The sequence below is a fragment of the Dromiciops gliroides genome, chromosome 5 (genome assembly GCF_019393635.1).
Source record: "Dromiciops gliroides isolate mDroGli1 chromosome 5, mDroGli1.pri, whole genome shotgun sequence".
Taxonomy (NCBI): Eukaryota; Metazoa; Chordata; class Mammalia; order Microbiotheria; family Microbiotheriidae; genus Dromiciops; species Dromiciops gliroides.
In genome coordinates this window covers 215,227,818-215,298,983 of record NC_057865.1, presented here as the reverse complement: position 1 = coordinate 215,298,983, position 71,166 = coordinate 215,227,818, and the positions used below count along the sequence as shown (strand labels likewise).

Below are 71,166 nucleotides of genomic sequence, written 5' to 3'. Positions count from 1 at the left end.
GAAAAGGACCTACATGTACAAAATATTTATAGCAACTCAAAGAATTGAAGAGATACTCATCAATTTGGGAATGGCTAAACATGATCTAGTGTATGATTGTGATGGAGTCGTTTTGTTTTGTCCTTCATTTTCAAAGAGGACTAATGATATCATGGGGTGATAGGGAGGCATAGCGGTACAAAGTTATCAGTCCTACTCTCACTTCAAGAGTCATCAAAGTCCTGTAGCAAGACAAAAGTTGGGATGACTGGCAATGGCCTAGAATGCAGCGGATGACCTTGGTGTCTTTGATGTCTCACCAAGTTCTAAGTGCTTGCTTCAGCAGCCTTCGTGACTGTTGGAACAAATTGTTCTCATATGCCCATTCTGCCTTGGGGGAAGACTTCATGTGCTTGGGATAGACATTCCTGTAACTCATGGTTGGATTTGAGGCCCTTTTGTTACCCTCAACCTTGGTTAGCCCAAATAGGTTTACCTGGATGTGGTCACTGTGCAGGCTGCAGCTTCCTGGCACCCCAGATGAGAGTTGGTAGACACCAAATGTAGATGAGCAGCCCTGAAAAGGGCTCAGCAAACCCTCACACCAAGTCTTCCTTGAACACCCCTCTACACCCCTATCGTGGAGTACTATTGTGCTATAAGAAATGACAAGGGCAATAGTTTAAAAAACATGGAAAGATCTGTATAAACTGATGCATAGTGAAACGAGCAGAATGAAATCATTGTCTACAATATTGTAATGAAGATCAACTGTGAAAGACTTAGCTGCTCTGATCAATAGAATGATCCGAGACAATTCCAAAGGAGTTGTGATAAAAAAAAATGCTATCCACCTCCAGAGAGAGAACTGATGAACTCTTAGTATAAATTAAAGAATAATTTTTCACTTTATTTTTCTTGCTTTTTTGGTGATGTGGCTAATACAAAAATGTTTTCCATGATTTGACATGTATAATTGATATTATTATGCTTGCCTTCTCAGTGAGTGGGGAGATGTAGGAGAGAGGCAGAGAATTTGGAATTCAAATTTTAAAAAAAGAATATTATAATAAATAAATAATGGATTCAGTTTTTAAAATTCTGTTTTGACCTTCCTTCACTCCCCAAAAAAGAAATGATCCTAAGTTACAGTGTGAAGGATTTAAGTCAGAAGTAAAGGCTTCATTCATACAGGGAATCTATAGGATCTTTTCCTAGAGAGCTTGAAAAAGATGATCTTTCCTTATTTATTTAGGATGACTTAAAAATACCTCTATGATGCAGCATGTAGAAAGCAAAGCCAAGAGTATAATATATGCCACGACTAAGTAACTGGAATCTGAATAAAGCATATTCAATTTTGCCTTTCCTGCTTCTAGCTAACCATGTGCATGACTCATCACTGAGAAGGCTTCACGCTTTGAAATGATCAGGCAATCCTTTTTTTTTTTTTTGCCACTGAACAAGAAGACCAAATGATTCAGTGGCCTTTTTTTTTTTTAAAGGAGTAACCCCAACTCTGATGCTCTCTTCCTTCAACTTTCTAGGTGACATCATTTAGCAATGGGACCTGTTGTAGAGATGATAGGAGAATGACAGCTTGCCCTTTTCTCTACCCTGGCTTCCATATGGCTATGAACACATGGCAGCTAAAACCCATTTCCTAACTAAGTGGTCCTGATCTTGAGTTTTAGACTCTATTCTGTTTTTCTTCTAATGTGAATGAGCATCAATCATGAAATAAAGAAGTTTTGGGGTAGCTAGTGGATAGAGAACTGGACCTGGAGTCAGGAGGACCTGAGTTCAAATTTGATCTCAGAAATTTACTAGCTGTGTGACCCTGGGCAAGTCATTTAACCCTGATTGCCTTGCAAAGGAAAAAAATTCAGACTTGGGGGTCACTCTGTGGATACACTAAAGGTTAAGAAATCCCAGGTCCTCTGGGGCTAACTTGTGGCAGGGTGGACAAGCTTTCAACAACTACTTAAGCAGTTCTTGGAGAAAATGATTACTAGGCGGATGAGCCCAACCTCGGGTCCAGTTTGCCAGAAGATATCCACTGGGAGAAAGAGAGATAATACACTGAATAGGTAAAATGGAACAATGCCTATTCAGCAGTCCCCCAAAATCTAATGACATTTATTTATGTTTTCGTATTTATAATTTTACTTGATATCCTTGGAAATAGTAGGGGAAATTACAGAACCCAAGATAGGAAGCAACTGTGTCAGAAATGCCATACCATACATCTTTTTGTTATTTTTTAAAATTTCTTTGTAAAATTTTGGATTTAACAAATATCCCAAAGAAAAATAACCATTTTTATAAACTGAACACATAAAGATGATTGTCTATGAAACCATGAATCTCTTTTGTGTATTATTATTTTTTTCAGGGCAATTGGGATTAAGTGAATTACCCAGGGTCACACAGCTGGTGTCAAGTATCTAAGGCCGAATTTGAACTCAGGTCCTCCTGACTCCAGGGCCAGTGCTCTATCCACTGGGCCACCTAGCTGCCTCTTGTGCATTATTTTTTAAAAATATATAATAAATTCAACAAATAACTTTCAACCTTCCTGATTCTCTCTATTTTCTTCTATCTTCCTATGTACAGTTTTTTAAATGTTTCAATGGACCTCAACTTTTTTCTTTTTTGCATCATTGCTATTTCCCTCTCTCCAATTAAAAACAGAAGGATAAAATAACTCTAACAAATAAACTTAGTCAAGCAAAACAAATCCATACAGTGACCATGGCCAAAATTATCTCCACATGTCAGCTCTCTGTCAGGAGGTAGTTAATATCCTCTGCAGATTTTCTAGAGATATGGTTGGGCATTGTTTTGATCAGAGTCATTGTCTTTAAAAGCTGTTTTTCTTCTCAATGTTGTTAGTTCTTATAGAAATTGTTCTTCTTGTTCTGTTCACTTCACTTTATTTGAAATAGTCTCTTTCATTGTTTCTTTAATCATATTATATGCCATTATATTCATTTGCCATAATTCATTTAGCTATTCTTTAATTGAAGGACTCCTTCCCCCACCTTAGATTCTAGTTTTCTGCTTTTCTTTCTTTCTTTTTAAATTTTCATTTTATTCCTTTCTGAAAGCTCAGGAAGTTTGTTTTGCTAGTAGCTATTCTCTTCCTGTTATTCTCTTCCCTTTTAACCATCACCCTCAATCTCAACCTATTGATTTAATATATTTTTATACTTTCTTATGGCTAGCTAGATGGTACAGTATATAGTGTACTGGACCTAGAATATTGAAGACCTGAATTCAGATCAAGCCTCATATACTTACTAACTACATGACCCTGTAAGAAGATAATGGGCTTTGCCAACACCCAAAGGCCCCAGCTAGAGGGGATTGATTTGGACTGATTGGATTGACTGAGATTGACTGACTTTACTGATTAACTCACTTAAAGTTAATTCATTTGAAGGCACACCTGCCTGGTTCTCAGGAGGGTATATTCTCAGAGACTGTAGACTCTGACCTCAACACGGGACCACCCTCAAGTCCATTAAACCAATGGATTTGGGTGATGCTAGCCAATTAGATTGAAGCAATGTGGAAGGACCACCTCTCCTTGGAACACAGAGGAAGCTTCCATGCTCACTTCATCTCTTGAACAGGTTGGTGGTGGAGAAATTGAGGAAGAACCAGGTGATGCTGGAACACTAGGCTAGATAGGCCTTTTCTTAACTTTCTGACCCAGGTGTTCTCTTTTTTTAAATAAATGCTTAATGCCCCCAAACTGGTGCTAAAGCTTCTAATTTATAAGTAAACCCTAGCTAGCTTTCCCTACACTTGGGACAGGAATAAGGTGACCTCACATTTAATTTTAAACGTCACAAATCTGAACAATAAATCACTTAACCTCTTTGCCTCAGTTTGCTCAAAAGTAAAATAGAGATAATAGTCTCTACCTCCCAGAGTTATTGTGAGGGTAAAATGAGTTAATATTTGTAAAGTACTTTGTAAACCTTAAAGTGATATGTAAATACTAACTACTATATTGTTATTATACCAAATTATGGGTGTATTCAACCCTCCTTAGTCTTTTTATGAGTGATGCCTGCTCTCTCCATTTCTTCTTTTGTGTTTGTATACTTTTTGTGTATATGAGAATTATGAGAAATAGCAAGACCCATCCCCATTTTCCTCCTTTCTGCAACAGTGTGATCCTTTTAGCTTTCCTTTTCTTTCCTTGTTTAGTATCCTCAGAACAGAAGTAATCTACTGCTTTCTCTGTTTTTCTTAGTTAACTCCCTCAATGCTATTTACAGACATTAAGTCTCTGAAAAAATACTTGTTTCTCCTGAGCCTATTAGATTAGTGCTACAAGTCCAGTGCAAAACCCAAAGCATCCTTCAGGCTATGGGATAAGTTTCTAGAATTGTTTTGTATATGAGAGATAGCATGGCATTATGGATAAAGGACTGGTCTCAGTCAGAAAAACCTGGATTTAAAAGTTCTGCCTTTGAATATTGTTTGATGAAGAACTGCGAATTACTTAACTATTCTCAACAATACAATGATTCAAGACAACCCCAAAGGACTATTGATGGAACATACTATCTGCCTCCAAAGAAAGAACTGATTTTGATGGAAAACAGACTGAAGCATGTTATTTTTCACTTTCTTTCATTTTTTTCTTTTATCCAAGTTTTCTTGTACAAAATGACTAATATGGTAATGTTTTACATAATCGAACATGTATGACTCATATCTGATTGCTTACCACCTCTGGGAGGGGGGAGAGGGGAAGGGGAGGAGGGATAAAAATTAAAACTCAAGACTATAAATAAAAATGTTTATACTTTAAAAAGAATATTAGTGCTAAATAATCATATAGCCCTTTCTGAATGCTCAAATAAATTTGCCTTTTTAGGTTTCTCTTGAGTCTCGTGTTTGCACTTGAGTAGCTATTCAGCTCTGGTCTGTAAAATGGGCTGGAGAAGGAAATGGCAAACCATTCCATTATCTTTGCTGAGAAAACCCCAAAATGGAGTTCCAAAGAGTTGGACACAACTGAAGCAACTCAACAACAATAATTTCATTAAAGGTCTATTTTTCCCCCAGTGGGGTTGGACTTAACTTTGCAAAGTAAGTTATTGGTTGTCTCTCCATCTTTTGCCTTTCAGAATATTGTATTTTAAGATCTCTTCCCCTTTAAGTTGAAATTTCTAGGTCTTATGTGTTCCATACTAAATTTCCTTAGTACATGAACTGTTCCTTTCTTGATGTTTGCACTATTTTTTATTTGACATGGAAGCTCTGGATTATGGCTATGACATTCCTGAGACTTCAAGGAAGGAAGGAAAAAAGCACCTACTATGTGCCGGGCATTGAGCTAAGTGTTTTGTAAACACTATTTCATTTGATCTTTACAACAACCCTGTGAGGTAAGTACTATTAGAAGTTCCATTTTATAGTTGAGGAAACTGAGACAGACAGAAGTTAAGTGATTTGCTTAGGATCAGGCAGTTTGTCCCTGAGGTCAGATTTGAACTCAGGTCTTCCTGATTCCAGGCCCACAATTCTACCCACTATTTTACCTAGTTTCTTTTTTCAGGTGCTAATTGATAGATTCTTTCTATTTTCATTGTCCTCTGGTTCAAGTGCATCTGGGAAGTTTTTATTTATTATTTCTTGAAACATAGTGTCCAGGGCTTGTTTTTTCCCCTCCAAATTTTGGTTTTCAGGTTTTCACAATGACTCTTAAATTATCTTTTCTTGACCTGATTGATAGATCAGATGTTTTTAAAAGCAGATACATTCCATTTTCTTCTTTTTTTATTAAACTTTTGATTTTGTTTTAATATTTCTTGCTGTCTCAGAGTTAGTGATTTCTGCTTGCTCTATACTAATTTTCAGAGAGTCCATTACCAGGGTAAAGCTTAACCACTTTCTATTCTGAGCTATTTATTTTCCTTCCAATTCCTTCCTTAAGAGCTTCCTTCCTTACTTCCTTCCTTCTAGGCATTCATGAAGTCTTTATGGAAAATCCATTTTTTTTTCTTTTGTGTTTTTGTTTGCAGCTGTTATAGCATTATTCATTCCTTCTAGGCTGGATTTGGGGGCATTTCTGGATATACAGTAATTCTTTCTAGTGGTCATTTTCTTCTGCTTCCTCAAATTTCCAGCCATATTTCCTGAATTAGAGCTTTGTGCCAGGGAAACTCTGATACCCATGGTACACGAGGGACCCTGACAGTCAGAGAATGCAAATCAAAGCAGATTCTTGGGATTTTAGGATTCTTTGATAACTGTGATGAAGAAACTATTTGAGTTTTGTTGTGTTTTTTTAAAATTGGAATTTGAAGAACTACCTACAATTTTGCCACATGGATTTTGTTATGATTCTTTGGTGCAAGGCTAATTTTCCCTTAGGAGCCCAGGGACATTTCTGGAATTGGGGTAGTGGAAATGTGCTAGTTGCACCCGCATTTAGTTAACTGAAGATAGGCAGGGGTACTGAATCAGTTTTTAAAACTCTTGCTCTGAAACTGCGAATTATAATTAATTCTTTCTTTCTCTCTCTCTGGAGCTTCTAATAAGAGTCCCCTGAAGAGCACAGAACTCAGGTCCCTGGAGCATTATTTTCCCTGCTTCTATAGAAATGCCTACTGCTTGCACATGGGAAATAGAGCACATGCACTGCCCTAGAGGAATTTCTGGCTTTGTTTCTTTTTTGTATTGTTTTGTGTCTTTCTCCCAGAATAGGAAGGCAGAGCCATGCCCTGCAGTAGCAGCAACCACAGCACTCCTGCCAAATTCAGGAGAGCAAAGGTAGGACAGGCACTCTAACCTTCTATATAGAGGAGTAGAGTCAGACCTGACATACAAGGGTAAAGTTGGGCTCCATCAGTGGCAGTGAAAGACTGCTCAGAGCTAAAGCAAAAATCTATTACAGTAGGCTCTCCAGCATAGGACAGAAGAGCCCATTTCCTGCATAGATTCAGGCCTCAGTATCAGTGGATAGCAGTGGACAGTGGGCAGAGATATGGGCCCCACTGGCAGTAGACAGATGATATGCTTCCAGAAACGATGGCAGCCTTGTGGCCCAAGAATGGGCACAGTGATGTACAGTGGCAAAAGGCAAGTATACTGTAGTGCATTGTGAACAATAGTGTAAAAATATTGGCCTTCCACATCACTGTCAATACAACACACAATGATCATTATGTATCTCTTTCTCAGAGAGGGTTTAGAGGACCAAGGGGTATCATTATTGAGAGGGGACTTGGTTTTTGGTAACAAGGATGTGATAAAAGTATCTCCCATTCCATCAGAGGCCTCTCCCGGGGCAAAGATTTTCTATTCTCCCACTCTATGGGACTCCAAAGGAGGAGGAGGTCCTGACCAGGGCCAGGGGTGGCAGTAAAGGATGAGGCTCCCTAAACCATGATATGGATCAAAGTCAATGCAGTGATTGTCATCCTGTTTGCTTGATGTTCCTGGTGCTGCTTCGGCTTCTGCTCCTGCTTAATGTCCCTTTTGACTTTGAGAAAACTATTGCTCAATACAAAGATTTATCATCACCCACCATATCAACCTGATCATTTAGACCCAGGACTTGGTCCTTCCCAGGACTCTCCCAGGTTCAGTTTCTCCTTCAAGGAACTGTTACATTTTATTGTTTTGTTTTTATATGGTTTTCTTTTAGTTTTTGTCTTCCTCCTTTGATATTGCCTGTCTCCAGCTTCTTGAATACTAGAAATTAGTGTTGACAAGTAACAACCCTCCAGTCATTTAAGTGGTGAAAAGTCTAGAAAACCTTAAGTACTTTACCACCAAGGGGTGTGGTAGGAGCTATATACCAACTTCTCCCTGAATGCAAGTTAGGCTGGTTTTTCCTTAAAAGGTATTAAGACCTTCTGGATTTGTTGGCTCAGGACTCTAAAGGCTCAGACTGTTAACATCACCACAAAGGAGCTCCAGGTACATCTAGATGCTTGTGTAGTAGATCACAATTGGTGATCACAGGGAAGGGAGTTTTGCTTAGCTGAATCAGTTCAAAGTATTCTCAATGCCTATCCTTGAAGTGTATCCTTTTCCTGCTATGGCTAAGTAAATCTCTTTTTGTTAATTGTTGAATGATGTTAAGAGTATCTCATTTTATTCTAATATTGAACCTTAGCTACCAGGGGACTAGATTAAGTTAGGGCCAACCCTGAACAGGTATTAGGGAGGCCATGGGCCTGGGGTTGTCCATGTCTGAGCATTGCTTCAAGTGCAGCCATTCTGCCCTGGTAGCTGATATTTCTGGTTACTTCTAAAGTCCATACTGGGTTTCTGAATGCCATGGGGCTTTCTGAGGGGAGCTGACATTCTTTTTGCCTCTAGATACAGAGCTTCAGAAGTTACATGTATCTTTGACCAGCCTCTGTTCTAGCTTGGAGGCCATTGCTCATTTTCCTGAGCACAAGGTGCTGCTTTTTCTAGGGCCTCTCTTTCTTTTGCCTGTGGGCTTCTGGCTGACTTCTTATGCAATTTTGGAGTGGATTTTAAAAAAATATATTATATTTAATTTTCCCCCCAATTATATGTTAAAACAATTTTTAACATTTTTTTAAAAGTTTTGAGTTCCAAGGGGGTGGCTAGGTGGCACAGTGGATAGAACACTGGCCTTGGATTCAGGAGGACCTGAGCTTGAATCTGGCCTCAGACACTTGACACTTACTAGCTGTGTGACCTTGGGCAAGTCACTTAACCCTCATTGCCCTACAAAAACAAAACAAAAAAAAAGTTTTGAGTTCCAAATTCTATCCTCCCATGCTCCCCTCCCACCTTTCTGAGACAGTAAACAATCAGATATAGGTTATACATGTGCAATCATGTAAAACATTTCCATATTGGTAATTTTGTAGAAAAAGACTTGAATGAAAGAAAAAGAATGATAGAAAGTGAAAAATGGCATGCTTAAGTCTGTATTCAGACAATATCAGTTCTTTCTCAGGAGGTGTGTAGTATGCCTCATCATGAGTTCTCTGGGATTGTCTTGGAGAGCTAAGTCATTCACAGTTGATCACTGTCTGTTATTGCTCTTACTGTGTGCAGTGTTCTGGTTCTGCTCACTTTATTATAAATCAGTTCATGTAAGTCTTTTCAGGTTTTTCTGAAATCATCCTGCTTGTCATTTCTTACAGTACAATAATATTCCATCACCATCATATACCACAGCTTGTTTAGCCATTCCCTAATTGATGGACATCCCTTCAATTTCCAGTTCTTAGCCACCACAAAAAGAGCTGCCATAAATATTTTTGTACAAATAGGTCTGGAGGGGCAGCTAGGTAGCACAGTGGATAAAGCACAGGCCCTGGATTCAAGAGTACCTTAGTTCAAATCCGGCCTCAGACAAATGACACTTACTAGCTATGTGACCCTGGACAAGTCACTTAACCCCAATTGCCTCACAAAAACAAAACCAAAACCAAAAACAACCAAACAAATAGTTCTGGAGTGGATTTTAAAATCCAGTGCACTTGCATGGCAGTAGGGAAAGAGGAAATCTCTCACATTAGATGGACCTCATTGGAGGCTCCCTTTTAGTCGGTAACTAAAGTAGAGCTCCACTTGGTAGACAAATTACATGTTAAATTCCCCTGTTGTCTAATTACTCAATATTCCCTTGTTGGTTAATTAATCAATAGCCTACTTTCCTGAAGCATTGTGGAAAGCAGGGAAACAAGTCAGGCCCAGACAAATAGTTTTGTCAACTCCACAAAATGCACACCCAGCTCACTTCCTTTTACAACACTTAAAAAGTAGTCCAAACGGAGCAGGTAGGTAGCACAGTGGATAGAGCACTGGCCCTGGAGTCAGGAGGACCTGAGTTCAAATCCAGCATCAGACACTTGACACTTACTATCTGTGGGACCCTGGGCAAGTCACTTAACCCCAATTGCCTCAACCAAAACAAACAAACAAACAAAAAAGTGGTCCAAACTCTGATGAATTATAAGGAACAATTTAAGTCGGGAAAACCTATAAGTAATGGGGGTCAGAGGTGGAGACTTTGGATATGGACCCTCAAATTTATCAGGAAAGCCAAAACCTATCTTTTTAGTTCTAATATTCTGCCTCTAGTGCCATATGACAAGTGAGACATGAATAAGCAAGGGAAGGAAACAGGTGTTGATTAAGTGCCTGCTATGCTCCTAGAAGGGCAACTAGGTGGCACAGTGGATAAAGAGCTGGGCCTGAAGTCAGGATGACTCCTTTTCCTAAGTTAAAATCTGACCTCAGATACTGACTAGCTGTGTGACCTTGGGCAAGTCACTTAACCCTGTTTGCCTCAGTTTCCTCAGCTATAAAATGATCTGGAGAAGTAAATGGCAAACTACTCCAGTATCTTTGCCAAGAAACCCCCAAATGGAGTCACAAAAAGTCGAACATGATTCATCGGATAACAACAATGCTCCTGAAAATGTGCTAACCAATTGCCTCTGAAGCATGAAAATTCAGTGTCACACAGAGAGTAATGTTAGATAATATACATAATTTTTTAAAATAATATACATAATTTTTTAAAAGTTTAATTGTTGCCTTCTGTTATTGCATAGCACAATAACTTTGCTGCTTAAACTTCAGTTAGCACAGTTAACTTTCCCACTGGCCCTGCCCTGCACTAACTCTACATTCCATTTCATTCCATAGACTATCCACAAACATTTTTATTATACCAAGAAAATCAATAGGACTCTTGGTAAAAGCTATTGCACAGAGCTCTCAGCCTGATTGCAGCCCCCCTGCACAATACAAACTAAACGAAGCAGTGCCAACTACTATTAAAATTCCGCTGTGAGGTTGAGATTGAAACCTCATTGGTATGATCTCTTGCCAGGATGGCTACCTGAGGCAGACAACCCAACTCTCACACCCCTACCATGTCCAAACCCTAAATTAGCACCAGGCCGAATCATGATCAGGAAATCTAGTGAGCAACTTCAGTGAGGGAATTTATTATACCAAGAAATGATTAGAAGCTCAGTAAGAGATACTCTAATGGTAAGCATGAACAGGCTATTACGTATAACCAGCTAGGTGGTACAGTGGATAAAGCATTAGCCCTGGAAACAAGAGGACCTGAGTTCAAATCCAGCCTCAGACACTTGACACTTACTAGCTGTGTGACCATAGGCAAGTCACTTAACCCTCATTGCCCTGTCAAAAACAAACAAACAAAAAAAACCCCAACCCCTAAAGAATAGAAGTGACAAGTTTATCCTTTCCTCTTCTGGCTGTACAGAATTACAGCAAAGTTCATTTTACTACCACCTCCTAATACTTTCTAGTATCTTAGTTTTCCTTATTGTGGACACTGGTGACCTGACCTCAAATTAGTATGGAGTAACTATTAGAATGGAGGCAGCTAGGTGACTCAGTGAATAAAACTCTGGGATCGGAGTCAGAAAGACCTGAGTTCAAATTTGACCTTAGACACTTATTAGCTGTGTGACCCTGGGCAAGACACTTAATCTCTGTTTGCCTGAATCTACTGGAGAAGGAAAGGGCAAACTACTTCAGTTTGGACAGTATTGGCATGCTATGGTCCACAGGGTCATGAAGAGTTGGCCATCACTCAGCAACAAAAAGGAAGTTATTAAATTATTGAGAATTTTTTTGAGAAGAACAGGAGTTTAAAAAAAAAAGAAAGAGGATTTCGTCAAGGAATTGTATGAGAGTATGTTGGTCATTTGACAAGAGCAAGGAGTGACTCAGTAGATAGCCAGGTTAACTGGAACTCTCTTTTTTTTTTTTTAAAGTGAGGCAATTGGGGTTAAGTGACTTGCCCAGGGTCACACAGCTAGTAAGTGTTAAGTGTCTGAGGCTGGATTTGAACTCAGGTACTCCTGACTCCAGGGCGGGTGCTCTATCCACTGCGCCATCTAGCTGCCCCACTGGAACTCTCAGTGAGTCTACAAATAGTTATTAAGCACCAACTATGTTCCAGGCATTGTGCTAAGCACAATGTAAGGAAAAGGTAGGAAAGGCATCCACCATATTGGGAGAATTTATAAGAGGACACAAACAAGACTTTCCAGAAGTTGGACAGACACCAATAGTTTGAATTATGCATTATTGGAGGGGACTGCCAAATCAATGAGACCAAGGATCCATTTGATTACTTGGGTATACAGACACTGTGTGAGTTTTTTTTGCAACAAGAAAGCATTCGGGGGCGGCTAGGTGGTGCAGTGGATAAAGTACCGGCCCTGGATTCAGGAGTACCTGAGTTCAAATCCAGCCTCAGACACTTGACACTTACTAGCTGTGTGACCCTGGGCAAGTCACTTAACCCCCATTGCCCCACAAAAAAACCAAAAAACCAAAACCAAAACAAAACAAAAGAAAGCATTCAATACAGGGCATTTTAAGTGGGGAAACTATTGCGGTGTCAAAACAAAAGGCAACAATCAACCTTTTTTTTTTTTTTTTAAAGTTCTTATATATTTTAAAAGACCAAATGCTTCTGCCTGAAATTGGGGGCACAAACATCATTTTTCTCGAGGTTGCAGTCAGCCCCAGAATTCTGTAATTATAAAATGAGGCTCTGGATCTAGCTGGACTCTTGGGCTATAAACTATAGAGGACAAAACGGGCTGATTATAAAGGCTTAGCATGTCTGCTAAAGGAACAGACTGCAAATGCATAATGATGATGACTGAGGGGGAAAAAAAGGCTTTGAGAGGCTCCCAGCTAAGCCAAAGGCCAAGTGAGGATTAAAAGTTTTGGCTTAGTGCAGGGCTCAATGAGGAAAGAGATCCTGAGAGACTTTTCTGTTTGCCCTACCTCGTGCCCCTTTGGAGAACAGCACCCTGAAACAAAGGGCAGTCCAAAAAATCTAGGGAAGACTAGGCCAAGCCCTGCAGCAGTGTGTGTCTCTGATTATCAGTGCCCTGGGTCAACTAATCCTGAGTATCCATATGCAAGTAAGAATAAGTTTCCCGGGGCGGTTAGGTGGCGCAGTGGATAAAGCACGGGCCTGAGTTCAAATCCGGCCTCAGACACTTGACACTTACTAGTTGTGTGACCTTGGGCAAGTCACTTAACCCCCATTGCCCCACAAAAAAAAAAAAAAAAAGAATAAGTTTCCCAAAGTGACTTTCCTAGGTACTGCTGGGAAGAATGAATGAATAAATAAATGAATGAGCATTTATTAAGATCCTACAATGTGCTGGACACTGTGTTAAGTGTTGGAGGTACAAATACAAGCTAGAGAGATATCACCCACTTTCTAGGAGCTTATATGCTAATGTAGAAAGACAACACATAAAATGGAGGGGGTAGGGAGAGTGTGCACCCTAGATTGGTTTGGAAATGGCCAGTAAGGGGGTAGCTAGGTGGCACAGTGGATAAAGCACCAGCCTTGGATTCAGGAGGACCTGAGTTCAAATCCAGCCTCAGACACTTGACACTTACTAGCTGTGTGACCCTGGGCAAGTCACTTAACCCTCATTGCCCCACAAAAACAAAAACAAAACAACAAAAAGCAAAAACAAAAAAAAGACCTGATGGTATCTGAAAACAGATTGAAACACATTTTTTTTTTTACAATTCCTTAATCTAAAGTTTTGTTTTTATCTGTTTTCTCTCATAACCTAGCTAATGTGGAGATGTTTTTCATGACTACTCATGTATAACTTATATTGAATTGCTTGAGTTCTTAGGGTGGGGGGTGGGAAGGGAGGGAGGAAGAGAAGTTGGAAAACAAAGTTTTTAAAAATTGATGTCAAAATTTGTTTTTACATGTAATTTGGAAAATAAAATTCTAAACAAGAAAAAAAAGGAGATGGCTAGTAAGTCATGGGGAAGCCTCATTCACAGAACTAGAACATATCATCTCTTAGAACCTAGAGTCCCAGGGTCAGAGTCCAGGTTGGGGGTGGGGTGGACAAGAAAGAAAACTGAAATTTGTTTTAGAGGAAGAAGGGGGAGTAAAAGGAAGTTTATGGAGAAAAAAATTACTTACCCAAACACACTATCAACGTTGAGTGAGTCCTGGCAGAGCTCAGGCCCTAAATTTTGAAAATGGTTGTTAGATACTTGAGCTACCCAAGGTATTCTGAGACTGCATCATGTCCTTCTTATCCTGTGCAAACTCAAATTTCCCATTTCCTGTGACTTCATCCTACTTTGCGCCCCATATCTGTAACTGTTCTTTTTTTCTGTTCCCTAACTACTCCTTAGGGAATTAAAAGGTTTGTTTGCATGGTTTGTTCAAATGTTTTTATTTTTTAACAGGCAGCTGATAGTCCCAAGTAATTCACTCACTCCCTGTGAGAAACCAAGAAAGAGGAAGAGAGTGGAAGTGATACAGACTGGGACCTAAAAACAAATTATGATTCATACCCTTTGACCCAGCAATACTGCTACTAGGTCTGTATTCCAAAGAGATCATAAAAAGGGAAAAGGACCCACTTGTACAAAAATATTTATAGCACCTCTTTCTGTGGTGGCAAAGAATTGGAAATTGTGGGGGATCCCCATCAATTGGGAAATGGCTGAACATATATGAACATATTCCGATATATGAATATAATGGAATACTGCTGTGCTATAAGAAATAAGAACAGGCAGATTTCAGAAAAACCCAGAAGACTTAGATGAACTGTTGCTGAGTGAAGTGAGAAGAACCAGGAGGACATTGCACATAGTAACAGCAACATTGTATGATGATCAACTGTGATACACTTAGCTCTTCTCAACAATACAATGATCCAAGACAATTCCAAAGGATTCATAATGGAAAATAATATCTACATCCAGAAAAAGAACTATGGAGTGTGAATGCAGATCAAAGTATATACTATTTTCAGTTTTTTTGTAGTTTGTTTTTTCTTTCTTGTGGTTTTCCTCTTTTGTTCTGATTCTTCTTTCACAACATGACTAATGTGGAAATATGTTCAACATGACTGTGCTGTTTAACCTATATCAGATTGCTCTCTGTCTTGGGCAGGGGAAAGGGAAGGAAGGGAGAAAAATCTGGAACTCAAAATCTTACAAAAATGAATGTTGAAAACTATCTTTACATGTAATTGGAAAAAACTAAAATACTATTGGGTAGGGGGGACTTTCAAGTTTAAATATTCCTCTTCAGGGGAAGCTAGGTGGTGCAGTGGATAAAACACTGGCCCTGGATTCAGGAGGACCTGAGTTTAAATCCGGCCTCAGACACTTGACACTTACTAGCTCTGTGACCCTGGGCAAGTCACTTAACCCTCATTGCCCTACCAAAAAAAAATATTCCTCTTCACAACTACCCTCCAAATGCCTGATTTTGTTCCAGGGGAGAACCTAAACTATTAGGGCACTGACTTGGCGCAAGCCCCATCCAACATACCCCTTTCCTTCTCTACTTTGTGCAGCCACTACCCTAATTCAGGCCCTCATCACCTCTCTCACCTGAACTATTGCAAATGGCTTCCTGATATGACTCCCTGCATCATATCTCTCCCCATTCTCTCCCCATCTCTCCACATCCTCAATCCCATCCCATCCTCAAAACAATTCACCAAGAGATAATTCCTAAAGCACACGTGTAGACCTATTTTTTTCCTAACTATTCAATAAATTGCAATGATTCCATTTTCTCTCTAAGAGGAAATATACACTCCTGTTTAACTTTTAAAGCTCTTCTCCAGTCTTCTTCCTTCACCATAACCTCTCCCCTCCCTCCAGTGACATGCAAGCTACTATCCAGCCTTACTGGCTGTTCCCACAAGATACCCCATCTCCCATTTCCATGACTGTCCCTAGGATGTTTTCCTTCCTCACCTCCACCGCTTAGAATCTATTGTTTTCTTCAAGACTCAGGTTAATATTATTGGTCATATAGGCTGTCTCTCTGAGGAAGGGGGAAAGAAGGGAATACTGGCAGAAATTCTAGTGATGTAAAAAAAAGAAACAAAAATTTTTTTAAGACTCAACTCAAGAGCTATCTTACTAGTTATAGCCAAATAATGTTACAGTCAATATTAACGTGAGTTTGTTTTGCATCTCAGGGATGATGTCATATTTGTGTTTATACATATATGTGTGTGTACATATAAATGTATATATGTGTGTATGTGTTTATATATATTTAATTTGCCTGGGGATGTTTGCTTGTTGTTGAATTGCTTCAGTCATGTCTGATGCTTCTTGTCCCCATTTGAGGGTTTTCTTGGCAAAGCTACTGGAGCATTTTGCCATTTCCTTCTCCATCTCATTTTACAGATGAGGAAACTGAGGCAAGCAGGGTTAAGTGACCTGCCCAGGGTCCCACAGCTAGGACATGTCTGAGGCTGGATTTGAAAATGAATTTAAATTACTTCTTGACTGGGGGCAGCTAGGTAGTACAGTGGATAAAGCACTAGCCCTAGATTCAGAAGGACCTGAGTTCAAATCCGGTCTCAGACATTTGACACTTACTAGTTGTGTGGTCCTGGACAAGTCACTTAACCCTCATTGCCCCCACAAAAACCAAAAAAACCTTCCTGACTTCAGGCCCTGTATTCTATCCATTGTGCTATATTATCTCCCCAATTAGGATTTATGAACTTAAGGCAGGGACAGTTTTACCTTTGTTTTGATATTCTCAGTGCTTAGCACACTATCCAACAACTACTTACTGATTGATTGACTGATTGTTCTTAACCCCTTCAGGAACTTCCTAAAATGGTGACTCTCTAGGAGGAGAAACAAATGGAACAAAAAGAGGAACTTGGACTTTGGCTGCTTGAGTTTCTGTCATTGGCTAAGTTCCTTTGCTTCTCTAGGACTCTCAGTTTCCCCCTCTTTTTAACACCAGTCTTTCTTCAGAGGGGTATTGTAGGGAGCAGTTAGATCATCCTTGAGAAAACCTTGAGCTTTGAGGAGAAAGATAGCAAAGTTTGGTGACTGATCTGAATCCAAAATGACAGCACCAGGTGCTTGCACCACCTGCTTTATACCTCAGAACTCTGCCATCCTTCCCAGCTGTCTAGTTTACTGCTGTTCCCTTGGATCCTGAGACTGTCAAAGGGGGATGGAGCCATTTCTTGACTTATCAAGCAGAGATAAACAAAGGAGTACCCAAACAAGTATTAATTGCTTACAATAATAGTTAACACCAATAACACTGAATTTTCTGTATCTTTTTTTCCCTTTTAATGAGGTGAGACCCTTAGGATCAGAAATTTACAACTTCATCAAACCTCTTATTTTACACATGTGGAAAGCGAGGCCCAGAGAGATTAAGCAGCTCAGACATGGTCACCCAGATAGTAAGAAGCCGAGCCAAGAATTAAACCCAAGCCTCAAAGCCAAAACTCTGCAACACAATGCCTTCCTTCATAAATAAGATTTTATAATCTCTTTTGCAAGGTAGGCATACTAAGAGGGAAGAGAAAAAATTTTTCAGATAAGAAAATTGACCTGCAAAGAGAAATTACTTGCCTAAAGCCACAGAGTCAGTGGTAGCCAAGATATTGTAGTTGGCACCAGCCCCCTGCTGGTTGAAATGGAGCCCTATTAAAAAAAACTAAAGGAAAGTTTCCTAGGATGGCAGGCCTTCAGCCATGCTGTGGCCACAGTCTTTATGACCACTTGGAATAAGCATGCGCTAAGAAAAGGGGAGGAGTGTCTCAGGGATGATGTCATTTTCACTTCCCAACTGCATCAGCCTTCTGGCTAATTCCTTATCGGCCTGCAGATGGTGCTACTGACAAGGAGTTTCCTGCCAAGCTAAGCTAGCTGGTCTCTGATTTCTGGGCTCTGACCTGCTTGTTACCTTAGCGCTGGCTTGTAGAAGAAGCCACAAACAGGATGGGACTGGCCTGGCACCCCTGCAATTTACATGCCTGCCAGTTTTCATAGAAAGTCAGAATTTTCCACTGTTCTCAAGTGGTTTTCTCAAGAACCATGGCTTTGAGACTAATGCCCTATTGCAACTCTCTTTCAGCCTTGATAAGGCCTATTTAAGAAGCTAAACTGGGGTGGGGGCGGGGAGAGAAAGCTAGGTGGTGAAGTGATAAAGCACTGGCCCAGGATTCAGGAGGACCTGAGTTCAAATTTGGCCTCAGACAATTGACACTTAGTAGTTGTGTGACCCTGGGCAAGTCATCTAATCCTCATTGCCCCTCAAAGAGGAAGAAAGAAGAAGCTAAGTTGGGGAGGCAACATACAAACAACTATAAACATACTACAGGATAAATTGGAGATAATCTCAAAAGGAAGGCATTAACTAAGGGGGAGCAGGAAAGGCTCCTTCCAGAAAATGGTATTTTAGCCAAAACTTGAATGAAATCAAGGGTCAGAGATGAAGTAGCAGCAAATTCTAGCATGGGGGAGAGCCAGTGAAAATGTCTGAAGTTGAGAGATGAAATGTCATGTTTAAGGAACAGCAAGGAGGCTAATGTCACTGGATCATAGTGTACATAAAGGCAAATAAGCTGTAAGAAGACTAGAAAGGTAGAAATGGGCCAGGATGTGAAGGGCTTTAAAAGCTAGGCAGAGGGGGCAGCTAGGTGGCACAGTGGATAAAGCACTGGCCCTGGATTCAGGAGGACCCGAGTTCAAATCCAGCCTCAGACTCTTGCCACTTACTAGCTGTGTGACCCTGGGCAAGTCACTTAACCCTCATTGCCCTGCCCCCCCCCAAAAAAAAGCCAAAGAGAGGATTTTACATTTGATCATGAAAGTAATAGGGAGACACTAGAAATCTATACTGAGTGTCAGTGAGACATGGTAAAACCTGCATTTTAGGAAGATCACTTTGATAGGTGAGTAGAGATGGTATGGAAGTGGAGAGAGCCTTGAGTCAGGAAGAACAATCATCTCACTATTATAACAGTCCAGGAATGATAAGGGCCTGCACCACAGTGTTAGCAATGTCAGAGAAGGTGGCATATACAAAAAATGTTTCAATAATAGAATAGACAATAGAAGGACCCCATCAGGGTCCCTGGATCACATAACCAAGGTAACTGGTTATGGGGAAATTTGCTTCAAAACATACTGGTCACATTGCTTTAACATCCCCTCAGTTGATTTTAATATAAAAGAGCAATTTCCCCAGAGTGTACAGTCGCAGTTATCAAGACTCAGAAAAAGGGGAATTAATTTAAACCCGTAAATGAAAAGATTTGGTAGGAACAATTTCTATTATGGTTATTGATGCATAATCTATGGTAGTTTTTCCCTGTTGATTTGATGACCCAAACCAGAAGGAGATACGTAAAGCTAAGCTTGTAAGTTTAGGAGAGGGGGAAAGGAGAGGGGTATAGCTTGGATGAGATAGATTGAATGGATGATTTGATACATCGATCAACAACAGTATCTATTAAGCTCCTATTATGTGCCAGGATATGGTTTGGGATCCAGATTTTGAGGCCAGCTAGACATAGGAGGCTTAGGGGCTAGTTTATACTCAGCCAGGAATGGAGATTTCTGCCCTTCTGGGCAAGAATTCCAAAGATGAGTGGATTAATCTCTCAGGGATTTAGAGACACTATTACAGGGGTCCTGGGAAAGCTAAAAGGCAGGAAAGCTACTCCTAGAATTTTATTGGTCCGGAGGACTAAGATTCAAGCCTTAGCCAGCTTCCCAGTTGCCTAGAATAGAACAAACTTAAATAGAAACCAATCCCTGCATATTGACTTAAAAAACACACAAATTAACATGTTTTATTGTATTTTTATTTATTTTGTTAAACATGTCCTAATTACCTTTTTCTTTCTTTCTTTCTTTTTTTTTTTTTGGTGAGGCAATTGGGGTTAAGTGACTCACCCAGGGTCACACAGCTAGTAATTGTTAAGTGTCTGAGGCTGGATTTGAACTCAGGTCCTCCTGAATCCAGGGCCGGTGCTCTATCCACTGCACCACCTAGCTGCCCCCCTAATGACTTTTTAATTTGGTTTCAAATGGACCTCAAGTCTGACGGCTCTGGCCTAGGGAATAAAAAACCAATCCAGGACTTGAGACTTGATTACTATCCCATTGCCTTATGACCCAATATACCCTTCAGACAAAATAAGTTTCTGTATGGAGATATAAGGAGATGGTGCATCTACCTGAACCACTATCATATCTTTGTTGAATATCCTTTCCATGCTATTACTAAGTAAACTTTTCTCTTAAGTATTTGAGTGTCTTCATTCATTCTGATCCTGAGCTTGATAAAGCAGACTGGTCTGAGTCAGGCCTGGCGTAGAACAACGCGATGGTAATTGGAGTACCAATTCCCAACTGTCCACCATTTTGTCATCTACCTCTCATCCATTTCTCTCCATTTGGGCAAGTTTCTTCATAACCCTAGTCCTTTGGAATCTGTCACTAAGAAGTTTACCCACTCATCTTTGGAATTCCTGTTCAGGGGGGCAGGATAATTGCAGAATGGTGACAGGGTATAACCTACCTCATTTAATCCATTATATCTAGCTGGCCCCGGACTCTAGATCCCAGACTATGCTTTCTCTTTACATCCTGATACATAGTAGGAACTAATAGATGCTGTTGTTTGATTGAGCCAATCATCCATGCAAGCTATCTCACTTTCTGCCAGCCCCATTCCTCTCCTTCCCCATCTCCTAACCCTCCAAATCCGTCTTTCCATCTCACCTTCTGGTTTCGATCATTAAATCCACAATACCCTTGCTTCTGGAAAGGGCTGCTTGGGCTGCCAGGTGGCACAACACATAGAGCACAGGGTCTAGAGTCAGGAATACCTGAGTTCAAATACAGCCTCAGATATTTACTAGCTGTGTGACCCTGGACAAGTCACTTAACCCTATTTGCCTCAGTTTCCTCATCTATAAAATGAGCTGGAGGAAGAAATAAAACACTCCAGTATCAGACATGAAAACCCCAAATGGGTTCTCAAAGAGTAGGACATGACTGAAACAACAACAGAAACACCCTTGCTTCTGGAAAAGGAAAGTTGAATAGCTGCATTATACATCAGTTCAGCCACCCTATGACTTTCCAGGTCAAAACTCCCTTCCCTGACTGCCATTCTCCTATATCTGTGGGTTTTTTTCCCCTATTAGACTAGGAGTTCCTTGGTGTCATAGATTAACAGTAGCCTAGGCTATTATTTATTTGTAGGAAAGGCTAAGAACAAGTTAGTGTCACCTTAATAGAATACAGATAGGAGGGGCGGCTAGGTGGCGCAGTGGGTAGAGCACCAGCCCTGGAGTCAGAAGTACCTGAGTTCAAATCTGGCCTCAGACACTTGACACTTACTAGCTGTGTGACCCTGGGCAAGTCACTTAACCCCCATTGTCCCACAAAAAAAAAAAATACAGATAGGCATACGAAGTCCATAACATGGGTACGACAGATTTAGAGCTAGAAGGGGCTTTAGAGATTATCTAGTCCAATCTCCTAGATTAAAGTCAACAGACATTTCTTAAGCACCTGCTATTCAACAGGTGCTGTCCTGAGTGCTAGAGATGCAAAGATAAAAACACTTAAGGAGGTTACCTTCTATTGGGGGTGGAAAGATTGGTGGAAAAGAAAGCAAGTACGTAAATAAATACAAAATATAAACACAATAATTTCTTCTTTTATTTCAATTTTGCCCACTTTATTGTTTTTATAACAAACACCTTTTTTATAGTTTTGGGTTCCAATTTTTATCCCTCTTTCCCTCCCTCCTCTCCCTCCTCCCTGAGGTGGTGAACAATCAGATATGGGTTGTACATGTATGATTATGTAAAACATTACCATATTTGTCATTTTGTACAAGAAAACTTACTTAAAAGAAAAAATGAAAGAAAGTTAAAAATAGCATGTTTCAGTCTGTTCCATCAATATCAGTTCTTTCTTTGGAGGTAGATAGTATGTTTCATCAATAGTCCTTTGGGATTGTCTTGGATCATTGTATTGTTGAGAACAGTCAAGTCATTCACAATTCTTCATCAAACAATATTGCCATCTCTGATAAACACAATAATTTAAGGGTTGGGAGAGAGTGTTGACAACTGGATTATCAGAAAAGACCTTTTTATGACTAATATGGTAATGCTTTACATAATTTCACATATATGACCCACATCTGATTGCTTATTGCCTCAGGGAGGGGAGGGAGGGAAGAACGGATAAAATTTGAAACTCAAAACTATACATAAAAATGTTTATTATTTTTTAAAAAATAAAAGTATTTAGCATAGTGCCTAACACATAAGTAGGTACTTAATAAAGCTAGTTTTCTTTCTTCCTTCAAATAAAAGGGGAGTGAAATTTAAAAGAAAAAAGAAAAGACCTTTTTATAGATGAAGAAAGTGATGTCCAGAGAGATGATATGACTGACACAATGTAACTCAAGCTCGATTCTGATGATGCTAGTTCCTTCTTGACTGACTGGTAGGAATGCTGTATTTCCACTATCTACCATAGGTGGAAAGGTGAGGGAATACTTTTATGTTTTAACATCCAAGATATATAATAAAACCGAACACCATTCTAAACATAAACAGGCGTCTAGGCACTTTTTCTGATCATGGCTTTCAGGCAGTCCAATAATTCTCAAATTGTCTCTCCTGGATCTATTTTCCAGGTCAGTTGTCTTTCCAATGAGGTTTTTCACATTTTCTTCTATGTTTTCATTCTTTTGATTCTGTTGGACTGATTCCTGGTGTCTCATGGAGTCATTAGCTTCCAACTGTCCAATTTGAATTTTTAAGGAATTGTTTTCTTCAGTCAATCTTTGTGCTTCCTTTTCCAAGCTGCTGATTCTTTTTTCATAATTTTCTTGTGTTGCTTTCATTTCTCTCCCCATTTTTTCTTCTACTTCTCTCAATTGATATTTTTTTTGTGGGGCAATGAGGGTTAAGTGACTTGCCCAGGGTCACACAGCTAGTGTCAAGTGTCTGAGGCTGGATTTGAACTCAGGTCCTCCTGAATCCAGGGCCAGTGCTTTATCCACTGTGCCACCTATCTGCCTGATAGAAATATTTTCCAAAGAGACCATCCCTACTTTCAAGGAATTTATATTCTAACAGGGGAAGACGACTCATAAAGGTGTAGCAAGTACTCTGGAGTACTCTCATAGTTCTAGGGCTACCTTTGAGGGGTTGAGGTGTCATACCCCTTTAATTGCTTCAAGCCTCTTACAGTTTCCCCTTATTAGCACCCAATTCCATTTAACCAACTAACATCAATTAGCTGTCACAAAGACATATTTACTTCAAAAATGTAGCAAGAACAAAAGTACAAATATTTCCCTTCCTCACCTCTAAGACACCAGAAGCATACCCTCTCTTCTATACTTTCTCTGTCCTTTGGGAGAATGGTTTCAGACAATGTATTTTCTACAATAGTATTGGTCCTACAAAGTTTATATCTAAATATGGCATCTTTCAGCTATTGTAAACTTCAGTCCCTGAAGTGGGGAATTTCAAAGTTTTTTTGTTGGAGAAGGTGCTAGGAATCTGAACAATTCTACTCCATTTCAGTCAGCCTTCTTCACCAGCAGTCGCCACCCATATGACTTAGAAAGGCTTTGTTTTTCCTGTTTTTCTGTTTTTTTGTTTTTCCACTTGGGGGTGGAGGTGGGAGCTTTATACCAAGGGAGTAAGACTAAAATTCGAGACAGATTGTGGAAGGCTTTAAAACCAATAGGCTGAGAAGTTTGTATTTTATCTTAGAGGAAATAGGGAGCCACTGATTGTCAGACCTGTGCTAAGAAAGACTATTTTGGCAATTATATCGCAGTTATAAATTATTAAAGCAGAGGATGCATTGGAGAGGAGAGGCCAGAAGTGGGGAGAACAGTCAGGCATCTACAACAATACTCCACGCAGAATATTAGGAAACCCAAAACTTTCCATGTCCTCAATATTCTCAGTAAAGAAGGGGATGAAATCATCTGTTGAGAAAGTGAGGGGGAAGGGATTGGAGTCTAAAGGAGAGCGATGGTTGGAACAGCAGCTGCGTTGTGGGGAATGTCAATCGGACATGAATAATAGGCTTGTCCTGCAGTGGGAGGTCCCAATTTCGTGTGCAATAGTTCTTTTGTATTTCTTCAAAGATTTCTGCTAGGCATTGAAAAAATGTGGTTGACTGTGTAGGAAAGGAATGAGAAAAACCTCCTAGAGATAAGGAATATGGACATCCCAAAACATGCCACAAGAAAGTAATACTAGGGACCTGGGCTCCTGAGGAAATGTACACTCCGACGTGGACTTAAACGTGGATTTCTGCTGCTTTAAGTAACCTTGACGTTCTTCGGGTAGTCTTGAAATGAAACTCTGTTGTTTCAAACAATTCATGGAGTACCCACCCCACTTCCAGCCTCCATTAGATGGCAAGCTCTTTGAGGGCAGGAATGATCTTTTAATCCCCTTTTCTTATTTGTATTCCAGCGCTTAGTAGGTGCTTAAAATGTTTACGAGAGTGATAAAGTCCAAGGCTTTTCTACCAAATGAAGCCCTAGGAGGCTGAAGAGGTTGTACTTGGTTCTCCAGCTCAAGGGGGCAGTGCGTATCCTCGCCAGGTCAGTTACATTCCTGACACTTTGAGACAAATCTTTTCGGATTACAGAGGACAAAACCTGTAGCCTATCCTGTAGCCTATCAGCCGCACAGAAACATCCCTCTTCCTTCCACGGGGCAAGCCTATCGCTGCACGTCTTGTGGTGAAAAACAGTTTCCTTGGATTCTAAACACCAATGAATTAAGCCCGTTCGGCCGGGACCCCGCCCACCTCTTGTGTCGTCACGCTGTGGCTTTAAAATGGAACGCGGAACAGTGTTTCTCTTATTTTGTAGTGGAGCGGGCGGCGCATACGCTTTTCGTTCACAACGTGTTGGCGTCGCCACCTTAAAGGGCCCGGCGCGATCTGGGGCCGGTCCTGTTTAGAGGTAGAGCGGCGGTCACTACTCCTTTAAGGGCGGAGCTACTAGGGGACGGACGAAGAGGGGCGGGCGAATCTGGGACTTGAGTTTGCCCCGTGTCCGGGTCGAGGCCGCTTCGGGGAGTCTAAGTTGGGTCCGGGTGCTCGGCGGCGGTGGATTTTTTTCCCCCGCTCGTCCTCTCCGGAACCCGGAGAAACCCGCTCCCAGCCATGCTGATCAGAGCATGGAAGCGGCTGACTACGAGGTGCTGTCGGTGCGGGAGCAACTGTTCCACGAGCGAGTCCGGGAGTGCATAGTGAGTGCGGGGCACGGGAGGGGGAGGGATGGATTGGCGGCGACGGTCCGCGTGGGGCTGGAGCCAGCGCCGCTGCCTAGGGGCAGAGGGGGAGGGACGGGGATGGGTGGGGGGAGTCGTCCAAGAAAACCCACCCCTTCCTGGGAATGTTTCTGTTTGCCGGTGAGTGCTGGTGGGTGGGTGTACTTTGTGAGTGCCTGGAAGGGGTGGATTGGTTTGCGTTCTCCCCAAAACTTCGGGAGAAGCATCCAGGCCCTTATTATCCTAAGAAGAAGAAACCCCTAGGCTGGACTGTTTGGAGGGAAGATGGACGGGGTGGAGAGTCAGACTTGCATACTCGGAAGGAGAAGGGTGATAGTTGTAAAATGGTTGACGGTGCCCCTGAGGGAGAGAGAGGGTCTGCTTTGACCCTGAAGCTCCACTGTGGTTGCACGGGGTCAGGTCCCCTAGAGCCTACTCACTTCCTCACACCCAATGTAAGTTTTTCCAGAAATGGACTCTGGGCTATTTCCCCAGCGTAGAGACCCTTTCCACTTAGCCCTCCTACCCAGCTTGGTTATTGCTTCCTGCTTGTCATGCAGGTGTCCCTAGAGCAACAACAGAGTAAAATCATACGCACCCAAATAATATGCTTCTCTGGCTAATGTTGTCGGAACTCTCAGGGCCCTATGAATAAAGCCGAGCTTCACGCCTTCACATCTTGCTCTCCAGGTTTTCTTGGCACCCCCAGCACCTTCCTCCCCTCATCCTTTCCCTCTTTTGCTATCTGCAGTTCTTTACTTTATATTGTATGTATAGAAGAGGGAAGGGAAGAATAAAGGCTTGGGGGGGGGGGTAGAGGGTTACCCCTTTGGTAACTTATTTTTAACTTCCTTCTGGGGTCGCTCCCACTCATCCCTCTGTAACCTTCAGAATCAGAGAAGGGGTGAGCTTGCCACTGAGAATAGGAAAAGGTGAGAAAAAAGCGAAGATTAGGGTTACACCACCTGAAGTTTTCTCTTTTCTGGGAAAGCCAGCTTGAGCAGATAGTTGTTTCAGCTCTAGATATGTGACTGGGCAAATTTCTGAGCCTGCAGTTCTCTTCATCTGTAAAAGGGGGGGGCGGGGGGCGGTCCTCTACTTATATTATCTCTAAACCCCATAGGGTTGTTGGACGGAAAGCACCTCGGCAAATTGCTGAGTGCTATAGGAATGTGACCTATTATTGCCATTCCTGCTTTCTGCTGAACTGAAAGAGTAGAGATTCTTAGATTGGCGGGAGCCCCCCCCCCCCCCTAGATCCCTGTGCTTCCCCTTCACCTGTTAGGTGAAAGGCTTCTTTGGGAGCAGCTCAGCCTTAGCCCAACGAGGACTGCGTGGAACTCCACCCGACCTTTTGAGCTTTCCAACCTTCTTGGTATGATGCAAGATTGAGGGAATGGCTGTAAAAATGCAGAACTTCTGGAAGCTTGCTACTTTAACCTTTTAGAGGTGATTACCCTTTAAAAGATGTCTCCCGCCTTGATTGCCTGCTGCCCTTGGCTCTGAGGGTGTGCTATAGTCTGCCCTCTGCACCCTTTACCAACCTCTAGAACAAAGATTATTTTTTAAAGTATTTTATTATTTTCCAGTTACATATAAGGATAGTTTTCAACATTTGGTTTGACAAGATTTTTAGTTCTAAATTTTTTTCTCCCTTCCCTCCTCCCCAAGATGGAAAGCAGTCTGATATAGGTTGTATATGTACAATCGCATTAAACATATTTCTACATTAGTCATCTTGTGAAAGAAGAATCAGAGCACAAGAGAAAAACCTCAAAAAAGAAGGGGAAAAAAGCAGTCCAAAAGTAGAAACAGTATGGCTCAATCTGCATTCATAATTCACAGTTCTTTTTTTTCTGGATGTTGAGAACATTTTCTATCATGAGTTCTTTGAAACTGTTTTGGATCATTGCACTACTGAGAAGAGCCAAGTCTATCCCCATTTAGAACTAGGATTATTAACCTTTTTTTGTTCCATGGACCCTTTTGGTGAAGACTATGGACTTTTCTCAGAATAATGTTTTTAAATGCATAAAACAAAATAAGTTTGCAAAGAAACCAACTGCACCAAAATACAATGAAAAAAATTTTAATGAAACAAGTTCAGAGATTGCTGGTTAAGAAACCCAACTCTATAGTACCTCCACTTCCCTCAACCTCTTGCCCCTCTGGGCCTCAGATGAACTCAGCCCTATGGGGCTGTTTTTTTCCTGGTCATCTCTAGTAGAAGTAGGGCAGTATGTGTTCTTAGCATAGCCAGGAGTTCATCCTATTAGAGTCTGACCTATGGCTCCCAAGTCTTGTGCCTAAGAGTCAGTCGGAGGCCCTGAGCTCTACTATAATTTAATTACTCCAAATGCTTTAATGTTTAACAGCAGCCCTTTCATAATCACCTTGTGAGGTAGGTAGTACAAGTATTTCTCCCCATTTTATAGATGAGCAAACTGAGATTCAGAGATGAAGTAATTGTAACATAGCAAAGCTGGGACTCAGATAAATCCTGGTCTCCTCTCCACTGTCATGTTGCTACACCTCTGCTCCAAGTTCTATCCAGTTGTTTCCATTGTTTGGACCTCAGTGTCCTTTCTGGCAAATGAGCAGTTGAGTCTGGGTACTCTTTAAAATCCTTTTCAGTTCTTGGGGGCAGCTAGGTGGCGCAGTAGATAAAGCACCAGCCCTGGATTCAGGAGGACCTGAATTCAAATCGAGCCTCAGACACTTGACACTTATTAGCTGTGTGACCCTGGGCAAGTCACTTAACCCTCATTGCCCCACCAAAAAACCCCAAAACAAAACAAAAAAGTCCTTTTCAGCTCTTAAAATTCTGCATCTGAGTTTATTGGGGGGGGGGCGGAGAGTGGCTGGTGCTGCTCCTTTGTTCTTAGATTAAAAATATTAAAGCTGGAAATATTAGTTATTAAATGTGGCAAGGACCTTAGAAATCAGCCGGCCCCCTTATTTGAAGAGTACCCCAGAGTAGCGGCTGTCAGTGTTGGGAACAGAAGAAAGGCTACTTGAAGCCCCTTTCTCCCACTCTTAGTGGTAGAAGACATAGAAAACCTGTGCCTTTTCTCTCTGTTCAGCCTCTAGATGTGGCTTCTTAGCCCCCCCCCCTCCAAAACCAATTATTTTCTCACAGGAATTGGAAGGGAGGGAGGATTTCACTAGGGGGACATGGTCAGGGAATAGTTTGGGGGTTAAGAGGTATGTGGCTTCTAGCCCCATAAAGATGGGTGTGGGGCAGTGGCTTACAAGGCGGGAATTGGAGCCCTGGAAATGAGTCTCTCTCCTTGAGATTGAGACCCTCGATTTTGCCTTGTCACAAAAGCTCCAAGTCCACTATTTATCTGCCACCGTAACTCCACATTGATCTTAGGCATATCTGCTCCCCAAAGGCTCCATCTGGCCCTGAAGCATGGGGGTAACCATCAGAATTGATGCAGAATTGGAGGATTCGTGGGATGAGATGTCAGAAAAGGCTGGATCAGCCCTGTTTTTTTTTTTTTTAATTTTCTCAGGGTCTTACTCTGGTGGCCTGTTTATAAGGGGTCCTAATGATGGAAGGGATGCCTCACTCTTGCCCCCCCCTGACTATTTTAGATTTTTTTATGTCTCTCCAGAGTATACGTGTGTGTATGTCTCTGCTTGTGTATCATCTCACCCATCTTGTTGCAGGAAAAGGGGCTACCTTGGAGTCCTCTTTCTTCCCAGGAAAACTGGGAAGATTACCGCCCCCCCCCCCCCACCCGTGGGCAGGGAATAGTTTGGAGGTTAAGATTATGGATCCAGGGGCAGCTAGGTGGTGCAGTGGATAGAGCACTGGCCCTGGAGTCAGGAGGACTTGAGTTCAAATCTGGCCTCAGACACTTGACACTTACTAGCTGTGTGACCCTGGGCAAGTCACTTAACCCCAATTGCCTCACCAAAAAAAAAAAAAAAAAGATTATGGATCCAAGCCCAAAAGAGGGACCCTGGTATAATGGAAAGACCACAGAGCCTGGAGTCAAGGGCCCTGAGTTAAAATTCCACCTCGGATGCTTATTGCATGTGTGACCTTGGGCAAGTCACCTCACCTGTCAAGGCCTCAGTTTTTTGATCTCCCAAGTGAGAGGGGTGGGCTGGATGATCTTGGAGGCCCCTTCCAGCACTAGATCCGATGTACTTCCCCTCCCCTTCAGATCTCCACACTGCTGTTTGCAACGCTTTACATCCTCTGCCATGTTGCTCTGACCCGATTCAAGAAGCCAGCTGATTTTACCACAGGTATGGGTGGGCAGCTTCTGTCAGCCTCTCCAGCTGTCAAGGTGCTGGTGGCTACGATATGCAGAAAGCCTCAGGGGAATGGGGTGTGAGTGTGCTCCCCTGGCAAGGGAGAGGGCTGAGCTGTGTTGAGGTATCTGTCCCGTTGACTTTTCCTGTCCTGTGGGCACAGATGCCTTGTGATTCCCTCTCCCTGGGCTGCCTAGACCCCTTACCAGGAACTCTGCCAACTCTCTATTCATCTTTCTGCTTAGTGGAGACTATTCTAGGAGCTGATCTGCCTATAGGGTTAATGGGGCAAGGACTCCCTAGTATGCGCTTTGGGGAGGAAGGAAGAGTAATGCTCTGGGATTAGCCCCATCCTCCAGGAGTCCTTCTGTTATCTGGTGACAATAGGGTTGGGTCCAGCTACCTTGGTCTGGATGGCCAGCTTTGGCTGCCAAAAGGACCAGGCCCTTCCCCCAGCTCCAGGGTATCCAGTCCTGTCTCCCACCCCAGAGCTACATCAGGGCCACAGTTGCCACACCTTTGTGTCCTTTACCTGGGGGGAGAGGATGGCTAGCCCTTTCAAAGCTCCCCAGGTGACCAGGAAATTCTAGAATCCACTGTCCCCTCCTCTCCTAGCCCTCTTCAGTGAATCCAGCCTGTGACATAACTGGCTTCACTAGCCACTTGTTTACAGTCTTGGTGTCCAAAGGGGAACCTGTGACAGTACTATTTCTAGGAAGAAATAGGAAGGGAGGGGCAAATTATGGTGAGGAAAGTGGAGGAGGAAGGAAGGAAGATAGCAATAGCAGACAGTACCAATGTTCCCTTTGCTTCCTGGGACCAGAACCCCAGGTGCACCCAACCCCCTGTCACTGTGTCCCTGAACTCTTTCCTCATCCCTGTAAACTAAGTACTAATGCAGTAGCCCTACCGGAAGCACTGGCTGACGTCTCTGTCTTTCCTTCTGTGTCTCTGTGACCCTGACAGTTGATGATGAGGATGCCACAGTCAACAAGATTGCGTAAGTGTTGCGGCTGATGACTCTCCTGTCCCAACACCAAGGGCCTATTTGGCCCAGAGATGCCTCTGGAGCAGGCATCTTAACTGTCTCTCTAATTGGAGTGCTAGGTGGTGGAGTGGTGGGAAGAATTGATTCTTTTTCTACAAATACCTACACTCCATCCCCAGCCTGTTCCCTGCCTTGGTGCACCCCAGAGAGGCTTAGAAAAGTTGTTGTTCCAGTCTCCCTGGTGGCCTGAATCACCAGAAGTGGAGCTAGCTCGGCTCCTCTCTTCTCTGTGCCCAGAGGACTTTTAAGGATGGTAGAAGTAAGCCTTTGTCTCCCAGGGAAAGAGGGAGATGGGAGAAGAATATTCTCATATCTAACCAGGAGGGGAAAAGAAACTGGCCTGGGGATCATGTCTCCTGCCCGAGACAGCATGTGCCCAAGGGCCCCGAATTCTCAGGGAAGCAGCTGGCAGCTGATGAGGCTAGGAGTTCCTAAGGTGATCGTCATCCTGGTATGCTGACTTCCGGTGCAGCCAGGACAGATGTTTTAAGTGTGTGTGTGTGTGTGTGTGTGTGTGTGAGAGAGTGTGTGAGTGATGGACTTCTTTGCTAGTTTGGTGAGATCTACGCACCTCTTCTTAGAAGAGTGTTTTTAATTAATTGAAGAAAATGCTAAATTTCAGTCAGAGGTTGGGGAAAATAAAGGTATAATTTTTTTCCCCATCCAAGGTTGTTTATCCTCTGAAATCTATCCCACTGGTCCTAAAGAAAAGGTTATGAGGGGAAGAGCTGAATGTTCCCCTGACTAGGCCCTCCCTAAGCACTTGTTCACTGGCCCTAGGTAGGATAGCTCATTTTACAGGGAAAATGGGATAGCATCAGAAGGGACCCTGAAGTGGTCTCTGGGAGCACAGGCCCAGCACTGACTCCGATTCTAATTCCGTGTCTCCTTAGCCTTGGGCTCTGCACCTTCACCTTGGCCGTGGCCCTGGCTGCAGTCCTGCTCCTGCCCTTTTCTATCCTCAGCAATGAAGTGCTGCTTTCCCTTCCCCGAAACTACTATATCCAGTGGCTCAATGGCTCTCTCATCCATGGTAAGCCCCGTCCCCAGGCACTGGGAACAGGGGGGAAATGAAGTTGTTTCAGGCAGAAGGCTGGTCATCAGGCAGTGCAGCTCCCTGTCCCTTTTCCTTCTTCTTCCATCCCTCTTATTTTAATCCAGGCTTTATGTTTCCCTTTGGCCTAGGACTCTGGAACCTCGTCTTCCTCTTTTCTAATCTGTCCCTTGTCTTCCTCATGCCCTTTGCCTACTTTTTCACTGAGTCGGAAGGCTTTGCTGGCTCCAAGAAGGTGAGCAAATGGGAGAGAGGGGGAAGGGAGCCCCTTCCTGGGTGTGCCTTCATTCCAGTCCCTAAACCTGGTACCAGACATCCCCTCCCAGATGCCACCTGACTCCAGCCCATATCTCCTCCATAATCATCTACTAACCATTTCCCCCCACTCATTCCCATCCTAAAGGGGGTCCTGGGCAGGGTATATGAGACAGTGGTGATGCTGCTGCTCTTGTCACTGCTGGTGCTAGGCATGGTGTGGGTGGCCTCTGCCATTGTGGACAACAGCAAGACCAGCCGGGAGTCCTTGTATGGTGAGTGATTCCAGGGGTCCCCAGGCTCCTCCACTGGCATCCTGCTGGGGGGCACTCACTGCTAGGATTCTTCCCTCCAGACTCTTCATCTGGAGATATCACTGGGCCAGGCTGGGGCTGGGGTCAGGGCAGAGAGGGGAAAGGGAATAGAGGGAATGCTCTGCCTTTTTCCTAACTGTGTTTGCCCCTCTCCCCACCAGATCTCTGGGAGTACTACCTTCCCTACCTCTATTCCTGCATCTCTTTTCTTGGTGTGTTGCTCCTTCTGGGTGAGTCCCTGGTCATGGTTTTGTGCAGAATCTCTGCTTTTAAAAATTTTTGCTGGAATACAAGGGTACAGGACTGGGGCAGAGGCTGGGAGAGTGGGTACGAAACCTGGCCCCAGGGGCGGCTAGGTGGCACAGTGGATAAAGCACCAGCCCTGGATTCAGGAAGACCTGAGTTCAAATCCAGCCTCAGTCACTTGTGTGACCCTGGGCAAGTCACTTAACCCCCATTGCCCAGCAAAAAAGAAACCTGGCCTGAAGCTCCTGTGTCAGTAGGGGAGGATGCAGGTAATGGAGGGGGGCGGGGTAAACTAAATCTGGACTTCTTCTACTTTGCAGTGTGTACACCACTGGGTCTGGCCCAGATGTTCTCTGTCACTGGGAAGCTGCTAGTTAAGCCCAGGGTATGTCGTGTAGCCTCTCCCTTCTACCTTGCAGGGGCATCCTCAGGTAGATAGAGATAAATGGAGTTTTGTGTCCTTTTCCTCCAGCCTTCTTTTAGTTTTCTTGGTTCCCTTTCTGCATTCATTTCAGGAGTCCTGTTTCTTCTCTGCTCCAAACCTGCCTATAGGGAAGGGTCTGTTTAGTTAATATCAGCCCTTCCCTGTGATTTCAGGTCTTCATGTTCCTGTTCTCATTGGGTCATTTCCTTTTCTCTTGGTTGGGGGTGGGGGGTGCCCTAGGGCCGGGCAGGATTCCAAGGCTGTGAAGCTACTAAGAATCCCTCCCCTCTTCCCTCTGCCTAGCTGCTGGAGGACCTGGAAGAACAGCTGCATTGCTCGGCCTTTGAGGAGGCAGTCCTAACCCGAAGGATGTGTAGTGAGTGGCCTTCCCCCCTCAGGAGAGCTCAGGCTCTGGGATGGTTTGTTGGAAAGGAGGCAGGACAGCAAGGGCTGGGGGGTTGAAAGGACCGAGTCACAGGCCAGACCTCAGCACCATTCTTCTCCGCCTTAGACCCCACTTCGTGCTGGCTGCCCATGGACATGAAGCTGCTGCACAGACAGGTCGTGGCCCTGCAGACACAGAGGCTCATGCTGGGTATGGGTGTGGGCAAGCCAAGGAGATGGGGGAAGTGACCTTGAATGGAGAAGGAGGAGGAGGAGGAGGAGGAGGACAGCTGGTCTGGGAGCACCCCTTTCATTGCAATCAGCCCCTTACTAATTGTACCTCCCCCCGTCCTTGCCCAGAGAAACGACAGAAGGCCTCGGCTTGGCAGCGAAACCTGGGTTACCCACTGGCCATGCTATGTCTGCTGTTGCTGACGGTGGGTGTGGGGCTCAGTGGGTGGGGGTAAGTCCACTCAGTGAATGCCTTTGTGGCACCATGCCCAGGGGCAGGCAGGCAGGGGTGGGGCATATGAGAGGGAAAAGAGTTGTTCCATGGTACAAAATGGGGAAGGAGATTCTGGGAGGGACCTGTCATGGGCGGGGGTGTTATATCCCCACTAGGACCAGGATAGGAGCTGATAGGACTAGTTTCTGCTCTTTTCCTCTCCCTCCCTTCCTCCCCCAACCAGGGCCTCTCTGTGCTCATTGTTGCCATCCACATCCTGGAGTTGCTCATTGATGAGGCAGCCATGCCCCGTGGCATGCAGGTACCAGCTCCCCCAGAGCCAGCCCCCACAGCCTTGACCCTTGAAATAGGGCTTGAGGTTCTTTGTATGGGTTTTTGTTTTAAGACTGGTTTCCCATTGGCAAACATCCTGGGTTTGCCAAAGGCTGGGTTGGGGGAGGGAACTGAAAAGTCTATAACCACGGGACAAAGAGATGCAGCAGATCCAAAGGAGAGGGGGGGGTGCCTTGGGTGATGACCTCCCCCCTTTCTTCACACAGGGTGACTCCTTGGGTCAGGTGTCATTCTCCAAGTTGGGCTCCTTCGGGGCCATCTTCCAGGTTATCCTCATCCTGTATCCTTTTGGAGAAACTTTATTCCCTGTCTTTTCTACCCCTCATCCCCCATCTCCTGTGCAGAGCTGGATGGGGGGTGGGGGGTGGCTTATCTCCCTACCCAATAAAGGAGGGGGAGAAATGAGATGGTTGGAGGGGATGGGGAAGGAATCTAACCATTTCGATGGCAGTTCTTCCTTAAGTCATCAGTAGCTACCTGATGCTGTCTTCTGTCGTGGGCTTCTACAGCTCTCCGTTGTTCCGAGGCCTTCAACCCAAGTGGCAAGATACAGCCATGACCCAGGTATTGGGGGGAGTAGGGACTAGGGTTTTATTGAGGTCAAGAGGGTTAACATAGGATATCAGCAGCTGCTCAAAGGACTATTCTATCTTCTGTCCTCCTTCCCTTTCCCCATCCTTAGATTATTGGGAACTGTGTCTGTCTCCTGGTGCTGAGTTCAGCCCTGCCTGTTTTCTCTCGAACACTAGGTGAGTAGTGTTGGCTTTATGGTGGGGGTCATGGGATCCTTGGGAATAGGAGAAACCTAGGAGGGTTATTTAGTGCTACCCCCAACAGGACTTCTGGGCTAAGGATGTGTTTGTTTTGTTTTGGGTTTTTTGTAGGGCAGTGAGGGTTAAATGACTTGCTCAGGGTCACACAGCTAGTGTCAAATGTCTGAAACTGGATTTGAACTCAAGTCCTCCTGAATCCAGGGCTGGTGCTTTATCCACTGCACCACTTAGCTTCCCCCTTTTTTGTTTGTTTGTTTTGTTTTGATTTTGGGGCCAAGTATTTGGATTGAAGTAAGAAGTGAGGATAGGGATAAAGGAAAGATTGGTAGAATAGGACTGGCTGACTGGTCATTGCAGCAGAAGCACATGCCAGGAACTGAATATTTTGTCTTCGCCCTCTTCCCTCTTGGGAATTATTCATTCCATTCCTTCAGACTTTGGGGCCTTCCTTGACTCATTTTTTCAGACTTTGCATCTCTTGATGGTCTGTAGGAGGGGGAGATAAAAGTGACTGGGCCGGGATAGAGGAGTTGGCATGTTCAGTATTAGTGATTGCAGTGCTGAGATGTGACCACATGGGGGTAGCAGAGAGCTGGCATCTGAGTTGATTGAGGGGCTAAAGGAACCACTTCTAATCTGAGGAGGTGTTAAGAATCGGTACCTTTAAAAAATTATTTAGTTTTCCTTTCTCTATTCACAGGGCTTACCCGCTTTGACTTGCTGGGTGACTTTGGCCGTTTCAATTGGCTGGGAAATTTCTATATTGTGTTCCTGTATAATGCAGCCTTTGCTGGCCTCACCACTCTTTGCCTGGTCAAGACTGTGACTGGAGCAGTTCGAGCTGAGCTCATCCGGGCCTTTGGTAAGGGGGGTAGGGTGGGATTGGATTTGAGGGGATGGGATAAGGAAGGTGGTGGAAGGTTCCTAAGGCTGAATGGAGGGCTTCATGATGGACAGGTAGAGCTGTAGATAAAGAGATAATCTACCTACATCTAATGAACCAAACCAAGTATCTTACTGAGTGACTTTACAACCCAGAGAGCCTGCTCCTTACCTCTGGCTGCCTCTCCTTTTCCCTAGGCCTTGATAGACTACCACTACCTGTCTCTGGATTTCCACGTCACCACAGCAAAACTCAGCTCCAGTGACCTTGATCTTAAGAGTTAGGTGGAAGGGAGAAGAAAGAATACTGGTAGTCTTGGAGCAGAGTCCTGGGGGTACTGAGGTGCTCTCTGAGGCCTGGAATTTGCTGTGTGTGGGGAGGGGTTGGAGGGTAGCTAAGACCTTTGCACTGCTGTATAATCTGAGCCAAAGTTTGGGGCCCATTTCTTTTCCCTCCCCCACCCCCTTTTACCAACCCTTTTCAGAAAAATGTGGGCCTCTGACTAGAAGGCTAGGTACCTGCTACTGGCTCCTAGCCTCATCTCCGTTTACATATTATTAATCTGCCTCATTATAGTCCTGGGCACTGCCCCTGGCCATGTTTACATGATCTGATGTGCAATAGGGGAGGGAAGGAGTTGGGAAGTGGGGAAAGAATGGGGACACAGACCATTTCCCTGGAACACATTGGCCTTAGCCCTCTGTTGTCCTGCCCCTAGCAGAGCTGAGCCCTCCCCAGGGCCTCTCTCAAATAGCTGGGTCCTGGAATGGGATGAGGCAAGGAAGGTTTGTTTAAGGAAGATCCTTCCCTGTCCTCTTCTTTCTCTCCCCCTATTCTTCCCTCCCCCAAATAAAGTTGTTTCTGTGGGTTCTTTTTTTTAAATAAATAAATAAAACTTCTCAATATGCTTTTATGGGAAGAGTATAATTTACAAACATTTTCTAAATGCCACCAACGGGCTGGGGATATGAATATAAAAGTGGAGCCATCTCTATCCTCAAGGAATTCAACTTCGACTGAATGTTTCACATTGAGGGCTGTGGGGAGAAACACCACCACAAACTCATGGTTGTCCAAGAGTTTGGATTGGGCTGAGAGGCAGGTGGGAAACAGCAAGGCAGGGAGTATCAGAAATCTGCCCCTGCCCCAAATCAGGTACATTTATTTTCAATTTAGGTTGAACCACTTCCCCCTCCCTGCTGCCCATCTGCTGACCCCACACACACCCCTTTCAGCCAGACTCAAGACTGACTATACCATTCATACTTTCTGTGTCCTTGGGCTAGGGAAAAGGTCCTGCCCCTAACTGCTACATTTTGCTGCCTAGGATCATTTCCCAATTTGGATCTGCGGCAGAAATTTTGGATTGAGAGGAGGGATTTGGCCAAAAGGCCCCTCACCCAGGGATGGTAAAGCAGCAGGTGTCCAAAGTGCCTGGTAGATGCACTCTGAGGCAAATCTTCAGTCTCAGAATCATGTGTGGGAGGTTATCCCTCTGGGTCTGACTGTAGGAGCAAAGTACCTCCACACCTCTGGTCCCCCCAGCTAAGTTTTATCCACTCCAAGGCAAGAGAACTGGAATGGCTGGAGATCAGTCTGTGGTCTAATGTGGAATAGCATTTATACTAACACTGAGGTTTGCAAAAGTACTTCCATGTTGCTATTTTGTGTCATCCTCAAGATAGCCCTGGGAGGTAAATGCTGTTATTACTCTCATTTTATAGCTAAGCAGGCCAGGAAGTTGAGTAACTTACCCAGGATCACCCTGCTAGTAAGATAGGTAGAATTCAAACTCGGGTCTTAACTCCCAAGTCCATCATTACCCATTGCGCCACCTAGCTGCCGTGGTGTAAGGGAATGAGAGCAATCTACTGGGGCGGGAAACCTAGAATTTGGGGAAATTTCAGGTCAGATATTCGAACCCCCCAGAAGGCACTGCGATCAAAAACTGGCACTTAGGGGGCTGGGGGGTGGATCGAACGTCGGCCCTTATCAGACCTTGAAGGAGAGCCAAGACCTGTGGAGGAACTGGGACAGTAGGGTGGCAAAGCCACTGGCATTTTTGACTCGTTGAGTGCCCCCAGACCTCTTCCCACCCTCCTCGCCCCCCCGCCACTCCCCCCACACACACACGTTAAGCCATACACCGGCTGCTGACTCCAGCCAGCGATTGAAAGCCGGCTGCATGGAAACGGGGTGGGAGGGGAAGAGGGGCGTTGGGTCTGATGCTTGAGCCCTTGGAGGCTGGTTAGGCCCACCCGGGGGGTGGGGCAGGAGAGAGTGGGTGGGGCGTATAGCCACTTAAGGCGGAGTTCGGCCACACCGTCCTGGGTAGCGAGTAGAGCCGGGTCCAAGGCTGGTACCCATTGCCCCTTTCCTAGACTGTTATGTTATAGTCCCTTAGTGGCGGGTCACAAACTCCGGGGGCATGAAGGAAGATCCTCGGTACCAGGACCGTTTTCAGCGACAGACATCAGTGTGAGCCCTGCGCTCCCTGGCTGAACCTCCACCTGCTGCTAATGTCCAAGTGACTAGAAGCCCCCGTGAGGACAGATATTCCTTCCCCTTGGGGCGGGTGCCATGGCGCTGCGGGTAAGCTTGGTGCCCGTGTGCTGCCTGGCACTGCTGGCTCTACTAACACTGCCTGCCAGGAGCTGTGGACCGGGCCGGGGACCTGTGGGCAGACGCCGCTATGTGCGAAAGCAACTTATACCGCTGCTCTACAAGCAGTTTGTGCCCAGCGTGCCGGAGCGAACCCTCGGTGCCAGCGGACAGCCCGAAGGTAGAGTGGTCCGGGGGTCGGAACGCTTTCGAGACCTAGTCCCCAACTACAATCCTGACATCATCTTCAAGGATGAGGAGAACAGTGGGGCTGACCGCCTTATGACCGAGGTAAGAAAAGGCAGCCCCAGCCCCATCTCTGTCTCTCAGGTGTCTGCCCCTACCTGTATTGGACATGCCCGCTGCCCACTTGCCCTTCCCTGTGGCGCTCTGGGACGGAGTTCCCACGAATCCTAGGACACCTCTCCCTCACCACCACCCCTACTTTGCAATCGTTGCAGCCTAGATAGGACAAGCCTCGTCTCAGAAGGAGATACCTCAATAGAAAAGGCTTGAAGAATCACCGAGGAGTAAACTGGTGAGGGAGGGAGGGCAGTTGGGTAGGACTAATGAGAGTGAAAGGGAGAAGCTGAGAAGGTGGGGGGAGGGGTTGTGGAATGGCGGCAGGCGAGACGGGAAATGACTGAGGCGTGGACCGGGGGTCAGTCACCGAGCTAGGCAGGAAGGGCTGAGGTGAGCCGGGGGCCAGCAAGGCCCTGGAGTGATCAGGGAGTCTCCTGAGGAATAAGGGGCAGAGCTTCAATAGCTGACCCTCGTGTGCCAAGCTCTCTCCAGGACTACTCAGGACTGTGGCTGAGGACGTGGAGAAAGGAATTCCTGAGCCACAGGGTGGAGATACCCATGCTGGGGCATTTAGGAGCCCTGTCCCATTTCAGAATACCCATCTCCATTGGAAGATTCCACCTCACTCCACCTCACCCCTCCAGGAACACTTTCAAGAGCCCTATCACTATTTCTGAGGATGTATTAGCAGGAAATTCCTGCAAAGGGTCCCTGTCCCCAAGAATCCTTTCCCACCTTGAGAACATCAGAGTGAGAAGCTCTGAAATTAGGGTCAGGATTCACTATGTCTAACCTCACTGAAACCTGGATGTCTCCTTCCCACTTGGGCTCTAAGAAGTGGCCAGCTCAGAAAGTTAAAGGGAATCAAGGGCTCTTGAATCTCATAACCCTGTTGGATCAAGGAGTCCACTTTTGTCTAGTTGGAGGTGTGCAACTGGATGTCTGGAAGATGAAACCAGCTTTTCACAATCAAATTCTCAAAAGAAAAGAAAAGGTATTGAAACAATTGTTTAGATAGAATAATGGATTCGAACCAGAAGAGAACTTAGCCTCTCGTTTTAGAACCAGAAAGAAACAATCCTTTCATTTCTAGATCATGGGACTGGGGCCCAGAGAAAAGTGACAGGTCACTCAGTTCATTAGGAGCCGACCTAGGACTAGAACCCACGCCTCCTTAGATTTCCATTTTTCACTTCCAGGATCCATTGTTTTCATCTATGTGGGAAAAATTATCACCTGATGTACAACCTTTTAGCCACAAACTTCAGATTTTGAGAGCACAAGTATTCAGGTGGTAACAGGCTGTACTTAAACTCTTTTCAATTTGGCAGGGTCTGCTAAGGCTTGCACTTTACTGCCCTGGTCTTTTGGGAACCCAGGATTACCTCTGCCCTTTGTGGCACATTGGAATAGGACTTTAGTAGAGGGGTTTTTGCCATTATACAGCGTTAAGAAAAGAAAAAAAGGGAAAAAAGAGAAGAAAGGGAGAAGCAATCTATGTCCTCTGGACAAGTTAATTCTCCATTCTCCATACTAGCTGTGTGACCCTAAGTGTCAACTTCTGTCTGCCACAGTTTACTCATCCATAAAATGGGAACAATAATGGCATCTATCTCACATGGTGGTTACAAAGATCGAAGGCGATACTGCTTTGGCCCCTTTAATTGATTTAATTGATTCTTATTCTGGAGAAACTGTCCAGAGGGAATTCATCCTCTTTCCCCATTCAAACCCAGGAGACCCCAATTTACAGCTCCAACAAGTTTCCTGCTCAGCACTTATTACATTGGAAATTGGGGCTTCCTTCCGGCCAGGGCCTTCCCTCCTCGGGCCTGTGCCTACTCACATTTCTCAATGATACCTGTAGCAGGCAGAATTGGAATGGAACCTTTTATTGTATGGGAATATAGGAAAGCCCTCCACACACACACCCCATCCCCATCCCCATCCCCGCACTATATGATATACTTCTTAGACCCTCACCTCACCACTGCCTGGCAGCAAAATGGCCCCATTGAACTGAGCTCCATTGGAGAGCCCCAGCTCTTAGCTGTCCTGCCCCCGCAGGTCAGGGCCTCCTCTTAGTCTAATGGCCACAGCAACGCAGCGACTTTTCTTGCTCCCCTTCATTTTGTGGAACTTGCTGGAGGTGTAGAGGTTGGGGGTAGGGGACCAGGAGGAATATTTTCCCCCACCCTTGTGATGAGGAAAACCGAAGCTAAAGGTGAGTGGGCGGGACTGGGAAGAAAAGGAGGCTGTTCCCTCTCCGCCTCCTCCAGGGGGTCCCTTTCCAACCCCTCCCTTCTCCCCACTATGAGTCAGGCCAAGGTCTCTTGCTACTAGACTGTAACTATGAGCGATAACCGCAGGCTCACTCCCCCAGAGTCAAGCTGTGAGCCTTCGCCTCCCTTCTCCGCCCACCCCCAACTTTCACCTCAAATCAGGGATCTCCTCATTCATGGGCAGTCCGGACTGGGCAGCACACTCCTCATTCCCAGATACTGCAGCCCTGTCTTTCTAGGCAGTAGCCTAGAGGAGCGAGAGGTGGGGTTTCTGTGCGCTTGGAGATCCCTGGCTAAGACTGGGCCCACGAAGAGTTGGCCGAGCTGGGGGAGGGGGCTGTGGCGCTCCTCTGGGAGAGGGGGGCGCGGCTCACTGCCCTTTATTCTCCCCGCGCTGGGGCGGCTGAAAAGAGTCTTTGTGGCTAGAGCTGCTGAGTTCGCTTCTCCCGCCACTGCCCCGGCCCCGGCCCCGGCCCGGGATTCTCACCCGGTTAAGTCATCCCGGAGAATGGTCATTGTGCTTTCCGCAGCCCCCGCCACTCTAACCTTTCCTGTAGTCTCGGCCCCTCCAGGCGCCCCCTAGGTTCCTCACTCCCACTCCCTCTCCTCTAGGTTTGTGGTGCCTGAAGGGGTTAATTAATGCTGGGGGGAGGTGGGGGAGGTGGTGGTGAGTCGGGTAGCGGGAGGAGGAGGAGGAGGAGGAAGGAAGGAAGGAAGGAAACAGTGCCCGGTGCCAGGGGAGGCAAAGAAACAAAAGATGAATCAGGCGGAGGGAGGTCTGGGCCCAAGCTGAGGCCCAGATGGCTTAAATAGGGACTCTTCTTGGGGGAGTCGGCCCAGCCTCCCCCTACGGTTCCCCGGTGGAGCCACACCCCGTCTTTCTCTGTAAAGCAAGTTGCATTGGGGGTAGGGGTTGGGGGGGGCATCATCTAGAACCTAAGCTGAGTTGAAGTGCCAGCACTTTTGGAGGGGAAAGGGGAACCAGAAATGGTGGTAAGATATGATTCTCCTCATAGCCCTTTATTCCAGGAGGGGGCTTCCCGGCCTTCCCATTGGGTTATTTATTTGTTTGTTTATTTTATTTTATTTTATTTTTGCGGGGCAATCAGGGTTAAGTGACTTGCCCAGGGTCACACAGCTAGTGTCAAATGTCTGAGGCCGAATTTGAACTCAGGTTCTCCTGAATCCAGGGCCGGTGCTTTATCCACTGCGCCACCCAGCCACCCCCTCCCTTAAGTTATTTAAGAAAGATGAAAGGTTCAAAGAGAATGGATTTTGGGGGGTAGGGGGGGACGACTCTGGTTTTACGTCTCATTTCTCTCCCCGTCCTCCTACCCTCTGATTACACTCCTCCAACCCCTACATACCTTCTTTCCACCCCAGCGCTGTAAGGAACGAGTGAACTCGTTGGCCATCGCCGTCATGAACATGTGGCCAGGGGTGCGCTTACGGGTAACAGAAGGCTGGGATGAGGACGGACACCATGCCCAGGACTCACTACACTACGAAGGCCGGGCCTTGGATATAACCACGTCGGACCGCGACCGCAATAAGTACGGGCTATTGGCACGGCTAGCAGTAGAGGCTGGCTTCGACTGGGTACATTACGAGTCTCGCAACCACGTTCACGTGTCTGTCAAAGCTGGTAAGGGTAAGGCTTGGGTGGACCAGGGCGGATCCTGAAAGCATCACTTGCTGGAAAGAAAAAAAGATACTGAACCTGCCCGAAAATGAGCCCAAGGGGACGGATCCCATTGTAAATCACGGCGAATATCCCTCTTCTAGCCAATTCCTTGCCCGGGTGGGAGCAAGAAGGCGGAGATGGAGAGTGTGCGGGAGGGATGGGGGGGGGCGGGGCGGGGGGGAAGGGGGATTGTGTAGTCTCGGTTTAAGCTTTCTCCCCTTGCTCCCACCGCAGACAACTCTCTGGCGGTGCGGGCAGGTGGTTGCTTCCCAGGAAATGCCACGGTCCGTCTGCGGAGCGGAGAACGGAAAGGACTACGTGAATTGCATCACGGAGACTGGGTGCTAGCTGCAGATGCAGCCGGCCGGGTGGTCCCCACGCCGGTGCTGCTCTTCCTAGACCGAGACTTGCAGCGCCGGGCCTCGTTCGTAGCCGTGGAGACTGAGAGGCCCCCACGCAAACTGCTCCTCACACCCTGGCACCTGGTGTTTGCGGCCCGCGGCCCGGCGCCTGCCCCAGCTGACTTCGAGCCAGTGTTTGCTCGCCGATTGCGCGCCGGGGACTCGGTACTTGCCCCAGGCGGGGACGCGCTTCGACCAGCGCGCGTGGCCCGTGTGGCGAGGGAGGAGGCCGTGGGCGTGTTCGCACCTCTTACCGCGCATGGGACTCTGCTGGTGAACGACGTCCTGGCCTCCTGCTACGCTGTCCTGGAGAGTCACCAGTGGGCTCACCGTGCCTTCGCGCCCTTGCGTCTGCTCCACGCGCTAGGGGCTCTACTACCTGGTGGGACAACCCAGTCGATAGGCATGCACTGGTACTCCCGCCTCCTCTACCGTCTGGCAGAGGAACTACTGGGCTGAGAGTGGAAACGCCTAAGCACGGGCAGAGACGTGGGCACATGAGTGGGGACCGGAGGATCCAGACAAGATAAGAATCGTTGAGAAGGAGCAACAGAGAGAAGAAGGATGAGGACGGAGGAGGAAGGGCCGGGTGAGGGGCTAGGATTGAGGGGACTTTGGCAAGGTGTCCTAAGGAGGAATAAGAAGGTTGTGCGTGGATGAAAGCAGCATTTCCCTCAGCCGCCATTCTTTCCTCGGCCCTCTACAAATTCAATTTGATCCGTTTAAATTCAACAAACATCTATTAGGCATATACTGTATGCTGGGCACTTTACTAGATGTGGAATGAGATGCAAAGATAAATATTTTACAGTCCCTGCCCTCAGGGAGCTTACAACTACCTTGTCCCTTCTGAGTGCCCTAGTTCCTGGCCGGTAATTTTATTTTTCTATTTATAAATGGTAATATAATCTTCCAACTCCTGCCCCGGTTCTATGCCCAGTCGGGCATTAGGAAGAGCCCTGATCAGCTCTAATACTGTCACAGCCCTTTTTTTTCTCTGTGTGATCTAATAAAAGGAACAATCCATGTATGAGATGTCAGCTCTGAAATGCCCTAAGTTTCCGTTACCACGACCTTGCCCCCTTCCCAACCCAGGGCAGTTCTAGTCTCAGCACAACATTACGTGGGGCTCAAACTTGAGCCTCTAGCTCACCTACCCTAGGGATTGCCAGCCCACCTGGGAACAAAATGCAATGAGTATCAAGCTGGAAGGCAAGGACTGGGGAGTCTTTTACTCTCTTGGGCTCTCTGCCTCTTCCCCTCCCTGTCCCCAGTCACCCACCTCCTTGTCTCCTGTTACTAAGCACCCTCCTCCTTGAATTCCTATCCCAGTCATTTGCATAATGAAGGTCAGGATGAGAGGGGTGGTTCCTTGAAAGTTACCCTCCCCCTTATCTGCTAGAGACTCCCAGCTGGAATTAGGACAGTGACGGTGTGTGGTTTTGTGTGTGGGGGGTGTATGTGTGTGTGTGTGGGGGGGGTGCAGGCCTTCTCTCAAATCATCTCACTTTCTCATTCTTTACAAACCCTTAGTCCAGACAGAAGCCCTAATGATTAGCTCCCCATCCGTACCCCTAACCTATGTGGAATAGGAGAGGGAAGATGCTGAGGCCTGCCTGGTTATGAGTCCACACTTCAAGCCTAGAATACATTCATGCAAAATGAATTGAACACATCAGGGACCTTTCTGAGTCTTTGGGTCTCAGCACAGAAGATCCACAACTGCATCCTAGGAAAGATTGAACACCAGGCTAGGCTAAATACTGTAAGGTCAGAGGTCACAAAAATGCCAGGTTTAGTTCTAGTTAGGAGAGGCAGAGGGCAACCCCCCTCTGTTTTGATGCCTGCTCCTCAAGGCCAGGACCCTGGTGGGTGCCACCCTCTGGTGGCTATAATGAGAACTCTATTCTAGCAGTTTACCCCCTTAAAGAAATGATGGTATATTCCTACCGGAGTCAAAGGAAAGGGGAGACTGTACCACATTTCAGAGTTAGGGGGAGAACTGAGTAGGGGAAGGTTTGTTGAATTTATGCAAAGAACAGCATTCTTTGGGTTTAGATCTAGAACAGTCTTTCCAGAGCTCAAAGTCAGAACTTAACCAGAGATACTAAGAGCAAGTAAAGGGTTGGGTTTTTTTAATGGGAAATTTTTCAGTATGCCTCCATCCTCTCTACCTTCAGTCAGTCCACAACTCTGATTTCCCTATGAGATGGAAACACAGTCAGAAAAAATAAAATTGGAGTATTTCAGCTTCTGTTTAGGCTCCTTGATATCATGCATTTGTGTCTTGTGTGTTTTAGCTATCTTTTCTCAGTTTACATCCTTTTTTACCTCCACAGCCTTTGAAATTGTTAATTAACTGACTTCTTAATGCTCTTTTTTCCCCTAGGTTTTCTTGACTTTGCTCTCTCCTGGTTTGCCTCCTACCCATCTGACTATTCCTTCTCAGACTGCTTTGCTGGATCTTCCTTCAGGTGGTACCTGATAGTGGGTGGATCCATCAATACTGAGCTTGAACCCTTTTCTCCTCTCCCTCTATATTGCTTCATTTGGTGATCTCACCAGGTCCCATAGAATCAATGATCAGGGGGTAAACTGCTATGCAGATGATTCTCAAATCTATTTATTTAGTACTAACCTCTTTCCTGGGATTGCAGTCAGGAAGACCTGAGTTCAAATCTGGCCTCAGACACTTACTAGCTGTGTGACCCTGGGCAAGTCACTTAACCTCTGCCTTAATTCACTGGAAAAGAAAATGGCAAACCACTTCAGTATCTTTGCCAAGAAAACCCCATGGACAGTATTGGCATGCTATGGTCCATAGGTTCCTCTTAATGCTTTTAATCTGGAGCAGCTACATGGCACAGTGGATAGAAAACTGGTTCTGGATTCATAAGGACCTGAGTCAAATCCGGCCTCAGACACTTGACACTTACTAGCTGTGTGACCCTAGGGCAAGTCACTTAACCCAATTGCCTCATTTAAAAAACAAAAACAAAAACAAAATGCTCTTAATCCTCTGTTGACTATCTCCAATTTATCCTGTTTATAGTTTAATGGTACATATGAATTGGATGTGACTGAACAACAACAATCTTTTTTTCTGACTTCCAGTCTCATATCTCCAATAGCCTGTTATACCTTTTAAACTGGATGTCAAGGTATTTTAAATTCAATATCACCAGGGGCAGCTAGGTGGTGCAGTGGATAAAAGCACCAGCCCTGGATTCAGGAGGACCTGAAGTTCAAATCCAGACTCAGACAATTGGCACTTACTAGCTGTGTGACCCTAAGCAAGTCACTTAACTCTCATTGCCAAGAAAGAAAGAAAGAAGAAAGGAAGGAATAAAGAAAAATTCAATATGACCAAAACTGAATTCATTCTCTTGTCCACTCCCACCACCACCAAAAAACCTTCCCCTCTTCTCAACATCCTTATTACTATTCAGGGCAATCCTCCCAAGTGATGTAGGCTTTAAATATAATCATCATCCTTGACTCATCACTCCTCTCACCACCACCCCCATTCCCATAAAATGAGTTGCCAAGTCCCTCTCAACATTTCTCCTCTATGCCCCTTTTTCTCTTCTGCTACTTCTGCCACTGTGGTACAAGCATGGCTGTCCTATTGCACTAGCCTGATATTTATTCTCCCTATGCTAAGTCTCTCCCACTTCTAGTCTATCTTCCACTTAGCTGTCACTTATTTTCCTAAAGCACAGGTCTGGCCATGTCAACTCCCTTTTCAAATAAGCTCCTATTGAGTCTGCCTATCACCTCCAGCATCAATAAAAAAATCTTACTGTTTAGACATTCAAATCCTTTGTAAGCTGGCCCCTTCCTACCTATCCAATTTTCTTACAGCTTATTCCCTCCCACATACTCTGTGATCCAGTGACATTGGCCTCTTTGCTCTTCTTCAAGCAAGATACTCCATCCATAGGCTCTGGGAATTTTTTTTTCTAGCTGCCAGACCCCTACTTAGAAATTCTCTTCCTCCTCATTTCTTCCTCCTGGTTTCTTCAGATTCCCCCCAAATCCCACCTTCTGCAAGAAGGTTCTTCTTAATGCTCTTAATCCTCTGTGAACTACCTCCAATTTATCCTGTTTATAGTTTACTGGTACATAATTGTTTACAGGCTATTTTCCTACCAGATTATGACCTCCTTTAGAGAAAGGGTTGTATTTTTTTTTTTGGTCTTTTTCTTTATCCTCATCAATTAGCACAGTGCCTGGCACACAATATTTGTTGACTTGACTTGATTTAGGGTCCCATGTAGTCATGACCAAAAGGCAAAATTTCAAAATTGAAGTCTGCCTTCAATTTAAATCAATAAATATTTATCAAATGCCTACAGCAAGAGGGTGTTGATCAGGGAACTTGAATAAAATGAATTCTTATTACAATTGATAAAATTAAAGGGAAGAGACCTTTGTCAGGAAGGGGAACCTTTTGTGGAACCAAACATGCCCTTTGGCTCCATTTTGAAAGACCTAATTGGTCCCCATACCTGAGAGATTGCCTGAAAGATGATTGACCAAGGAACAAAGAAAAAGGGCCCTGGTTGGATGATAAGCATTATGGAAAGCCAATATCTTTTGGATAAATCTCTTTCAGGGCCTTTTCCATCATTTCCTCTTAAAATTCCAGCAAGAGGTAGATGTCATGGAAGAGACAGGATTTCTCTTCCCAACTGTAAGGTGGCTTGCCTCAGCTTGCCTAAGGAGCAATTTATATTCCTGGTGTCTCTCTTATGCCTTTCTACTTCTTTCCCTGACCAGGAATGATGGATCCTGAGAAATACACATTTCTAGCTTTGACAGTAAGTAACCTTAATCATCACTAGTTGTTAAGCTTGGGTGCTGGCTGCCCAGATGGCAATGAAAGCATAATAGCACGCTTTTTGGAGAAGAGCTCTATGACAAGAGAATCCTGCGGTTGAAGGACTAAGGAAAAGCATTCCATACCTTGTTACACACATTGTATATTGAGTACCTTTACCACAAGGGACTCTGTTACCCACATTTTTGGGAGATCCTAGACATGTCATACCTAAGTTTTGTTTCCAAGATTTCCCTGGAGTTTTAGTCCAGAGTAAGGGTACAGTCAGAGAAGGAAAAGCCTGACCATCTCTTTTTACCCCTTTGGAGTCAGACTTCTCACCCCAACATAAATCCTGGTTCATCTGAGTCCCTTTGTGGGAATAGGCTCTCCTGGGCCTTAGGGCACACTACTGTATGAAAAGCAGTGTGTGGGGCAGCTAGGTGGCACAGTGGATAAAGCAAATTCAAGAAATATTGAGAATGTAGAATCTTGGTAACTGATTGGATATGGGGGTGGTGGTAAGTAAAAATTGATACATTTTCTCCATTTCATTATTTTTTAAAATCTGGGTCAAGCTACAAGTGGGAGGTGTTGCATGAGGCCTTGGGCCACTTGTTAATGCCTCTCTCTAAGACACTTAAGCCAAACTGGACAACCTCCTATTTCCTGTACACAGCATCCCATGTTCCACTTCCTGACTTTGCACAGGCTATCTCCCATGCCTAGTATTTGCTCCTTTCTCATTTCCACTTGTTGGAACCCTTTACTCTCTTCAATGCCCAGCTCAAATGGCACCTTCTGGAGGCCTTTCCCCATTCCTCCAGTCACTGCTCCCTTATCATTTTTGTATTTATTTTGCATGTTTGTCTTCAAACATGTAATCCCCCTAATAGAATTCAATCTCTTTGACATGAGAGGCAGGAACGATATAAAGCAAGTGCTTAATAAAAGTTTGTGGGTTGATTTAGTGAGTGGGTGGGCTCATTTTGAGAAAGTACGAGAAAATGTGGGGTATCCATCATATAACCTCATATAGGCACCTTTGAAGAAGGAAGGAACCTTTTTCATATAGGTCCTGCCAGCAGGTAGTTCATTCATCTCTAAGAAGGCAGTGTTTAACTCCATCAAATGTAAAGTGCAAGTAAAGCTCAGAGAGATGCAGGATTCTTGGTTCAGTAAGGAGGCAGATAAATTCAGTTTTACTACTGATAGTTATAAGCCAAAGCACTTTTATGATACCCTGAAGCTATTTATGGGCCAAAGACCCTATGGTGGGTCTTACTACTCGTTACTGATGGAGCCACATTGATTAATGATAAGGACATGATCCTGGAGAGATGAACCAAGACACTTCCATAGTATTCTCAACAGACTGTTATCAACCAATGCTGACTGTATACCTCAGGTTGAAGTCAATCCCTCTCTAGTCGAATTTCCAACAGAGAAGAGTTGTGAATGCCATTAGGCTCCTTTTGTGTGGCAAAGTGCCTGGTGCTAATTTTATTCCAGCTGAGATTTACAAGTCAGGGGGTCCACTGCTCATACAAAAACTTACTGAAATCTTCCAAATTATATGACAAGAGGAGGTTATCTCCCAGGAGATCAAGGATGGTTCTGCAGTCCATCTCTATAAAGGAAAGGGGAGTAGGTTGCCCTATGACAATCACAGAAGGATCTCTTAGTCATTGCTGGCAAGATTCTTGCCAAAGTCTCCCTTCATAGGTTGATCCTTCACCTGGAAGATGGTCATCTACTGAGAGCCAGTGTGGCTTCAGAAAGGGCTGAAGAATGGTTGATATGGTGTTTGCTTCCCAGGACCTCTAGGAGAAATGCCAGGAGCAGAATGGAGGTCTGTACACAACATTCATGGATCTGACCAAGGCTTTGATATTGTCAGTTGTAAGGGTTTATGGAAAATTAGAGCAAAATTTGGGTGCCCAGAGAAGTTCATTAATATCATATGTCAGTTTCATGACCACATGCTCTCCCAAGTTCTGGATAATGGACAGTGCTCTTGTGCTTTCCTAATCACCAATGGAGTGAAGCAGGGCTGTGTGCTTGCTCCCATGCTTTTTAGCATGATATTTTCAGCAATGTAGCCTTCAACAAGGATGAAAATGGCAGCAAAGTAAGCTACTACATTAATGGAAGGTTATTTAACTTGAAAAGGCTAAAGCCAAGACTAATGTGGAAGAAGTGTTGGTGCATGATCTTTTGTTTGCAGATGATTGTGCACTCAGTGCAGCCAATGAGGCTGAGATGCAACAAAGTATGGATCAATTCTTTGCTATTTGTGCTATTTTGGCCTAACAATAACCCCAAGAAAACAGAGGTTCTCCACCAACCATCACTAAACCTTCCATACATGGAACCATCGTTATAGCAAATGGAGAAATTTTGGATGTTGTGGATAAATTCACTTACCTCAGCAGTATACTTTCCAGGGATGTACAGATAGATGATGAAGTTGATGAATGAATTGCCAGAATTAGCTCAGAGTTTAGAGGCTTTGAATGAAAAGTGTGGGAGAGAAGAGGTATTACACTGCTTACCAACTGAAAGTCTATAGAGGCATTGTGCAGACCCTCATTGTTGTGTGCCTGTGAAACCTGGACAGGAATACCCAAAGCTAGCCTCAGGGACAACCGAATTGCTTCCATTTGAATTGTCATAGGACAGATTCTGAAGGTCACCTGCAGAATACAGGTATAGGGACATTGAGGTTCTTTTGTGAGTTGTCAAGCATTCAAACTCTACTGCAGAAAGTTGATGGAGTTGGCTGAGTTCTTGAATGCCAAAAGTACATTTGCCTAAAAGACTAGAACTCACCCAGGCAAGCACTCACATGGGAAGGTGAGAAGAGAAGTGATACAAGGACACTCTCGAGGTCTCTTTAAGACCTTGAAATTGAGTTTGAGAGTATGGAGGGAACCTGGCACAGGACACTTCAGCATGGCATGCCCTGCATCAAGAAGATACTGTACTCTATGGACAGAGCAGAATTGAAGTAACATCAAAATAAACAGGGAGATGTGCAAATTTAGAGACGTCTTCACTCCAAAAGTTCATATGGACTATTTGTGCCTGACCGGTGATAGAGTGTTCTGAGCTCATATTGATCTGATCAACCACAGTTGGAAGCACTGTATATGGACCCCAACATAATGATGTCATTCTGGTCCTCTTTTGAGAATGAAGGACAAGCGGGGCAGCTAGGTGGCACAGTGGATACAGCACCGGCCCTGGAGTCAGGAGTACCTGAGTTCAAATCGGCCTCAGACACTTAATACTTACTAGCTGTGTGAACCTGGGCAAGTCACTTAACCCCAATTGCCTCACTAAGAAAAAAAAGAGAGAGAGAGAGAGAGAGAATGAAGGACAAGCACACAATGGATGAGGGATCTTTTTGGGCAGATCAGAGAAAATGTGGCATATCCCTCATTATAAATCACCTAGGCACCTCTGAAGAAGGAAGTAATGCTCTTCACATAGGCCTTGTCCTTGGTTCTGGGTACTTTGATCTTTCTGATGGGACTATCATTTTGTATGTCTTCTTCACCCATTATATAATATCCCCTTGTCAATCCCTTTGTCAATCAATAAACATTTATTAAATTCCACTGTGCCAGGTATTGTCTAAATACTAGAGATACAAAAAGAGGCAAAAGAAAATTCCTTCCCACAAGGAGCCCACAATCCTCCAAAATGTATAAAATGACAATAGAACGGGACCATTTTCTTTTTTATTATTAAATTAAATTAAATTTAAATTATAAAAGTATTTTATTATATTTTCCAGTTACATGTGGAGATAGTTTTCAACATTTGTTGTTTTTTTGTTTGTTTGTTTTTGTTTGTTTGTTTGTTTGTTTTTTTGCAGGCAATGGGGGTTAAGTGATTTGCCCAGGATCACACAGCTAGTAAGTGTCAAGTATCTGAGGCCAGATTTGAACTCAGGTACTCCTGAATCCAGGGCCGGTGCTCTAACCAAACATTTGTTTGTATAAAATGTCTAGTTTCAAAATTTTCTCTCCCTCCCTCCCCTATCCCTCCACCCCTCCCCAAGACAGCAAGTAATCTGATATACGTCATATATGTAAAATAACATTAAACATATTTCTGCATTATTCATATTATGAGAGAAGAATCAGAGCAAAAAAGGAAAAAACCTCAAAAAGAAAAACAACAGCATCAAAACCAAAAAGAAATAGTATGGTTCAATCTGTATCCATATTCACAGTCCTTTTTTTTCTAGATTTGAAGAGCCTTTTCAGAAGAATCAAATCTATCACAGTTGATCAACACTAATGTTGATGATACTGTGTACAATGTTCTCTTGGTTCTGCTCATCTTCACTCAGTATCAGTTCATGCAAGTCCTTCAGGTTTCTCTGAAATCTGCCTGCTTATCATTTCTTACAGCACAATAGAATTCCATTACACTCATATACCACAACTTGTTCAGCCATTCCCCAATTGATGGAACGTCCCCTCAATTTCCAATTCATTGCCACCACAAAATGAGCAGCTATAAATATTTTTGTACATGTGGGTCCTTTTCCATTTTTCATGAATCTCTTTTGGGAAAAATAAACCAATAGTTGTATTGCTGGGTGAAAGGGTATGCACAGCTTTATCGCCTTTGGGCATAATCCCCAAATTGCTCTCCAGAATGATTGGTCAGTTCACAGCTCTACCAACACCATTAGTGTCCAATTTTTCCACAGCTTCTCCAACATTTATATTTTCCTTTTTGTCATACTAAGCCAATCTGATAGGTGGGAGGGTGGTACCTCAGAGTTGTTTTAATTTTCATTTCTCTAATCAATATTGATTTAGAGCATTTTTTTTCATATGGCAATAGATAGCTTTGATTTCTTCATCAGAAAAACTGCCTGTTCATATCCTTTAAACCATTTCTCAGTTGGGGATTCTTATAAATTTGATTTAGTTCCCATATATTTTAGAAATGAGGCCTTTATCAGAAATACTGGCTATAAAAATTGTTTCTCAGCTTTCTATCTCCCTTCTAATTTTGGATGCATTGCTTCTGTTTGTACAAAACCTTTTTAATTTAATGTAATCAAAATCATCCATTTTGCATTTCATAATATTCTCTATCTCTTGTTTGGTCATAAACTGTTCTCCTTTCCAAAGATCTGAATAGAATGGGACTTTTCAAAGCAAACTATCACATTTATGTGATTCTTCAGCTCCTTTTATGTTCCTTCATAAGTAAATTTCTCTAAGTGATCCATATCCATTACATTCATTACCTCTTTCAACTACACTGACCCTTCTCCCCTTCTCTCTTGTAACCAGGCTTCCACTCCTCATCTCTAAAAATAATCTAAGCCAATATTTACTGTTACTAGGAAAGTTTTTATTTGAAGTGGTGGTGGTGAGGGGAGAGCTTTGGAAGGGAGTGGGTGGGTAGGGATAGTTATATATATATATATATATATATATGAAGAATGTCAGTGAAGTAATAAAGGATACATGGAGGAGAGCAGAGGGAAGTCCAAAAGGGGACACAACACAAGCAGGGTATTTTGTTTGTTTGTTTGTTTTTTTAATAAGCGTAGTAGTTATTTTATTTATTTAATTGGTGAGGCAATTGGTTAAGTGACTTGCCCAGGTCCCACAGCTAGTAAGTGTCAGGTGTCTGAGGCCAGATTTGAACTCAGGTCCTCCTGACTCCAGGGCCGGTGCTCTATCCACTGTGCCACTAGCTGCCCCCATAAAAATACTTTTATGAAAAAACAAACTACTCTGGGGGCAGCTAGGTGGCACAGTGGATAGAGCACTGGCCCTGGAGTCAGGAGGACCTGAGTTCAAATCTGGCCTAAGACACTTACTAGCTGTGTGACCTTGGCAAGTCACTTAACCCTCATTGCTCAACTAAGAAAAAAAAAACTTTAAAAAGTATTTTATTATTTTCCAGTTACTGTAGAGATAGTTTGCAATATTTTTAGTTTGGTTTTGTTTTTTCCATATAAATATTTTATTATTTTCCAGTTACATGAGAGATAGTTTGCAACATTTGTTTTTATAAGATTTCTAGTTTCAAATTTTACTCCCTCCCTTACTTCCCTCCCCCCTCCCAAGACAGCAAGCAACATATTTCTGCATAGTCATGCTGTGAAAGAAGAATCAGAGCAAAAAGGAGAAACCTCAAAAAGAAAAAAATAGAAATTGTATGGTTCAATTCTAAAAAAATAGAAATAGTATGGTTCAATCTGCATCTAGATTCCATAGTCTTTTTTTTCTGGATTTGGAGAGCATTTTCAATCATGAGTCTTTTGGAACTATCTTGGACCATGTACAAAGCTGAGAAGAGTCAAGTCTATCAGATCAACACACAATGTTGTTAATACTGTGTACAATGTTTCTCCTGGTTCAAGCAGGGTAGTTTTAAATATTATTGTGTTCAATTGAATATACCTTTAAAAACATGTTGTACATACTAGACAACATATAATACATACATATTACATATAATATCTGTATGTTATATATATTTAAATGTTTATATTTGTTAGGTTTATAGCAAAATAAAACAAAATAAAGAAGAGAAGAAGAGGAAAATAACTTAAATTATAGATGCCCAACCTTTGGGGATATGATTTGCCAGGTCCCCAAATTGTGGATTTTGCAACAAACTGCCCTACCTTCTTTTAAGTCCGGGGATCTTTACCTTTTTTTGTGTCATGGACTCCCTTGGCTGTCTGATTAAGTCTATGGACTCCTCAGAATCATGATTTTAAATGCATACAACATAACACATAGATATAATAATAAAACAGAATACAAAGACAAATATATTGAAATAGTTATATACAAATATTACTTTAAAAAACCAGTTATGGACTCCAGATTAAGAACTCTTGTTTTAGAATGTGTTGCAAGACATTAAAATAAATTAGATTTTCATCTTGTTTTGCAAATCTAATCTAATTTGATAAGCATTTATTGAGTGCCTACTATATGCAAAATGGGGTTCAAGGTACCTGAGATGCAAAACCAAAAACCAAAAATATTCCCTGTCCATGAGGAGCTTACAAAACTACTGGAGAACCCTTAGAACATTTTGTTGAAACCTGTTAAAGACATTTCTAACTCTTGGGCAACTAAGGTTGAGAAGCATTGATCTAAGGTCACTAACACTTTAAGCCAAAGTTTATAACTATCATCCCAAACATAGAAAGTCACTTTAGGAAAACTCCAAAATTTCTATTATTTTTCTTTGCACATGATGAGTATAAATCACATACTACTTAATAACAACAGCAGTGACTATGGGCCAGTAAAAATCGGTCAGCCAGTCAATAAGTATTTATGAAGCACCTACTATATGCTAGGCATTGTGCTAAATGATGGAGATTATACTAGTAAAGGCAAATGATAGTCTCTGCCCTGGAGTACACTTCAGTGGGGCAGACAACACACAACTATACAACAAACAAGCTATATACCTGATCAATAGGAAATGACACAGAGAAGGGATTAGGATTAAGAGGAATTGGGAAAGACTTCCTGTAGAAGGTGGGATTTCCATTTGGATTTGTCAGAAGCTAGGAGGCAGAAATGAGGAAAGAGCATTTCAGGCATGGGGAATAGCCAGTGACAATGCCCAGAGTTGGGAGATGGACTTTCTTGTTTGAGGAACAGCAGAGTTTGCAGTAGTTTGCAGACTGCATGGGGGGTGGGGTGGGGTGTAAGGTGCAGTGGGAACTACATTATGAAAGGCTTTGAATGCCAAATGTGATTTTGTGTTTGATCCTGGAGGTGACAGGAGTCATGGGAGTTTATTGAGTTGGGGGATGGGGTGGGGGGAGGTGACAGGTTCAGGCCTGTGCTTTAGGAAAATCACTTTAATAGCTGAATAGAGGATGTGCTTGAGTGGGGACAGATTTGTTTCAGGCAGGCCAACCACCAGGCTATTGCATTAGGAAATGGGTGCTTATACCACAGAGGAGGTAGTGTCAGAGGAGAGAAAGGGACATATGCAAGGGATGTTACAAAGGTGAAATCAACAGATCAGATATGAGAGGTGTGAGATAGTGAGGAGCTGAGAATGACATCTAGATTTTGAGCCTAGGGGACTAGGAGGACTGTGGTGCTTTGTATGTAAGTTTGGAAGTGGGGCAGGGGAGGGTTTTGAGGGAAAGGTTCAGCATTAGACGTATTGAGTTTAAGGTGTCCATGGGACATCCAGTTTGAGATGTCTAATAAGCAATTGGAGATGTGAGACTGAAGGTCAACAGAGAGGTTAGGGCTGGATAAGTAGATTTGAGAATCATCAGCATAATGATGATAACTGATCCATAAGAGATGATGAGCTCATTAAGCAAAATAATAGGAAGGGAGAAGGGAAGAGGGCCCATGACAGAGCTCTGTGGGACACCCACTGTTATTGGGTGTGATCTAGATGAAGAACCAGCAAAGGAGACTGAGAAAGAGTGATCACATAGTAGGAGGAGAACCAGACGGAGAAACCTAGGGGAAGAGAGTATCAAGGGGAAGAGGGTTGTCAGTGTCAAAGGCTGCAGAGAGGACAAAAAAGAATGAGGATGGGGAAATGCCAAATCTCTTCCTCTTTAGCTTGCTGGTCCTGTCTTGACAAAGTTATCTTGTAAAGCTTTCATGGCCCTAGAAATATAAACTCTGTGTAGTACCAATTGCTTCCTGATACCAAGTGTGGGATCAGTTGACCATTACATAACCCCAATTTCTGTGATTGTCTCAACTGTAGGCAAGCCTTCTCGGGCCTTGAGTCCTTTAGCACCACTGCTTCAATTCTTGGCTTGTATTACTTTTAAAAATCTTTAATCAGACATCGCCTCTCTTCTGCAGTCCCTTAGTTAACTAACTTTGCCCTTAGTTAGAGGCAAAAGGTCTAATGAAACAAGGTCACATATATTACCTGGCATGCTGTCTGGTACAAGTCCCCAAACCCTTAGCTACACTTCAATTTGTTTATGACCTAGATCCTGAGTAATCATATAACCTTTTACTCCTTCCTAGTTGATAGTACCAGTGTTTCCTGACACAGCTTCCCTGAACTTCCTCCCCCTATGTAACCTGATAAGCCCCAGTTTCCTGTCCTAAACAACATAAAAGGTGCAACTCTCAACTTGGTGGGTGCCTGAGACCATCTTGTGAGAATCACCTAATGATGAGTTTCCACTTGAAATGGGGGTGGGGCAGGATCATCCAGGGAAGCAAAAAGCCAATGTACCCTTGCTGTATATCCTTGCTACATTTGGCAAAATAAAATTTTGTTCAATGACACATAAAGGTCTCATTTTAAACATCTAATCTGAACTAAAAGAGTGCTGGGGTTAGAGCCCTCACCTACACACTTAGGTATCGATATAGCTTTGGCCTTCAAAAACAGCCTTCAGACAAAAAGCCTCAGCATTTCACATAAATTTTCCTTAGCCAATGAATTCTGTAATGCAGAATTCATAACTGTGGGGCAGCTAGGTGGCGCAGTGGATAGAGCACCGGCCCTGGAGTCAGGAGTACTGAGTTCAAATTACGGCCTCAGACACTTAACACTTACTAGCTGTGTGACCCTGGCAAGGTCACTTAACTCCAATTGCCTCACTAAAAAACAAAAAAAAAAGAATTCATAACTAGCTAATATTGCTACCTCTCTCTGACAAACTGCATCTAACTCAGCACTAGTCAAAATGTCACTAGCTTTTTGTCAGTCTACACTTGAAATTTGGTTCCACTATACATAGTTATTGAATTTTTCAGTGGACAGCCCATTTCAAAGCTAAGAACTGCAGTTTAATTTTATTAGGATAGTGAGTTTCACTGCCATTAAGTCCTTTACTGGCAAAGGTAAATGGTTTCTGATGACCATCACTCCTACGGTATGAGATTGCTCTTAATCCTTTCAGATTACAAAAGCTTTATTTAGGTCTGTATATGCTAATACCAGTTCATGTAATGAAGCAATTCATCAAATCTTTAAAGCTTGTCTTTACCTGTCTAATAATCTTCAGGTGATCTATCAAAGAGGTTTAGAAGGTACTAGAATTTTTTCTACCTATATTGAAAATCTGCTGTATGTGATTTCCTATTTATTTACTGCATGTTCTAATCTAAATGAGGCATAAACTATCTTCTTCCTGTATTAGAAATAGAATGGGCTGAAGAAAAATAAATCTATTGTTATATACAAGCATAAAAAGTTGGCAGAATTGGTGTTTCCTTTATAAACTCGAGACTTATTGTGGCTTCCTATATTTTCCCCAGGGTTCAAAGGGTAACCCTAAGAGACTATTACATTTTATCTAAGTAATAAAACATTTTTATTTGTAGTTTTGAGTTCCAATTTTTATCCCTCTTTCCCTCCCTCCTCTCACCCCACCCCTCCCTGAGGCAGCAAGGATTCAGATATGGGTTATACATGTATGATTATATTACATTTTATCTAATGCTGTCAGTTTGAGCCCCCATTTCAGGGCGTTTCCCTCAGTATCAGTCATCAATTAATATTTCTTCAACATTGACAAGCGCAGAGGGAAAGAAGAAACCAAACCAATTTATACAATAACTATATTATAAAGAAAAACAGATTTGAAATACTTAAGGACTATAATCAAAGTGCAATGATCAGTCACTTGGGGGCAGCTAGGTGGTGCAGTGGATAGAGCACTGGCCCTGGAGGTCACGGCAGTACCATGAGTTCAAATCCGGCCTCAGACACTAACACTTACTAGCTGTGTGACCCTGGGCAAGTCACTTACCCCAATTGCCATTCCTCACAACACACAAAAACCCACAAAAAAACCCAAACCACAACACAACACAATTACAAAAACAAAAAAGTCACTTCTTCAGATGAAACATGAACTTTCATGGTTGCTATCTCACTCTTCCTTCCAAATCCTGCTCCCCCAACTAAAACCAATTCCTCACTTCATTACAAATAAGCATCGTCAAAGAAAATAAGTCCAAGCATTAACCATGTTCAAAAATATGTACCTCAATCTGCTCCTTGAATCCCCCCACCTCTTTGATAAATAGAAGGAAACATGTTTCATCTGGAGAAATAATTGGTCATTGCCCTTTGATTATAGTCCTTAAGTATTTCAAAGTTGTTTTTCTTTATAATATGGTTATTCTATAAATTGGTTCTGGTTCTTTCACTCTGTATCAATTCTTTTGTCTCCCTAGGTTTTTCCGAATTTATTCCTTTCATAGTTTCTTGTGGTGAAATAATGTTCTATTACTTTCATAATTTGATCAGCCATTCGCCAATGTGTATTCATACCATATCTAGTTCTTTGCTACAACAAAATATGCTACTATGAATATTTTGTACATGTGAGTTCTTTTCCTCTGTCTTGGATCCCTCAGTGGTAGTGGTGGTGGTGGTGTGTTTGTGTATGTAAGATATGTCTAGTAGTGCTACTGATGGGCCAAAAGGTATGCAGTTAGATAACTTTCGGGGTATTGTTGCAACTTGCTTTCAAGAATGATTGAGGGGCAGCTAGGTAGCACAGTGGATAGAGCACCAGCCCTGGAGTCAGGAGGACCTGAGTTCAAATCCGGCCTCAGACACTTAACACGTACTAGCTGTGTGACCCTGGGCAAGTCACTTAACCCCAATTGCCTCACTAAAAAACAAACAAACAAACAAAAAAAGAATGATTGGAAGAGGGCAGTTAGGTGGCTCAGTGGATAAAGCACTGGCCCTGGATTCAGGAGGACCTGAGTTCAAATCTGGCCTCAGACACTTAACACTTACTAGCTGTGTGACCCTGGGCAAGTCACTTAACCCTCATTGCCCTTTAAAAAATGATTGGAAGGAAAAAAAAAGGATAGTTGGATCAATTTATTGTTCCATCAACAGTATGCCTTTCTTCCCACAGATTCTCCAATAATTGTCATTTTCCATTGTTGTGCTCTTTACCAAAATGATGAGTATAAGATAGAACATCAGAGCTGTTTTCATTTTTCTTATTATTAGTAATTTGAAACATTTTTTCATATGGCTTTTGAGAGTTTGAATTTCTTCCTTTGAAAACTGTTTGTTTATGTCTTTAGATCATTTATATATTTTAGAATGGCTACCCTTATAAGCGTCTGTCTCAAATGATTCTTCCATTCTTTTTTTTTTTAAAGTGAGGCAGTTGGGGTTAAGTGACTTGCCCAGGGTCACACTAGTAAGTGTTAAGTGTCTGAGGCCAGATTTGAACTCAGGTACTCCTGACTCCAGGGCCAGTGCTCTATCCACTGCGCCACCTAGCTGCCCCTTCTTCCATTCTTTTTGCATGGAAGAGTCACAAAAGTTAAATTTCTCCAAATCTGCTTCTGAGTTTGAAATGCTAGTGCTCTCATGATGTGATTACTATTTCTTTGAAGACTAGTATACAATATAAAAAGGTCAAAGTATATAGATGTCAGGCCCCATTTTTGCTTATACCGTTTTGCTAATTCTTGAAATACACTGGAATTAGTCTTGATTAATATTGACCTTCCAGCAAAAGTGGGTAGATATGAACAAATTGGAATTCACCTTCCCATTGACACCAACCACTTTATTAGGAAATCTCAAGGCTCCCAAATATGGGTACTCTTTTTACTCCTACTTAGAGGTCCTCTCATAGTTGAACATTAAAAAGCCAATACTGGGCCCAGGAGACCACCTCCCTAGAGGCCCTAAGGGACTCTTATGCTCTTGATCCAGACATGTGATTGGGGCTAGCTTTATTCTTGGGAGAATAACGGGCTTCTAATGAAAAAGGGGCTAAGCTCCCTTTTCTCATATTCTTCCATTCATCCATTCCCCTTTCCAATCCCCTAGGAACAAATTATTTAAAATTTAAACTGTAGCTCATGTCTAGGGTCTCCACAAAAGGACCAAATAGAAAGATATTCAATGTTTACTATAAATCAGGCATGAGACAGGTATTGATTTCCTATATAGAAAAATAAAGCAAAGGACAGAAGAGGATCACAAAACTCACAGAACAAATTAAAACAGGATTCAGTACCTTACACTCTCCTGGGAAGCAGATATTTACATATTTGACACAGGATAGATACTCATTAAAGAGTTAAAAAGAACAAATACCCAAAAAAGGAGTACTGAATTCAGGCTCAGTGCTGCCCAGGCAGGAAATATGCTTTATTTGCCAGGTGTTCATGGCTAGATGGGGGACAGGGAATTGTATCTCTTTCTTACCCCTCATGGGAAGTGACTTGAAGTTGTCTTGAAATAATCTGAATCTGGAAAGGATGAGAGCACTGAGGGTATATACGCTGTGTTTTAAACATCTGCCAAGTCATCAATTTTTGCTCAGTGGCCAATCACCTCAAGGCAAAAAGCTCCCTCAATGCTGAGTCAGTAACATATGGTCAACTGGAAGTAGTCAGGGAATCACTGTGCATACTCTATGCAACTCATTAGGATCCACGTATCCAGTCCATGCCACATTCTCAATTTTTGTCATAGTTCCTGTACAGGGTCCAAAGAATCCAGATGGGATAGATCCATAAACAACTGATGACTATGTCATGCTATTTGGAAGTTTGTTTCAACTGTCATCTCTGACCCAATCTTTGTTTCCTAATGCTCATTCATTGGAATTCACCTTCTCATATCAACTCTGCATTCCTCTTTTAGATGCATTCATTATTCACCAGTCCATGTAGGTCACAGGTAAAACAGATGACAATTCTGCTCCTGTGCTTGTATCATTCCAGTGATGATTTTTATCAGACTGTATGACTTCTGTTACCTTGGTCTTTTATCTTCACAAATAGGACAATTTGTCTATGTTCCATTTTACAACAGATTCTCTTTACAGAGAATCTTTATCTTTGCTTTCAGATTTGGGTTATCAGTGTTACTCTCTTTTTATGTTTTTAAAAACCCATACATGAGAGAATACTCTAGAACTTGTGAAATTAAGTCTACCCAAGACAAATGCTCCTGGAAAGATTTGAACTTTTACTCCATTTTATATAGGATATCCATCAACTGTTCAAAATTCAATGGAAGCTGGTAGAGATTATTGTCAACTAAATGCCATTTTATCTCTAGGCTTTATATCAAGTCATATATCATTCCTTGTCTGCTTCTGTGAACTAATCCAACCATGCTGGAAAGTAATTTGGAACTATGCCCAAAAATGATACCAAAATGTACATATTCTTTGACCCATCAAAATCAATACTAAACCTATACCCCAAAGAGATCCTAGATAGAAAAGGACTTCTACATACAAAAAACATTCATAGCAGCACTTTTTGTTACAGCAAAGAAATAGATACAAACTAGGTGCCAACATCTGGGAAGTGGCTGAAAAAAATAATCAAATCAAGGCAATAGAATGTCCTGGAATATTATTGCATCATAAGAAATTCTTCATTCCCTGTCTCTCTCTCTCTCTCTCTCTCTCTCTCTCTCTCTCTCTCTCTCTCTCTCTCTCTCTCTCTCTCCCCCCTGTCTGGCTCTCTGTCTCTGACTCTCTCCCCCGTAGCATAGACCACAGGTATGCACCACCCCTCCAGCTTTGTGCATTTTCACTGGCTGTCTCCCTAGTCTCGAATGGTCTCCCTCATCCCTGGCTTCTTTCAAGGCTCAGCTCAAATCCTACCTTCTACAGGAAGCTTCTTGGTCTCCACATCCCCATCCTCCACTGTTAGCACCTTCCCTCTGAAATTATCTTTGTAGGAATTAAGGGGATTAGGACAGCAAGTGGTTAATTATGGTAATAGAATGAAACACATTTGACTCCATCTCAATTTGACTCAATTCTGGAGCTAGCTCAGTTCCCCTTCTATTCAATTATAGTTCTAGTCTAACTTATGTCATGAGAAAACTATTCAATTGTGGGAATTAGGAGAAGACTTTGTTGCATTGTTTGAACCTAACCCTGCAAGCCTGGGAAGCTGAACCTATTGCCTAGAGACCCTTAATTAAGGACTTTGGTTATGCTGACCAGAAACTCAGATGCAAAGATTGATGCAAGGGCTGTTCTTACAACTGTTATCTCAAACAAGTGAAATGTCTTATCTGAACACTGGCCCCATACTAATCATCAGTTATTATTTCCATGTTCCTTTGATTGTATACCAGTATTTGTGGTGGTGGGGACATTTCTTTTCTGATTAGAGAATTGCACCTGTTCACTCTCCCTCTCCCAACTTGGAAAGTCCCTAATTTTTCCTCTAATTAGAAATCAGATAACCTGGTTTGTTTTCCTTTAATTAATTGACCATCTTTGATTAGTTGTTTTAAGTATAAAAGTCAGGGCAGCTAGGTGGCACAGTGGATAAAACACTGGCCTTGGATTCAGGAGGATCGAGTTCAAATCCAGCCTCAGACACTTGACACTTACTAGCTGTGGGACCCTGGCAAGTCACTTAACCCTCACTGCCCTGCAAAAATTAAAAAAAAAAAAGAATAAAGTATAAAAGTCTCTCTCCACCTGTATTTTGGTGTCCAGGCCTAAACCAAGGAGGTGGGGTCTGGCTTTGTTGGGCAGTTGACATCATTGCTCAACAAATCAAAATGCTCAGAAGCTTGATACTTGTTTCGTGTCCTTTCATCTTTCACCCACCACACCTTCCATTTACTGGGTATGTATCTTTCTTTTCCTTTTGGGGGGTGGTGTGGTGCAGAGGAGAGTTCCCGCAGATGTCTGGATAATGGAAGGTTTTCATGGCTACATAATATGCCTCTGTGTCAGGTTTGTCATGTTTCCCAAACTCTCTGCTTCTTTCTGTCTAGGCATTTGTTTTATTCTCTGAAGAAAATGTCACTTCTATTTTTTACTTCTGTTGATATTTACCCAAATGCTCTCCATTAAGATTTCCCCCCTTGGACTTGAATTTCTTTTCTCTTTTCCTTTCTTTTTTTTTTCAGGACAATGAGGTGTTAAGTGACTTGCCCAGGGTCACACAGCTAATAAGTGGCAAGATTTGAGGTCAAATTTTCAACTCAAGTCCTCCTGAATTCAGGGCCAGTATTTTATCCACTGCACCACCTAGCTTCCCCTCTTTCTTTCTTTTTTTTAAAGTAGGTGCTTAACAAATGTTTATTTATTGACTGAACTCAATTAGCTTTTAGTAAAGTCATTTACTAAAATGGCATAGAAAGAATATTAGCTTCAAAAGACTTCTTCTATAAGTCTGGAGTGCAATAATCACACACATGGGAAGAATGAGATCAAATTTACAGTACAATGGCAGTGAGACCCCTGTATAGGATACACATGTGGCAAAGGCAATTCACAAAAATGCTGGTTACTCTTGCAGGATCCAGTAATCCAATTCCTTTTTTGCTTTGGAGGGTCCTCAAGTTGGGTTCCCAAGGTCTGTTCTTCTCCATAGCCTGACTCAGTTGTCAAGGGTCATACTCCTTGAAGCTGCTTCACACTTCAGTTAACCTCTCTCTACATCTATATCTTTTTGGAGTGTCCTCTCTCCTCCCTGATGGATGCAGCAGCTCCTGCCAGTTCAATAGCTCCCCTCAAAGCAACATGGCTATAGTGGTGAGATGAGGAGAAAGGAATTATATCCTCCCATGATTCAGAGGTTTTACTCCCTGAACTCCGCAACTACTCTAAGTCTTGACAAACTTGAGCTCCTCCAGATTTAGCTATTTAAAGCTTACGGAGAGTCATGGCTAATTTGTTTTGTTTTGTTTTTTTTCAGTCAATTGCATTATTCCCTTCTTGATTCAACAAGAGAGATATGTTCACTTCATAAAGGGATTAGGGCATAATTGCATCTCTTTGGTATGCATCTTTAATGTACATAGTTTGCATATCTACTTTCATTAGGATGTGAGCCTTTAGCACTAGGATTGTTTTTACTTTTCTTTGTCTCCCCAGTGCTTACGACTGACTGGCCTAATAAATGTTTGTTGATTGACAGGCTGAGATCTGGAAAGGTCAGAAGACCCAAGAGAGTTGCCAGCAACTAAGCTTTGTGAGGACTGCAGTGAACTTCAAGATCAAATCCAGTAGTGAGTTGATATGGAGGTCAAACACTGTTCGGCAAGCAAGGGAGCAACTACCCATCAGGATGTCACATTCCAGAAGTGGACTTGGTGGGGAAAATGCTTTATAACAATCACTTTAAGTCTGAGCCTGTTCCTCTCCAGGATCTAGGTGGTACAGGGAATAGTGTGTCCTAGGTTCAGTGGGATTTTGTTTTTTTAACTTCTCTTCTTAGTACATCTTTTCTGTAAATATCCTTTTGCAAAAGCTAATGATATTAACTAGTTAAATTGATAGTGGGGCTCCAATCAATGGTATTGTTAATATAGAGGATATATTAACTGTCATTGTCCATTGATAGTGAGAACACACAGAAATGGCAGTTTAGGTTGATAGCATTAAACACTTCAGCTCCTCAGGGTGCACCTAGAACCCAGAGGGGGTGATATAGGCAGCCTCACTCTGGAGATTCAACCTGCAAGTACACATGTGATTTAGGAGAGCAAATGTGCATGTGATTTGAGAGAAATAAGTCCAAATCTGGTTCCTATTTTGTTTTCAATCAATTAAAATCTGTATTCTCTTCCTCCCACCCTCCCTCTCCATTGAGAAAGACAAACAAAATCCTTGTTCACAAACATTTATAGGTCAAGTAAGCTAATTCTAGCACTGGCTACATTGTGTGTGTGTGTGGGGGGGGGGGGGGGGTTGTCTATACTTTGAGTCCATCCCTCTCTCCATTAGGATGGTAGGTGGCATGTTTGTTTCACTGGTATCTGGTTTGTCCATTTTATTGATCAGAGTTCCCAAGTCTTTCAAAGTTCTTTGTCTTTACAATATTGTTATTACATAAGTTCTTCTGTTTCTGCTTACTTTACTTCAGTATCAGTTCATTTAAGTCTTCCTAGTTTTTTTTTAATGTATGAGGTATTTTATTTTTTCTGTTCCGTTTTAGTTTTTTTAAACTACCCCTTTGATTATTTCTAACATTCCATCATCTTCCTTTACCATAACTTGTTCAACCACTCTCCAGTTGATGGGAACTCTCTCAGTTTCCAATTCTTTGCCACCACACACAAAAAAGCTTCTGCACAATATTTTTCTATGTATGGGTCCCTTTCTTCTTCCTTCTTTGATCTCTTTGGGACATAACATCTAGTAGTGGTTTGCTATGTTCAGGGTATGACAGTTTAAGAACTGTTAAAGTTGGTAATTCCAAATTGTTTTCCATAATGGTCCAGAATAGCCGATTTGCAGCTTCTGGACCAAATAATATGCCTGTTTCCCACAACCCTCATTAGCAGTTTCCATTCTCTCTATCTCTGTCTGTTTCTCTGTCTCCCTCCTCCTCCTTTGCCAATCTGATGGGTGTTAGGTGGAACCTCAGAGTTGTTTTAATTTGTGTTTTCTCTAATTATTGGTGATTTAGAGCAGTTATAATTATAACTATTGATAACTTGAATTTCTTCCTCTGAAGACCGTTTGTTCAAATCTTTGACCATTTATCAACTGGGCAATGATTCATATAAATTTGAATCAGATCTCTATATATTAGAAATGATAACTTTTATCAGAGAATTTATTGCAAAACCTCCCCACCCAACCCCTCCACATGGTTGTCTTGTAATTTTCTCTTCCTTGATTAGAATTCTGCAAAACTTTTCAGTTTGTATAATCAAAAAATTATCCATGTTACCTCCTGTGAAGCTCTCTATCTAGTTCTGTTTTGTCATGAACTCTTCCCCTATCCGTAGACCCTAAAGGTAATTCTCCTTGTTAATTTGTTCGAGATGTCATTCTTTGTCTAAGTAATCGGAGCCTTATCTTGGTACATTATGTGACATGTTGTCTATGTTAGTTTTGCATTTTTCCCCCCATTTTTTTCAGCAGTTTTTGTCAAATAGTGAGTTGTTACCTGATTAGCAGAGATCTTTTGAGTTTATCAAACATTAGGCTACTGTGTTTGTTTCTTTCTGCATATGCATATCACACTAATTGATTAACCTCTCCTTTCTTAACTAGTACCAAATTTTTTTGATGATTAATACTGTGTAATATAGTTTGAGATCTAGTATGGCCAGGTTACCTTCCTTCCAATTTTTAAAAATTATTTTCCTTGAAATTCTTGACCTTTTGTTCACCTGGATGAATTTTGTTATTATTTTTTTCTACCAAAGTCATTCTTTGGTGGTTTGACTTGTATGTCAGAATGTGTGTGTGTGTGTGTGTGTGTGTGTGTATGAATTAAAAATTATTAATTGAACTAACAAAAAGATACCTTTGTCATGGCTTCTCTAGGATTAGCTAGGTGCTACAGCAGATAGAGCACTGGGTCTGGAGTCAGGAAGATCTGAGTTCAAATATGACCTCAGACATTTACTAGTTTGTAACCCTGTCACTCAAATCTAAGCAAGTTACCTAACCTCTATCTGCCTTAGTCTCCTCAACTGTAAAAATGGAGATAATAATAGACTCTACCTGAAAGTATTGTTGTGAGGAGAAAATGAGATATTTGTAAAATGCCTAGCACAATGCCTTGGCACATAAGTAGGATATGAGGATAAATTGTGGTTCAGTTGTTTTGCAATTATGTCCTGACTCTTCATGACCCTTTGTGGGCTTTTCTTGGCAAAGGTACGGGAGTAATTTGTGCCATTTTCCTTTTCCAGTTTCATTTTACAGATGAGGAACAGAGGCAAACAGGGTTAAGTGACTTGAGCAGGGTCACACAGCCAGTAAGTGTCTTGAGGCCAGTATTTGAACGCAGGAAAGATGAGTCTTTCTGACTCCAGGCTACCATAAAACCTAATTGATAAATCATTAGGTACTTAAATAAATTGGTTCTTTTCTGTCCTTTATTCTACATCAAATCATCTCTCTAATTTTTGCAAATAGGTTTGTTCTAGGTATCCATGCTGGGTATCTTTCAAACTTTGTTCTAGTACAAAAAAGTGACTTTCTGAGCCATTCCATTAAGCTTCCTCACATTTTGTCCCCATTTAGAATACTTGCCAATGTAGCAATTCTGTCACCTTGGTGACCAAATCACCCATGTTTGTTTCCTAGAAAGGTCTTGATACTTTCCCAGAAAAGTTTCCTAATGCAATTGTAAGATGTCACTCTGGAAATGATGTATTCAGCCTTTTCCAGACATGCTGCATTCCTATTCAAGTCAGGGGATCTGACCCTTCCTTCATCCACATGTGAGTTAGCTGTGCCACCTAGTTCCTACCCTTCTCAAAGATGAATTGTTTCTTTCTGACAAGAGAACTTCTTTTAATCTCCTTGCTATTAGGCTTCTTTTTCTTATTAAAGCCTAATTGGCCTCCTAACCAACTCCTTTTCAAAAGGATACCATAAATAAGTCCTCAGGAATTATCTCTTCTTTTGGGGGGGGAGGGGCAGGGCAATGAGGGTTAAATGACTTGCCCAGGGTCACACAGCCAGTAAGTGTCAAGTTTCTGAGGCCATATTTGAACTCAGGTCCACTTAAATCCAGGGCCAGTGTTTTATCCACTGTACCACCTAGCTGCTCCCAGAATTATCTCTTAATTAAATGATTGTTTCTGAACCTCCATCCCAGTTATTTAATAAAGTAGAGAAACCCCCTTTCTCCTAAGCATTTACTCATCTATATCTACAGCTTATCTATATTTACTTATATAAATTCATTCTCTCAGGCTTAAATAAAAATCAAGATTATGCCATTTCTATACCATTTCTTAACATTGTAACAAACAATAAAACAAAGACAAGTATTTACAATGCACTGTGAGAAAGATCAAAGCCAAAGTCATGTTTAATGATTACTGTGACTGTTGACTCTTCAGTTCTGGAAAAATAGTTCTACCAGGGTAGCAATTAAGGTTTTTTTCTCAGCTATTCTCTCTATATCTTTCTTTCTTTCTTTCTTTCTTTCTTTCTTTCTTTCTTTCTTTCTTTCTTTCTTTCTTTCTTTCTTTCTTTCTTTCTTTCTTTCTTTCTTTCTTTCTTTCTTTCTTTCTTTCTTTCTTTCTTTCTTTTTTAGTGAGGCAATTGGGGTTAAGTGACTTGCCCAGGATTTGAACTCAGGTACTCCTGACTCCAGGGCAGGTACTCTATCCACTGCGCCACCTAGCTGCCCCTCTCTCCATGTTTTTCTGAAAGATAAGAGTTTAAAAATGCAGTTCTCTCAGGAAATAATTTCTCTTAGTCCTTTTGCTCTTTTCTGCAATCACGGTTCATCCAAAATAAGTTAAACTCTGTTTAACAGAATCTTCATAAAATGGCAATCAAAACTGTTACTGTTTAAGATCCTGTTGCATCTAAAAGATACAGTGACAGTATCTATAGCCTCTTTAAGAGAGGCTATGGAAGCTGGTGTTACATTGTATTCATCTTTCTTGTAAGTTTCTCTTCCCATGAATATATAACCTAAGAATCCATCTCAGGATTCAAAGCTTTATGAGCCCAGGGTAGGTACATGGAATGGTGGTGGTGATGGGGTCCAATTCTAATCTTCTCTTTTGATTTTGAGGGTACAGAATCAGTATTGCCCTTCTGGCTTATAAGCTGTGAAACAGGGTAAAGGAGCAACTATTAGCTCAGATCCAGCACTTAAGGTGGGAACTACTCAGGAAGAGGCACCAGTGACACAATCACATTTTACCCATTCCTCAGGATAGAATAAATCCCATTTCCTCCACATGCTTTTCTTCCCAGCTTTCTGGCTGGCCCCGGGTTTTTGTCGGTCTCCTAAAATCCCTAGGAGATATATAGTATTAGTAGAAAGAAACTTCTCAGATAGGAGCCAGGAGATGTGAATTCTAGCTAGCTGTAACTTTGTTACTTATTAGCATTATGGCCTTAAGTAAGTTTCTTAATTAAGCTGGCATTTCCCAACCCAAATAATGTAAATTTTAAATTCAGCATTAATATCTAAGTTGGGGCAATTAGGTAGTACAGTGGATAGAGTACTAGACCTGGAATCAAAGAAATTTATCTTCCTGGGTTCAGATCTGGCCTCAGACACTAATTGTGTAATCCTGGACAAGTCATTTAACCCTGTATGCCTTGGTTCCTCTATAAAATAAGCTTTAGAAGGAAATAGCAAACCACTCCAGTAGCCTTGCCAAGAAAATGCCAAATGGTGTGTCATGAAGAGTTGGACATGACTGAAAACAACTGAACAACAAACAAAAAGGCAGGAACTAGAAAAAAATGAAATTGAAGACTATAGCAAAATGATTTTCCTGATACAAGTCTGACCTTGTCACTTGTATAACTTGTACTCCTGCATTGTCCTAGTACTTTGAACTACTGTTTATCACTTGGGCCTGGGGGGATGATAATAGAAAGAAAGACAAAAATAGTTATGGAGACTGGTAGAGGAATTTCTGATTAGACTAGCACATTAGAGAACATTTGTTCTTCCCCCTTCGCCAGAGGTTCTGGCAGCTAGGTGGTGCCGTAGTGCATAGAGTGCCAGGCCTGGAGTCAGGAAAACTCATCTTCCCAAGTTCAAATCTGACCTCACAGCACTTACTAAGCTGTGTGACACTGGGCATGTGTTTTTTAATTTTTTTAAGCTAAACTGTATTTTATAAAGTGATTGCTACTGCATCGGGTTTTGGTTGTATTTATTATTAATTAATATTGTATAACAGTAAAGTATTGACAGCATGTCTCCTAACTTTTCATGTCTCAGGCCTTCAGACCTACATTGTCCCCAAGAGGAAGAATGTGTACCAAGAGAGCTTATCTAGAGCTAAGAAGGGGAGGGCCAAAGAAGCGGTGCAAAGAAGAGGAAAGAAAGGGTGACCCTGGTGTGGCCGAGGGTGAGCATCATTCAGTTCTATTGATTGACATGACTTGAGGGTGGTTGGTCCAGATTAAAATAAACTCTACATTTAACATCTGGAAGAGTATGCAAAACACCATAGCAGAAGGGCAAAGTCCAGTATCTAGGTGTGGATCTTCACTGAGCTAGACAAAGAGTTTGATTCTTCCATTTCCTTTGTTCCCTGGGGCTCATCCCAGGCAAGAGCTTAACTTTCTGGGTGGGGGAGAGGAAAGACTGAAACTGATCTTGGAGTCTCTCTTAGATATCCATTATTAATAATTATTTTCTCACTGGCAAGTCACTTAGCCCTGTTTGCCTTGCTTCCTCATCTGTAAAATGGCTGGAAAAGGAATGGCAAACACTCCCAGTATCTTGCCAAGAAAACCCCAAAATGGGGTCAGGAAGAATCAGACATGACTAAAACAACTGAACAACAATAATATCCAAACCTCTACCATGGGTTTTCTTTAGGTCACCCTAAGAGTAATTGAGTGATCCATAGATGGCTGTGAATAGGTTACAGAATGTTACTAATGGGGGTGGCTAGGTGGCACAGTGGATAAGCACTGCCCTGGAGTCAGGAGTACCTGAGTTCAAATCTGGCCTCAGACACTTAACACTTACTAGCTGTGTGACCCTGGGCAAGTCACTTAACCCCAATTGCCTCACTAAAAAAACAAAAAACAAAACAAAAACAA

General features: G+C 42.9%; 2 protein-coding genes across 4 annotated transcripts; both read left to right on the top strand.

The window, feature by feature from the left end:
- Window positions 1-24,734: 24,734 nt before the first annotated feature.
- On the top strand, window positions 24,735-36,489 carry LMBR1L (limb development membrane protein 1 like). 2 transcript variants are annotated; one of them, XM_043968691.1, is made up of 17 exons: window positions 24,735-25,106; window positions 29,306-29,390; window positions 30,363-30,396; window positions 31,338-31,477; window positions 31,630-31,733; window positions 31,902-32,028; window positions 32,229-32,297; window positions 32,634-32,698; window positions 33,041-33,113; window positions 33,249-33,332; window positions 33,482-33,558; window positions 33,811-33,888; window positions 34,127-34,200; window positions 34,394-34,484; window positions 34,603-34,669; window positions 35,394-35,555; window positions 35,774-36,489. In XM_043968691.1, the coding sequence occupies exons 1-17, from the start codon at window positions 25,035-25,037 to the stop codon at window positions 35,839-35,841; spliced, it is 1,470 nt and encodes a 489-aa protein (XP_043824626.1). In that variant the 5' UTR covers window positions 24,735-25,034; the 3' UTR covers window positions 35,842-36,489. The 2 variants fall into 2 exon arrangements, with proteins under 2 accessions (XP_043824626.1, XP_043824627.1); XM_043968692.1 differs by lacking the exon at window positions 29,306-29,390.
- A 1,472-nt stretch (window positions 36,490-37,961) lies between these two features.
- On the top strand, window positions 37,962-43,790 carry DHH (desert hedgehog signaling molecule). 2 transcript variants are annotated; one of them, XM_043968694.1, is made up of 3 exons: window positions 37,962-38,468; window positions 42,146-42,407; window positions 42,681-43,790. In XM_043968694.1, exons 1-3 carry the CDS (start codon window positions 38,157-38,159, stop codon window positions 43,304-43,306), a joined length of 1,200 nt encoding a protein of 399 aa, XP_043824629.1. In that variant the 5' UTR covers window positions 37,962-38,156; the 3' UTR covers window positions 43,307-43,790. The 2 variants fall into 2 exon arrangements, with proteins under 2 accessions (XP_043824629.1, XP_043824628.1); XM_043968693.1 differs by having other exon boundaries at window positions 42,146-42,413.
- Window positions 43,791-71,166: the final 27,376 nt, after the last annotated feature.

Bases quoted from the DNA above. Each gene is read 5' to 3' on its own strand.
- LMBR1L (XM_043968691.1), top strand. From the start codon at position 25,035: ATGGAAGCGGCTGACTACGAGGTGCTGTCGGTGCGGGAGCAACTGTTC. The intron at 25,107-29,305 runs GTGAGTGCGGGG...CCTCCCCTTCAG, and splicing joins AGCGAGTCCGGGAGTGCATA to ATCTCCACACTGCTGTTTGC. The intron at 31,478-31,629 runs GTAAGCCCCGTC...CCTTTGGCCTAG, and splicing joins CAATGGCTCTCTCATCCATG to GACTCTGGAACCTCGTCTTC.
- DHH (XM_043968693.1), top strand. From the start codon at position 38,157: ATGGCGCTGCGGGTAAGCTTGGTGCCCGTGTGCTGCCTGGCACTGCTG. The intron at 38,469-42,145 runs GTAAGAAAAGGC...TTTCCACCCCAG, and splicing joins CTGACCGCCTTATGACCGAG to CGCTGTAAGGAACGAGTGAA. The intron at 42,414-42,680 runs GTAAGGCTTGGG...CTCCCACCGCAG, and splicing joins GTCTGTCAAAGCTGGTAAGG to ACAACTCTCTGGCGGTGCGG.